We start from the raw sequence: 72,089 nt of genomic DNA, 5'->3' as shown, positions 1-72,089 counted from the left end.
AGATAATAGTATTAGGGACCCCCAGTGACAGAGACGCCTTGCTGAATGGCCTGGGGGCTTAACCCTATATCTGCATATATACGCAACTAAGATCTCCATATTATCTGATTATTATGTAGTATTATTTCTCACTCAGTGTGCATTAGGGAACACAAATTGTTTTTTCTTACACAGAATTACGCCTCCCTTTTAGCACCTGAGTGACATCACAACCTGATTGATCAGCATGCCACTATATGTGCATGATGTAGTGTTTCTTTGTCCAGTCAAGGTTCCTGTACTGGGCTTTACTTTACTCAAGCAGGGCTACTGCTGATTGGCTCTCAGCTTAATCTGTACAATCCCACAATATATTCTAAAATCTCTGCTCTCAATTTATACCCCTTTCACATCTCCAGTGCCAGATCCCACCCGGGAATTGGAAACGGGTCCTTCTCGGGTGGGATCCGGCATTGGAGACTCTCCTACCCCTTTCACTGGATTCCAGACCTGGCAATATGCCGGGTCAGTTGCCATAGTGGCGGGGGGGAGGAGCCGGCCACGGGAGCAGAGGTGGAGGAACCCTGGGAGATGAGCTCATCTCTGTGCCGCCTCTCCCTATCTAGTAAACGGGTCCCGGGTCGCATCGACCCGGGAATCCATTTATGCAGCCACTGACCCGGTATTCAACCCAGTTATAACAATGCTTATAACCTGGGTTGAATTACTGGGTCAGGCGACCCGGGAATTCGGACTTGGTGCTTTCACACAGCACCCTGACCCGTGTCGACCCGGCAATATGCCGGGTCGATACCGGGTTATTTGTGTGGTGGGAAAGGGGTATTAGTCAGCTAATTTGCTCTTGAGTTAGTCTGCTCAATCCCACCATATATTATAAGATCCATGCTCTTTCATTAATAGCAGCAGGAATAGTGGTATGCTATATTATTACCACATTAACTTTATCCTCCAAAGGCTGGCTCTGTATTGTATAATTAGTCTTGTGAGAGGCTATGTGAGTGGGTGGTACTGGTGCTGTAATATCACACTTCCTCTCCTCTAGACATCACCATAATAGGATAGCACAGGGTAGCCTCTCCTCCAACTGCTCCCAGACTGTTGATGAGCACTGCTACAGGCTCTGGCTAGTCCCCGCTAACCACGGCATCTTGGCTGAGTAAACTCCCCCTCCATTGCCAGGGGAATGTGCCGCTAACATTGCCCGCTGCCTCCACTACCTATGGCTGCCTTCCCTGACTGGAGTGCCTCCGCCTCCTCCTGTTATGTCAGCCTTGCATCGGAAGTCATACAGCACGTCAGCAGGCTCCCTCCTCACACTCCGCCACTGCTACACCGCCTCTGGCTCCGGGTAAGCCCAACGTGGGTGATGCTAACCAGTCTCAGTGGCGCCGCTGTATGTTTACAGCATACAGCTCTTTCAGCGGCACCCTGAAGACTTACTGCACACGCTAGCTGGGGGATCAGCAGGCTGGCTCTGCAGCGGCTGTCAGACGTATTTATAACCCCTATTAGACTGGCTCGCGCTCTCCTCATTCTCTCCCCTTCCTGCCATTGCTGCACGATATGCCCCCCCACATTGAGCTGCAGCTGTATGCACTCATTGGGCTTCCAGAACCCTCTCTTCTACTAACTGCTGCTGCCTCACACACCCTGACAACCAAACAGCCACAGCACTACTGTACTGAGTCCAATGCCTAACAGTACTGTATTATGTATATGTGCACAATACACTTCTCACTATACATTATAATAAAAAATCTATACATAGCTGTACATACATATATGTTATACATTTTATACATCCCTATTAATAACATAATATTCTGTCTACACTTTATACAGTCAAACTTCTGGCGCAGATGTAAGTATGCCAGGAAAGACTCTGCCTCACCTGCCTCACCCCACTGCACATCACTGCGGGGACTGGCCTAATTACGACACAGCTGCCTGTGTTGTATGTGAGAGCCTGTCAGTTTTTTCTTCTAGTAAATGTAAAGTAACTAGTGATTTTAGGTGTTTAAATGGTATCCACATCTGAGGCTGAATACTGTTCATTTCATAGCAATTGCGATAGTGTGGTGCGGTGATCATTGCAGAATTATCTAGCATTTTCTATGTCATGCCATACAGCAGAAACTGGAGAATCCTAAGTGTTCGTGTAGAGTGTAACAACCAACAGGTAATGCTTCCAGTTCACCAAGGGGCACCACTAAACACCTGTATAACCTGTAGCACTCCCAATGTCAGTCCAGTTTCCATGTTACAGTACCGTCAAGCAACTTTGTTAGCAGTTGGGCAAAACCATGGCCCTCATTCCGAGTTGTTCGCTATTTGATGCACACGCAAGCAGCATTCGCACAGCAGCGAACAAATCGCAAGAATGCAAACAAACGCCCACCACGCACTACTGCACCAATGCACAAAGTAGATGTGTATTATGTATCATTGCATGGTAGCGATCCATTCACATGACTACCAAACGCATCGCTAGCAATACATACACCGTCGTGCATGTGCAATGCCTTCGCAGGTGTACACATGTTTATGTTATTTAGCAAATATTCACACAGTACTTGTTTCCCCCCCTAAACAATTCATCATCTCCCTTTCTCAATTAAGAACCCAGTTAAGGTAATGATTGCATAATTAAGTGTTCAAAGACTTAAAAATAAAGAGTTAAGGCCCGTACACACTGTCCGATATATCGGCCGTTCTCTTGAACGGCCGATATATCGCAGGTCCGTCGGTCGGTGTGTATGGCCGATACGTCTGTGAACTCCGTCGTTCACAGACGTATCGCGTCGGCCCCGCAGCACAGCCGACGGACAATATACACATGCTGCGGCGGCCGGCGGTGATTGACAGCTGAACTGGGCAGCCGTGTGTACACGCCCGCCCAGTTCATGACGTCAGTCCCCGACGGATCGGGCAGTGTGTATGCTCAACACACTGCCCGATCCGTCCATAGATATATCTGCAGATCAATTGATTGGCAGATATATCTTCCAGTGTGTACCCACCTTTAGGCAACCTAATTTCACAATACAATTTTTTTTTTTTTAGATTGAGGTTAACCACTCGGTTTCACTATATTTGTCCAATAGCACATAATTTAAATGTGTGTAATCCTTCACTGACATAATGCATCATATTTTTCTCTCTCTCGTTTTTGGTTTAGTGTGTGTTAAAGTGGTGAGTGAGAAAGTATTAAACAATCAGCTCCTAACTGTCAGGACACACTCTTTGGTTTTGAAGTGTCAGTTATTAGTTCATTAAGTCGCCATTGCTCACTATTCATTGTTTCCATTTTCAAATTGTTAAACAGCTCTTCCTATGTTTTTGTATTGTAAAACAACAGACCACACCATTTGTTCAATTTAAACTTTTATTTTTTATTTTTTTAATAGTGTTTTTTTGCAATTTTTAAACAAACACAAAAATTAAATTTAAAACATTTTTTTGCAGAAATTCTATCTCCTGTAGGAGACCCCGACAATGGGCCGCCATTCGGCCCAAGCTTTGTCCAATCAGGGCATTGGGATCTCCAACGGCATTATCTGTAATGAATGTAAACAATACTAAATTAGTTTCTCACATTTACACAATATAGAAGCAAGGCACAAAACACACTTTAACCAGTCACTAGCTAGGTCAGGGATGTCTATTCTTTGGTCCTCCAGCTGTTGAGGAACTATAAATACCAGCATGGCCTTCAATGTAATCCCAAAATAGCCATGCTAAAACGGCTGCAGGCCATGCTGGTATGTGTACTTCAGCCACATCTGGAGTGGCCCGTTCTCACCATTTCGTGTGTAGGCCTAGCCTCAGCAGACTGCGTCTCTACATCTGCTGGTGATCTACATATCCAAGCATGTCCTGATTCAGTGATAGCTTGCCTTAATACATAAGCTGAGGCAGGGACTGTTGGTATGTGTTTCAGATCAGCATTTGCAGGGTCACAGTTTGAAAACACATGTACCTGTATCTAAATGTCAACTAGCTTAAAAAAACATTTCTGTTTTAGAAATGACTTACTCTCCCCCTCCACCTCTTCAGGGGCCTCAGCTGCCCACTCTGAGTTTTCTCTTTGGATGGGGGAAGGGGATTGAAAGGGGGAAGGAGGTTAGATGGGGGAAGGAGGTTGGATGGGGGAAAGGGTGTGAAAGGGGGATGGAGGATGGATGGGTGAAGGGGTGGTGAGATTGAGAGGGTGAGGGGGGTTGAGAGGGTGAGGCGGGTTGAGAGGGGGAGGGGGGTTGAGAGGGGGTTAAGATTGAGAGGGGGAGGGGAGTTGAGGGGGGGTAAGACTGAGAGGGGGAGGGGGGTAAGATTGAGAGGGGGAGGGGGGTTGGGACGGGGAGGAGGAGGAGGAAGAGGTTTGATGGGGGGTGGGTTGTTGAGGGGGAGGGGGTTTGAGAGGGGGAGGTGGAGGAAGAGGAGGATGGTGTTTTATGAGGGGTTGGTTCTTGAGAGGGGGAGGGGGGTTCTGAGGAGGAAGAGGATGTGTGATACGGTTCGGGATGCTGAGGGGGGTGGCTACATCTTCCTCCTGTGGCGGTTGGCATTGTGCTCAGCCTAAAAAGAGAGTAAAAAACATTTGCTTTATGTTTTTTTCACAAAAAACAACAAACATACTGTAAATGTTAGTGTCATATGGGTTGTTTTACAGATTTTTTTTGCATTTTTTTTATATAATTTTTTTTGGCCTTGTTATTTTATAACCCTTTGCCATTTCTCATATTGACCAAAGTCAAATTGCACACACACACTGGAATGTACTGTACCACAGGAGTACATGGAAGTTGTGTGGCATACCACTGTGCATTGCCCTACCACCTGGCCCTATAGGTTTCACGATCCTGCTTGTCCACTTTCAGTATCCATAACACATATGTTAAACTACACTATTTCCATTGTAATTGTACACATTATGATGATCCTGCTTTCTGTAATTCCTGTATGAAGGAACACACTCCATGCACTGTAAATGTTTATGTAAAACCAAAGTTCTGTCTGTCTACAGCCTACAGCCTGTGTGGTGACTGTCCACACCCCTACACATGACCCCCTAAAACCACTCTGTTCCCCAGTGTGTCCTGCAAGCCCTAATCCCACACAGTCTCTAAACATACAGTACAAGTGTGATGTGTAATGGTGTTTGCAAATATGTTTTTACTTGTAATGCTAAAAATCTCACTCACGCAAACACAGCTTAAATTGCGTATTACTTACGTTGGCGGATTTGCTGGTGCAGCTGCGCCAGCAATTGTGGCTGACGGCGGTGTAGGTCCGACCACCTCCTTTCTAACTGGACAATGGTCCGCTTTGTGTGGACCCTTGCCCGCAGGACTCTGTGGACCTCCGCGTAGGCCACACGCTTCCGAGAGTTCAGAATGTATGGTCCCGGGTGGCCTACGAGGCGGTCCATTATTGCTGTTAGGAGCCTCAGCTACCTCACAGAGAAAGCATCAGCTAGCATGGTACCAATGGCGTTTTCCTTACATGGGCAAATATTTATAGTGTGTGCTAAATGTTGATTGGGCCAAATGTGATGATGTCATTATTACTGGTACACTTTCTTAATAACACTACATTAACAGTGGTATGTTTTTTCTTGCATTCGCATAAACGAATCTTAGCACCTCTTACTGCTAAAATTTGCACATCTACATATACACACACACACACACACACACACACACACACACACACACACACACACACACATTATCCAGAAATGTTAGCTCAACAAGCCAAACAAAACAGTACTTTAAATTATATGTGGACAACACGCAGCAAAACAGATGTACACTGGCCAATTACAGACGTCTCAAGTTCACAGTTATGATACAACACAAAACACAGAGACAGCACCCTTAAATAACAATCATGTGTTCCGACTGTTTGGCAGACAAGATTTGGAATTTTAACACCTCTAAACTACATTCACATATGTTAAACCTCACAACATATAACACAATATGTGCACTATGATTTATATAATGTGTTCATAGCATAAGCTTACCTGAAATATTGCCGCACTATTCTTGCCCTAACAGCATGATCACGCTGGGCCTCTGTGCCTCACCTGAATGTCCGCCCAACCCCTGGCTCCTCATCCATTCTGGGCAATTCCTCTGTTCGAGGAAGCTCCACCCGACTCCTCACAGCAATATTGTGCAGGATAGCACACAGGACCAAAATTTTACTTACCATTTCCGGCGAACACATGAGGTCGCCACCAGTGTGATGGAGCACACGGAAGCGTCCTTTCAGGATGCCAATTGTGCGCTCCACCAGCTGCCTAGTGGCAGTAAGCGTGGAATTAAATTCCGACTGTGGCCCTGGCCTGGGTGTGCTGTAAGGAGTCATGAGCCAGGGGGTGCAAGGATATCCATAAACTCCTGTAAAAAGACAATACAATCATAATTTTAAAAAATGTAAAGAACATCACCCCCAAAAAAATAAATGCAAATATTACTCACCCAATAGCCACATGTCTTATACTTCCATTATTCTTAATCTTTGCCAGATCCCTGATTGCCGAATGACATGGGCATCATGGGCATTCCCAGGGTACTTTGCATTCAGGGACAGGATCTAGAGGAATGGGCCACAAACAACCATCATTTTCAGAGAGTGGAACAGTTTCCTGTTCCTATAGATTTCCTCATTATGTTTTGGAGCCACAAGTGGAACATGTGTCCCATCCACAAGCCCAATTACGTGTGGGAAGCGACTACCCCCTTCCAGGAATTGCCGCTTCAACACAGCTAGGGCCCCAGCATCCAATGGCATTGATATGAACTGCTTGGTTCTTTTGAAAAAAGCAGCTATGATGCGACACAAAACTTTTGAAAACGCCCCCTGCGAGATTCTTACCAGCACCCCAACGACGTGCTGGTAGGAACCCGTGGCACAGAAATGTAATAGAGCAAGGAATTGTGTCAATGCTGGTATTGCTGTAGGATACCGAATGCATGTATCTAGATCACTCTCTATTATGGAGAGAGTTTCTAGGATGACATGAGTGGGCAGCCTGTAGCGGCGCACAACCTCATAATCTGGCATACCAAAAAGGGTGACACGGGTACTAAAAATATAAGGCCTTGCACGCCTCCGTTGCCTTCAAGGATGAGGGGCAGGTTGGGGTTGGACTGCTTCGGTGGCTAGATATGTGGCAAACAGCATCTTTAAAATTACCAAAAACAAAATCAATACACCACACAAAATAGTCACAACATATCAACATTTACATATATGGTTCCTCCACAAAAACAATTTACTTCCAGATGATAATCCATATCTAAATTTCGGAGACCAGGAGGCAAGAAAATGCAAAAATAATGAAGTAAATGAACCCACAAAATAATCTACAAATACAACACAGACCACAAACACTGATAACACTTTGCAGGCATATACTTATCTTAAACAATTTACACACAAAGATACATACATGGGTAACTTAAATACGACATATAACCCAAAAGGAACCAAAACAAAACACAGCAAGCAACATGCCTATACTCACCAGCAATTAGAAAAAAGGACTCTAACAAATTGAAATAAAGCCTCACTTGGCCGGATAAACAAAAGCAAAATATGCACCCTACAGAAGAACATACAGAATCAGAGAATACTGTTCAATGACACAGACAACACTACACTCCACCCAAAACACAGCAAGCAACATGTACATACTCACCAGCAAATAGAGAAAAGGACTCAAATGAACTGAAATATAGGCTAAGTTGGCCGGAGAAAAAAAACACAAAATATGCACCCTACAGAAGAACAAACAGATTCAGAAAATAGTGTAAAATCACACAAACAACACTACACTCCTCCACCCAAAACACAGCAAGCAACATGTACATACTCACCAACAAATATATACTGTTGATGACATTAGAATAAAGGGAAACACATTTAAATTAGAATGAAGGACAACCCCACCACAACAGTTTTTCAGAACAATAACTTACTTGCTATCTCCTATATATTAGCCCAGATCTGTGACTTTGTGACTCATTTGCTAACGCTGGGCGGAGTCACCATGCTGGGCGGAGTCACAGATCTGGCCTAATATAGGTTACAGATACCGTGACCACACAAACCCCCATCACCCCGCCTCCAGTTACTGCCCAAAAAGAATTCTGACCCTCGCCCCGACCAAGGAGACCGACCCCCTGCACTGCGCCAACCCTATCACCCGTCCGTCTCATATGCGGGTGATCAGCGGCGTGTGGTGCCGGGAGCACCGGCCACCCTGCACCACGCCACCCCTATCACCTCTCCGTCTCACATGCGGGTGATCAGCGGCGTGTGGTGCCGGGAACACCGGCCCCCCAGCACCGAGCCATCCCTCTCACCCGTCCGTCTCACATACGTGGGTGATCAGCGGCGTGTGGTGCCGGCGGCTCCCGCCCTCCTCCTCCCCTCGCCTTGCTGCTGCTGTGTGTACGCTGGGCGCTGTGCAGCAGGAGGCGGCAGCCACCGCTCAGGAGAGCAGAGTGCCTCATATCAGAATAGTGCTACGCTGATGTTACTGTGACAATCCCATCAGTGATCCCATCTTTAAGAGGCAGGGCATGGTGTGGACAGTGGGAAAACTGCAGAGAGGGTAGATGGTGAGTACAAACATACACAGTAGTGCCTCTCAGCTGTTTTCCTCTCTGGTCAACAGGTTTCCGGAGGAGAATAGGTTACCGTATAATCCTCCGGATCCCTCTCCTTCGCCCCCTTCCCCACTGATGCAAGCCATGCATGTGCAAAGACACAAAACAGAAAGCAGAGTGATGGCATAAGCTATCTGTCTGCTTGCAGTTCTTCACTGAGACGGGCTACCAGCAAGTGCTTTTTGTACCCTATACTGTCACCTCTGCGGTGCACCACCTGGATGCATCTCATGCAATCCCGCACCACTCCCAACCTCAGCACCACCACACCCTTCCCCCGCCCGCCGTGGCTCCGGACCACCTCCCCCACCATGACACCCCTGCATCCGCCCTTCCCCCAACCACGCAACTCCCGCACCCAGCCCTCCCCCACCCACTGACCCCCTCACCCACCCATCCGCAGCACCCCCGCTACCCCCCACCACGGTGGCTCAGGACTCTCCCCCACTCGCCGCACCCCTGGAAACCCTCCCCCATCCGCGTCTATCCCGCACCCGACACTCCCCCAACCACAGCACCTCCGGCCTCCTCCCCCATCCGCCCCCCCTTCACCCACCTCCATCCTCAGTCCCCCCCTCATCCGCCCCTCCACTGCCCTAAGCACTCCCGCAACCACCCCTCCCCCACCCACGACACCCCTGGCCCCCTCCACCATCTGTGTCTCCCCCGCACCTGCCACACCCCCAACCACAGCACCTACTAGGTGATTCAGCATGCACTGCGTGCACTGTTCACACAGTCGCAATGGGCTACGGCCCCTTAACCATCACACGCCCTTTGTCTCCATATAATCAACATATTGCATGCCTAAAGGGCGTGCAAGGCTTAAGGGGGCGTAGCCCCTTACGATGGTGTGAAGAGCGCCCGTTGGGCGCGATGAACCACCTAGTATTATAAATAAATGAGCACAATATAAATTAAACAAATTATTATTTTTTTAATAAAAAAACGCTGGGCATACGCAATACAATAATTTGCAGCATTCACAGCGGATAAGCCTGTTAGCAGAAATAGCAAACAACTCTTACCTCTCACGCCTTCTCAACTCTATCACTCTCTTGTCTCCTCTCTCCACTCCACGACACGACACTCAACAACTCCTGCATACACCCACAAACACAGGCCACATGGAGGCCGTTTAAATAGTCAGTAATCAAAGTACGACCAAAAACTGCGTATGCATCACCTGTACAATTTCCCACAAAAAAGATACATACGCAGGTATAAAAAACCAACACCCATTCAGACGTACATGCCATCACCAATATGGCTTCTATCTCAGAAATTGATGCGGAGGTGGCTGAGCTGCAAAAGCAGATTAGTGAGATGGTAGCAAGGAGACGAAGGCTACAACAGCAACAAATCTTTCCCAGACCTGCCAGTGCAGAGGATGAAGGAGCAGGAGCCAGTACTGAAACCCCCCCCCATCTACTGTTCCCCAAACAGAAGAGGCTGGTGTGAGTGCCCTGCCAGAGGAAGATGAAACACAAACTGAAGGAGATTCTGGGGTCAATACTCAAACCCAGCAAAGCCATGGACAAAGTGAAGAGGAAGGTGGTGAGAATTTGCAGGCAGATGCATCACAGGCACCAAACAAAAAGAAAGCGTCAGCCCCCATTTTCAAAGAGGGAGTTGGTGATATTGGTCCTACAAGCCACAGAGAAAATACATTATGGGAGCAAAATCATGGGTGCTGCGGCAAAAGACCGCATCTGGAGAGAGATAACTGACCACATTAATGAAGTGGGCCAAAAAGTCCGTACTTCGCAGGAAGTGCGAAGATGGTAAGTACATGCTGACACACAATTTTTTTTTTTTAAATGTGAGGTTGCCTATAGCAACCTAAACCATGACATGTGCTCAAAAAGTAAGCGTGACATTTATTGTTATTTCTTTTCTTCACCTTTCCCCCAAACCAAACAACATATGTAGTTGGGCCGACTACAAGTCCCGCCTGAAGCAGAAAAGGTCTGCGGAGTAGACTGCTTCGAGGGCAACAGGGGGAGGACCAGCTACTGACACTGGGGAGTATACAGATATAGAGGAGCAAGCGATGGTCTGTGTGACCTATGAGGAGATGGCTGGTGTGTCCCAAATGGACACAGACATGCCTGAGATGTTATGCCCACATGGCTTGCCCGGTAAGTTGCCTAACATATATAGTCAAGTGTTTTCTGACATTTTTTCAAATGATACAAATTTTTTTTCTTTTTCCCCCCTTTTGTTTCACATTAATATATTTGTTTGCTACATAACACAGCACAGGAGGGGCAGCTTGGTGAGTCACAGGATGGGTATTTTGCGGAGGCTGAGGCGGGGCAAAATAGTGATACCTCCAGTGTGGCGCAGGATATTTCACCACGCCAGCCACACACTGGCCCCCCACCCAACCCTCTCTCTCGGCAATTCTAACGGAAATCTCCAGTCATGGAGATCGGATCACCCAATTCCATGACGGGATGACCCGGGAGGTACGTGAGATGTCCTTTCGGCTCACTGATCTGACCACCTGTGTTCGGAAAGGTGTGGCCAAAATCAGGCAAGGTCTATCCGAACTCACCTCCTCTGTCCAACAATTCAGCAGCACAGTTGGACAAGGTCTACAGGCCATCGCTGCCCTTCATTCCCACAGTGACAGGGAGGCACCAACACCTGGCCCATCCCATGCCCAGGAAGAAGATACCACTGGGCACGGCCCTCGAAGGTCACTTCGCAGACCAAGCAGTGACCATCCACTTCAGGCAGGCCGTAAAAAGAAGAAAAAGTAATTTCTCTCTAGATGTGGACCCATTTCCAAGCACCCATGTTTATTCAGTTCTCAAAATTTATTTGCTATGGCTTGTGGGCCCAGAATTCCCAACTTCCTCATGCTGAATGGGGTTTGCTGGTTTCTCTTTTTGTTATTAGCCTGTGAAGCATTATCCTGTGAAGCCTCAGGCAGGGTCATGACAGCAGTCTCTTTCACTGTTTTCTGACCAGTAGATGGGGGGCCCTGACCACTGGCTTCCTAATTTCTGCACTGGCAGGTGTTTATTAGAGATGAGCGCCGGAAATTTTTCGGGTTTTGTGTTTTGGTTTTGGGTTCGGTTCCGCGGCCGTGTTTTGGGTTCGACCGCGTTTTGGCAAAACCTCACCGAATTTTTTTTGTCGGATTCGGGTGTGTTTTGGATTCGGGTGTTTTTTTCAAAAAACACTAAAAAACAGCTTAAATCATAGAATTTGGGGGTCATTTTGATCCCAAAGTATTATTAACCTCAAAAACCATAATTTACACTCATTTTCAGTCTATTCTGAATACCTCACACCTCACAATATTATTTTTAGTCCTAAAATTTGCACCTAGGTCGCTGGATGACAAAGCTAAGCGACCCTAGTGGCCGACACAAACACCGGGCCCATCTAGGAGTGTCACTGCAGTGTCACGCAGGATGTCCCTTCCAAAAAACCCTCCCCAAACAGCACATGACGCAAAGAAAAAAAGAGGCGCAATGAGGTAGCTGTGTGAGTAAGATAAGCGACCCTAGTGGCCGACACAAACACCGGGCCCATCTAGGAGTGTCACTGCAGTGTCACGCAGGATGTCCCTTCCAAAAAACCCTCCCCAAACAGCACATGACGCAAAGAAAAAAAGAGGCGCAATGAGGTAGCTGTGTGAGTAAGATAAGCGACCCTAGTGGCCGACACAAACACCGGGCCCATCTAGGAGTGTCACTGCAGTGTCACGCAGGATGTCCCTTCCAAAAAACCCTCCCCAAACAGCACATGACGCAAAGAAAAAAAGAGGCGCAATGAGGTAGCTGTGTGAGTAAGATAAGCGACCCTAGTGGCCGACACAAACACCGGGCCCATCTAGGAGTGTCACTGCAGTGTCACGCAGGATGTCCCTTCCAAAAAACCCTCCCCAAACAGCACATGACGCAAAGAAAAAAAGAGGCGCAATGAGGTAGCTGTGTGAGTAAGATAAGCGACCCTAGTGGCCGACACAAACACCGGGCCCATCTAGGAGTGTCACTGCAGTGTCACGCAGGATGTCCCTTCCAAAAAACCCTCCCCAAACAGCACATGACGCAAAGAAAAAAAGAGGCGCAATGAGGTAGCTGTGTGAGTAAGATAAGCGACCCTAGTGGCCGACACAAACACCGGGCCCATCTAGGAGTGGCACTGCAGTGTCACGCAGGATGTCCCTTCCAAAAAACCCTCCCCAAACAGCACATGACGCAAAGAAAAAAAGAGGCGCAATGAGGTAGCTGTGTGAGTAAGATAAGCGACCCTAGTGGCCGACACAAACACCGGGCCCATCTAGGAGTGGCACTGCAGTGTCACGCAGGATGTCCCTTCCAAAAAACCCTCCCCAAACAGCACATGACGCAAAGAAAAAAAGAGGCGCAATGAGGTAGCTCTGTGAGTAAGATAAGCGACCCTAGTGGCCGACACAAACACCAGGCCCATCTAGGAGTGGCACTGCAGTGTCCCGCAGGATGTCCCTTCCAAAAAACCCTCCCCAAACAGCACATGACGCAGAGAAAAATTAAAGAAAAAAGAGGTGCAAGATGGAATTGTCCTTGGGCCCTCCCACCCACCCTTATGTTGTATAAACAGGACATGCACACTTTAACCAACCCATCATTTCAGTGACAGGGTCTGCCACACGACTGTGACTGAAATGATGGGTTGGTTTGGACCCCCACCAAAAAAGCAATTAATCTCTCCTTGCACAAACTGGCTCTACAGAGGCAAGATGTCCACCTCATCATCATCCTCCGATATATCACCGTGTACATCCCCCTCCTCACAGATTATCAATTCGTCCCCACTGGAATCCACCATCTCAGCTCCCTGTGTACTTTGTGGAGGCAATTGCTGCTGGTCAATGTCTCCACGGAGGAATTGATTATAATTCATTTTAATGAACATCATCTTCTCCACATTTTCTGGATGTAACCTCGTACGCCGATTGCTGACAAGGTGAGCGGCGGCACTAAACACTCTTTCGGAGTACACACTTGTGGGAGGGCAACTTAGGTAGAATAAAGCCAGTTTGTGCAAGGGCCTCCAAATTTCCTCTTTTTCCTGCCAGTATAAGTACGGACTGTGTGACGTGCCTACTTGGATGCGGTCACTCATATAATCCTCCACCATTCTTTCAATGGTGAGAGAATCATATGCAGTGACAGTAGACGACATGTCCGTAATCGTTGTCAGGTCCTTCAGTCCGGACCAGATGTCAGCATCAGCAGTCGCTCCAGACTGCCCTGCATCACCGCCAGCGGGTGGGCTCGGAATTCTGAGCCTTTTCCTCGCACCCCCAGTTGCGGGAGAATGTGAAGGAGGAGATGTTGACAGGTCGCGTTCCGCTTGACTTGACAATTTTCTCACCAGCAGGTCTTTCAACCCCAGCAGACTTGTGTCTGCCGGAAAGAGAGATCCAAGGTAGGCTTTAAATCTAGGATCGAGCACGGTGGCCAAAATGTAGTGCTCTGATTTCAACAGATTGACCACCCGTGAATCCTTGTTAAGCGAATTAAGGGCTCCATCCACAAGTCCCACATGCCTAGCGGAATCGCTCCGTGTTAGCTCCTCCTTCAATGTCTCCAGCTTCTTCTGCAAAAGCCTGATGAGGGGAATGACCTGACTCAGGCTGGCAGTGTCTGAACTGACTTCACGTGTGGCAAGTTCAAAGGGCATCAGAACCTTGCACAACGTTGAAATCATTCTCCACTGCACTTGAGACAGGTGCATTCCACCTCCTATATCGTGCTCAATTGTATAGGCTTGAATGGCCTTTTGCTGCTCCTCCAACCTCTGAAGCATATAGAGGGTTGAATTCCACCTCGTTACCACTTCTTGCTTCAGATGATGGCAGGGCAGGTTCAGTAGTTTTTGGTGGTGCTCCAGTCTTCTGTACGTGGTGCCTGTACGCCGAAAGTGTCCCGCAATTCTTCTGGCCACCGACAGCATCTCTTGCACGCCCCTGTCGTTTTTTAAAAAATTCTGCACCACCAAATTCAAGGTATGTGCAAAACATGGGACGTGCTGGAATTTGCCCATATTTAATGCACACACAATATTGCTGGCGTTGTCCGATGCCACAAATCCACAGGAGAGTCCAATTGGGGTAAGCCATTCCGCGATGATCTTCCTCAGTTGCCGTAAGAGGTTTTCAGCTGTGTGCGTATTCTGGAAAGCGGTGATACAAAGCGTAGCCTGCCTAGGAAAGAGTTGGCGTTTGCGAGATGCTGCTACTGGTGCCGCCGCTGCTGTTCTTGCGGCGGGAGTCCATACATCTACCCAGTGGGCTGTCACAGTCATATAGTCCTGACCCTGCCCTGCTCCACTTGTCCACATGTCCGTGGTTAAGTGGACATTGGGTACAACTGCATTTTTTAGGACACTGGTGAGTCTTTTTCTGACGTCCGTGTACATTCTCGGTATCGCCTGCCTAGAGAAGTGGAACCTAGATGGTATTTGGTAACGGGGGCACACTGCCTCAATAAATTGTCTAGTTCCCTGTGAACTAACGGCGGATACCGGACGCACGTCTAACACCAACATAGTTGTCAAGGCCTCAGTTATCCGCTTTGCAGCAGGATGACTGCTGTGATATTTCATCTTCCTCGCAAAGGACTGTTGGACAGTCAATTGCTTACTGGAAGTAGTACAAGTGGGCTTACGACTTCCCCTCTGGGATGACCATCGACTCCCAGCAGCAACAACAGCAGCGCCAGCAGCAGTAGGCGTTACACGCAAGGATGCATCGGAGGAATCCCAGGCAGGAGAGGACTCGTCAGAATTGCCAGTGACATGGCCTGCAGGACTATTGGCATTCCTGGGGAAGGAGGAAATTGACACTGAGGGAGTTGGTGGGGTGGTTTGCGTGAGCTTGGTTACAAGAGGAAGGGATTTACTGGTCAGTGGACTGCTTCCGCTGTCGCCCAAAGTTTTTGAACTTGTCACTGACTTATTATGAATGCGCTGCAGGTGACGTATAAGGGAGGATGTTCCGAGGTGGTTAACGTCCTTACCCCTACTTATTACAGCTTGACAAAGGCAACACACGGCTTGACACCTGTTGTCCGCTTTTCTGTTGAAATACCTCCACACTGAAGAGCTGATTTTTTTGGTATTTTCACCAGGCATGTCAACGGCCATATTCCTCCCACGGACAACAGGTGTCTCCCCGGGTGCCTGACTTAAACAAACCACCTCACCATCAGAATCCTCCTGGTCAATTTCCTCCCCAGCGCCAGCAACACCCATATCCTCCTCATCCTGGTGTACTTCAACACTGACATCTTCAATCTGACTATCAGGAACTGGACTGCGGGTGCTCCTTCCAGCACTTGCAGGGGGCGTGCAAATGGTGGAAGGCGCATGCTCTTCACGTCCAGTGTTGGGAAGGTCAGGCATCGCAACCGACACAATTGGACTCTCCTTGTGGATTTGGGATTTCGAAGAACGCACAGTTCTTTGCGGTGCTTTTGCCAGCTTGAGTCTTTTCAGTTTTCTAGTGAGAGGCTGAGTGCTTCCATCCTCATGTGAAGCTGAACCACTAGCCATGAACATAGGCCAGGGCCTCAGCCGTTCCTTGCCACTCCGTGTGGTAAATGGCATATTGGCAAGTTTACGCTTCTCCTCCGACAATTTTATTTTAGGTTTTGGAGTCCTTTTTTTACTGATATTTGGTGTTTTGGATTTGACATGCTCTGTACTATGACATTAGGCATCTTTCCTTGGCAGACGACGTTGCTGGCATTTCATCGTCTCGGCCATGACTAGTGGCAGCAGCTTCAGCACGAGGTGGAAGTGGATCTTGATCTTTCCCTAATTTTGGAACCTCAACATTTTTGTTCTCCATATTTTAATAGGCACAACTAAAAGGCACCTCAGGTAAACAATGGAGATGGATGGATACTAGTATACTTATGGATGGACTGCCGAGTGCCGACACAGAGGTAGCTACAGCCGTGGACTACCGTACTGTACTGTGTCTGCTGCTAATATAGACTGGTTGATAATGAGATGTAGTATGTATAAAGAAGAAAGAAAAAAAAAACCACGGGTAGGTGGTATACAATTATGGATGGACTGCCGAGTGCCGACACAGAGGTAGCTACAGCCGTGGACTACCGTACTGTACTGTGTCTGCTGCTAATATAGACTGGTTGATAATGAGATGTAGTATGTATAAAGAAGAAAGAAAAAAAAAACCACGGGTAGGTGGTATACAATTATGGATGGACTGCCGAGTGCCGACACAGAGGTAGCTACAGCCGTGGACTACCATACTGTACTGTGTCTGCTGCTAATATAGACTGGTTGATAATGAGATGTAGTATGTATAAAGAAGAAAGAAAAAAAAAACCATGGGTAGGTGGTATACAATTATGGATGGACTGCCGAGTGCCGAGTGCCGACACAGAGGTAGCTACAGCCGTGGACTACCGTACTGTACTGTGTCTGCTGCTAATATAGACTGGTTGATAATGAGATGTAGTATGTATAAAGAAGAAAGAAAAAAAAAACCACGGGTAGGTGGTATACAATTATGGATGGACTGCCGAGTGCCGACGCAGAGGTAGCTACAGCCGTGGACTACCGTACTGTACTGTGTCTGCTGCTAATATAGACTGGATGATAATGAGATGTAGTATGTATGTATAAAGAAGAAAGAAAAAAAAACCACGGGTAGGTGGTATACAATTATGGATGGACTGCCGAGTGCCGACACAGAGGTAGCTACAGCCGTGAACTACCGTACTGTGTCTGCTGCTAATATAGACTGGTTGATAATGAGATGTAGTATGTATAAAGAAGAAAGAAAAAAAAAACCACGGGTAGGTGGTATACAATTATGGATGGACTGCCGAGTGCCGACACAGAGGTAGCTACAGCCGTGGACTACCGTACTGTACTGTGTCTGCTGCTAATATAGACTGGATGATAATGAGATGTAGTATCTATAAAGAAGAAAGAAAAAAAAAACCACGGGTAGGTGGTATACAATTATGGATGGACTGCCGAGTGCCGACACAGAGGTAGCTACAGCCGTGAACTACCGTACTGTGTCTGCTGCTAGTAGACTGGATGATAAATAATGATATAAAAAATATATATATATCACTACTGCAGCCGGACAGGTATATATTATATAATGACGGACCTGCTGGAGTGGACACTGTCTGTCAGCAGAATGAGTTTTTTAATGTTTATAGAATAAAAAAACACCACACAAGTCACACGACGAGTGTACTTTTTCAGGCAGACATTCAATCACAATATACTATACTGGTGGTCAGTGTGGTCAGGTCACTGGTCACAGTGGTCAGTGGTCAGTCACACTGGCAGTGGCACTCTGGCAGCAAAAGTGTGCACTGTTTAATATGTACTCCTGGCTCCTGCTATAACCTATAACTGCTCCCCAGTCTCCCCCACAATTAAGCTGTGTGAGCACAGTCAGATATTATACATAGATGATGCAGCACACTGGGCTGAGCACAGATATGGTATGTGAGTGTGACTGAGTCACTGTGTATCGTTTTTTTCAGGCAGAGAACAAGAACAGAACGGATTATTAAATAATAATAAATTATAAAACTGCACTGGTGGTCAGGTCACTGGTCATCAGTCACTAGTATAACTCCTCCTAAGCTCCAGTAAGTAAATGAAGTGTCTCACTCTCACTCTCCTATCTATTTTAATTTCTAAACGGAGAGGACGCCAGCCACGTCCTCTCCCTATCAATCTCAATGCACGTGTGAAAATGGCCGCGACGCGCGGCTCCTTATATAGAATCCGAGTCTCGCGATAGAATCCGAGCCTCGCGAGAATCCGACAGCGTGATGATGACGTTCGGGCGCGCTCGGGTTAACCGAGCAAGGCGGGAAGATCCGAGTCGCTCGGACCCGTGTAAAAAAACATGAAGTTCGGGCGGGTTCGGATTCAGAGAAACCGAACCCGCTCATCTCTAGTGTTTATTGCTATGCCATGTTGTTTTATTGTACTTTAATCAAATATTTTGTATTCTGGATTTTGTGTATTTCTTATTGTTTTTTTTTCTTATTATTTTTGGGTGAGATAGACCACAGGGTCTCAAACTCGGTCCTCAGGACCCCACACAGTGCATGTTTTGCAGGTCTCCTCGCAGAATCACAAGTGACATAATTAGCTCCACCTGTGGACCTTTTAAAATGTGACTGTGAGTAATTAATACACCTGTGCACTTGCTGGGTTACCTGCAAAACATGCACCGTGTGGGGTCCTGAGGACCGAGTTTGAGAACCACTGAGATAGACCATACTTACCTACCTGACCCTCTCCATGAGGGAGAAAATGCTCTGTTCCTGGACTTTCCTGGTAATGTATGATTGCCATCACCTGTGGTGAAACACCTTTCTTATCAATTAACTAGCTCACCACAGGTGATGGCAATCATACATTACCAGGAAAGTCCAGGAACAGAGCATTTTCTCCCTCATGGAAAGGGTCAGGTAGGCAAGTATGAGATAGACATTTTGTAAAACTAATATTAGGCTTGGGGACAAACCCCACAATCATTGCATCCTGCATAGCTGTAAATGCTGGGCATTCACAACACTTGTCTGTGGCTCAAAACACTATATATTACCTAAAAGCTGTTTGGTTACTAGGAGCAACATGCCATATTTTAAAAAACTGACACGTGTCCCAAATCAGCCATAACAATCTATTAGGTACATCAGCAGGTAAAAACATTAGAGATGAGCGCCGGAAATTTTTCGGGTTTTGTGTTTTGGTTTTGGGTTCGGTTCCGCGGCCGTGTTTTGGGTTCGACCGCGTTTTGGCAAAACCTCACCGAATTTTTTTTGTCGGATTCGGGTGTGTTTTGGATTCGGGTGTTTTTTTCAAAAAACACTAAAAAACAGCTTAAATCATAGAATTTGGGGGTCATTTTGATCCAAAAGTATTATTAACCTCAAAAACCATAATTTACACTCATTTTCAGTCTATTCTGAATACCTCACACCTCACAATATTATTTTTAGTCCTAAAAATTTGCACCTAGGTCGCTGGATGACTAAGCTAAGCGACCCTAGTGGCCGACACAAACACCGGGCCCATCTAGGAGTGTCACTGCAGTGTCACGCAGGATGTCCCTTCCAAAAAACCCTCCCCAAACAGCACATGACGCAAAGAAAAAAAGAGGCGCAATGAGGTAGCTGTGTGAGTAAGATAAGCGACCCTAGTGGCCGACACAAACACCGGGCCCATCTAGGAGTGTCACTGCAGTGTCACGCAGGATGTCCCTTCCAAAAAACCCTCCCCAAACAGCACATGACGCAAAGAAAAAAAGAGGCGCAATGAGGTAGCTGTGTGAGTAAGATAAGCGACCCTAGTGGCCGACACAAACACCGGGCCCATCTAGGAGTGTCACTGCAGTGTCACGCAGGATGTCCCTTCCAAAAAACCCTCCCCAAACAGCACATGACGCAAAGAAAAAAAGAGGCGCAATGAGGTAGCTGTGTGAGTAAGATAAGCGACCCTAGTGGCCGACACAAACACCGGGCCCATCTAGGAGTGTCACTGCAGTGTCACGCAGGATGTCCCTTCCAAAAAACCCTCCCCAAACAGCACATGACGCAAAGAAAAAAAGAGGTGCAATGAGGTAGCTGTGTGAGTAAGATAAGCGACCCTAGTGGCCGACACAAACACCGGGCCCATCTAGGAGTGTCACTGCAGTGTCACGCAGGATGTCCCTTCCAAAAAACCCTCCCCAAACAGCACATGACGCAAAGAAAAAAAGAGGCGCAATGAGGTAGCTGTGTGAGTAAGATAAGCGACCCTAGTGGCCGACACAAACACCGGGCCCATCTAGGAGTGGCACTGCAGTGTCACGCAGGATGTCCCTTCCAAAAAACCCTCCCCAAACAGCACATGACGCAAAGAAAAAAAGAGGCGCAATGAGGTAGCTGTGTGAGTAAGATAAGCGACCCTAGTGGCCGACACAAACACCGGGCCCATCTAGGAGTGGCACTGCAGTGTCACGCAGGATGTCCCTTCCAAAAAACCCTCCCCAAACAGCACATGACGCAAAGAAAAATTAAAGAAAAAAGAGGTGCAAGATGGAATTGTCCTTGGGCCCTCCCACCCACCCTTATGTTGTATAAACAGGACATGCACACTTTAACCAACCCATCATTTCAGTGACAGGGTCTGCCACACGACTGTGACTGAAATGACGGGTTGGTTTGGACCCCCACCAAAAAAGAAGCAATTAATCTCTCCTTGCACAAACTGGCTCTACAGAGGCAAGATGTCCACCTCATCATCATCCTCCGATATATCACCGTGTACATCCCCCTCCTCACAGATTATCAATTCGTCCCCACTGGAATCCACCATCTCAGCTCCCTGTGTACTTTGTGGAGGCAATTGCTGCTGGTCAATGTCTCCACGGAGGAATTGATTATAATTCATTTTAATGAACATCATCTTCTCCACATTTTCTGGATGTAACCTCGTACGCCGATTGCTGACAAGGTGAGCGGCGGCACTAAACACTCTTTCGGAGTACACACTTGTGGGAGGGCAACTTAGGTAGAATAAAGCCAGTTTGTGCAAGGGCCTCCAAATTGCCTCTTTTTCCTGCCAGTATAAGTACGGACTGTGTGACGTGCCTACTTGGATGCGGTCACTCATATAATCCTCCACCATTCTTTCAATGGTGAGAGAATCATATGCAGTGACAGTAGACGACATGTCCGTAATCGTTGTCAGGTCCTTCAGTCCGGACCAGATGTCAGCATCAGCAGTCGCTCCAGACTGCCCTGCATCACCGCCAGCGGGTGGGCTCGGAATTCTGAGCCTTTTCCTCGCACCCCCAGTTGCGGGAGAATGTGAAGGAGGAGATGTTGACAGGTCGCGTTCCGCTTGACTTGACAATTTTCTCACCAGCAGGTCTTTCAACCCCAGCAGACTTGTGTCTGCCGGAAAGAGAGATCCAAGGTAGGCTTTAAATCTAGGATCGAGCACGCTGGCCAAAATGTAGTGCTCTGATTTCAACAGATTGACCACCCGTGAATCCTTGTTAAGCGAATTAAGGGCTCCATCCACAAGTCCCACATGCCTAGCGGAATCGCTCCGTGTTAGCTCCTCCTTCAATGTCTCCAGCTTCTTCTGCAAAAGCCTGATGAGGGGAATGACCTGACTCAGGCTGGCAGTGTCTGAACTGACTTCACGTGTGGCAAGTTCAAAGGGCATCAGAACCTTGCACAACGTTGAAATCATTCTCCACTGCACTTGAGACAGGTGCATTCCACCTCCTATATCGTGCTCAATTGTATAGGCTTGAATGGCCTTTTGCTGCTCCTCCAACCTCTGAAGCATATAGAGGGTTGAATTCCACCTCGTTACCACTTCTTGCTTCAGATGATGGCAGGGCAGGTTCAGTAGTTTTTGGTGGTGCTCCAGTCTTCTGTACGTGGTGCCTGTACGCCGAAAGTGTCCCGCAATTCTTCTGGCCACCGACAGCATCTCTTGCACGCCCCTGTCGTTTTTTAAAAAATTCTGCACCACCAAATTCAAGGTATGTGCAAAACATGGGACGTGCTGGAATTTGCCCATATTTAATGCACACACATTATTGCTGGCGTTGTCCGATGCCACAAATCCACAGGAGAGTCCAATTGGGGTAAGCCATTCCGCGATGATCTTCCTCAGTTGCCGTAAGAGGTTTTCAGCTGTGTGCGTATTCTGGAAAGCGGTGATACAAAGCGTAGCCTGCCTAGGAAAGAGTTGGCGTTTGCGAGATGCTGCTACTGGTGCTGCCGCTGCTGTTCTTGCGGCGGGAGTCCATACATCTACCCAGTGGGCTGTCACAGTCATATAGTCCTGACCCTGCCCTGCTCCACTTGTCCACATGTCCGTGGTTAAGTGGACATTGGGTACAACTGCATTTTTTAGGACACTGGTGAGTCTTTTTCTGACGTCCGTGTACATTCTCGGTATCGCCTGCCTAGAGAAGTGGAACCTAGATGGTATTTGGTAACGGGGGCACACTGCCTCAATAAATTGTCTAGTTCCCTGTGAACTAACGGCGGATACCGGACGCACGTCTAACACCAACATAGTTGTCAAGGCCTCAGTTATCCGCTTTGCAGCAGGATGACTGCTGTGATATTTCATCTTCCTCGCAAAGGACTGTTGGACAGTCAATTGCTTACTGGAAGTAGTACAAGTGGGCTTACGACTTCCCCTCTGGGATGACCATCGACTCCCAGCAGCAACAACAGCAGCGCCAGCAGCAGTAGGCGTTACACGCAAGGATGCATCGGAGGAATCCCAGGCAGGAGAGGACTCGTCAGAATTGCCAGTGACATGGCCTGCAGGACTATTGGCATTCCTGGGGAAGGAGGAAATTGACACTGAGGGAGTTGGTGGGGTGGTTTGCGTGAGCTTGGTTACAAGAGGAAGGGATTTACTGGTCAGTGGACTGCTTCCGCTGTCGCCCAAAGTTTTTGAACTTGTCACTGACTTATTATGAATGCGCTGCAGGTGACGTATAAGGGAGGATGTTCCGAGGTGGTTAACGTCCTTACCCCTACTTATTACAGCTTGACAAAGGCAACACACGGCTTGACACCTGTTGTCCGCTTTTCTGTTGAAATACCTCCACACTGAAGAGCTGATTTTTTTGGTATTTTCACCAGGCATGTCAACGGCCATATTCCTCCCACGGACAACAGGTGTCTCCCCGGGTGCCTGACTTAAACAAACCACCTCACCATCAGAATCCTCCTGGTCAATTTCCTCCCCAGCGCCAGCAACACCCATATCCTCCTCATCCTGGTGTACTTCAACACTGACATCTTCAATCTGACTATCAGGAACTGGACTGCGGGTGCTCCTTCCATAACTTGCAGGGGGCGTGCAAATGGTGGAAGGCGCATGCTCTTCACGTCCAGTGTTGGGAAGGTCAGGCATCGCAACCGACACAATTGGACTCTCCTTGTGGATTTGGGATTTCGAAGAACGCACAGTTCTTTGCGGTGCTTTTGCCAGCTTGAGTCTTTTCATTTTTCTAGCGAGAGGCTGAGTGCTTCCATCCTCATGTGAAGCTGTACCACTAGCCATGAACATAGGCCAGGGCCTCAGCCGTTCCTTGCCACTCCGTGTGGTAAATGGCATATTGGCAAGTTTACGCTTCTCCTCCGACAATTTTATTTTAGGTTTTGGAGTCCTTTTTTTACTGATATTTGGTGTTTTGGATTTGACATGCTCTGTACTATGACATTGGGCATTGGCATTGGCAGACGACGTTGCTGGCATTTCATCGTCTCGGCCATGACTAGTGGCAGCAGCTTCAGCACGAGGTGGAAGTGGATCTTGATCTTTCCCTAATTTTGGAACCTCAACATTTTTGTTCTCCATATTTTAATAGGCACAACTAAAAGGCACCTCAGGTAAACAATGGAGATGGATGGATACTAGTATACTTATGGATGGACTGCCGAGTGCCGACACAGAGGTAGCTACAGCCGTGGACTACCGTACTGTACTGTGTCTGCTGCTAATATAGACTGGTTGATAATGAGATGTAGTATGTATAAAGAAGAAAGAAAAAAAAAACCACGGGTAGGTGGTATACAATTATGGATGGACTGCCGAGTGCTGACACAGAGGTAGCTACAGCCGTGGACTACCGTACTGTACTGTGTCTGCTGCTAATATAGACTGGATGATAATGAGATGTAGTATGTATGTATAAAGAAGAAAGAAAAAAAAAAACACGGGTAGGTGGTATACAATTATGGATGGACTGCCGAGTGCCGACACAGAGGTAGCTACAGCCGTGGACTACCGTACTGTACTGTGTCTGCTGCTAATATAGACTGGATGATAATGAGATGTAGTATGTATAAAGAAGAAAGAAAAAAAAAACACGGGTAGGTGGTATACAATTATGGATGGACTGCCGAGTGCCGACACAGAGGTAGCTACAGCCGTGAACTACCGTACTGTGTCTGCTGCTAGTAGACTGGATGATAAATAATGATATAAAAAATATATATATATCACTACTGCAGCCGGACAGGTATATATTATATAATGACGGACCTGCTGGAGTGGACACTGTCTGTCAGCAGAATGAGTTTTTTAATTTTTATAGAATAAAAAAACACCACACAAGTCACACGACGAGTGTACTTTTTCAGGCAGACATTCAATCACAATATACTATACTGGTGGTCAGTGTGGTCAGGTCACTGGTCACAGTGGTCAGTGGTCAGTCACACTGGCAGTGGCACTCTGGCAGCAAAAGTGTGCACTGTTTAATATGTACTCCTGGCTCCTGCTATAACCTATAACTGCTCCCCAGTCTCCCCCACAATTAAGCTGTGTGAGCACAGTCAGATATTATACATAGATGATGCAGCACACTGGGCTGAGCACAGATATGGTATGTGAGTGTGACTGAGTCACTGTGTATCGTTTTTTTCAGGCAGAGAACAAGAACAGAACGGATTATTAAATAATAATAAATTATAAAACTGCACTGGTGGTCAGGTCACTGGTCATCAGTCACTAGTATAACTCCTCCTAAGCTCCAGTAAGTAAATGAAGTGTCTCACTCTCACTCTCCTATCTATTTTAATTTCTAAACAGAGAGGACGCCAGCCACGTCCTCTCCCTATCAATCTCAATGCACGTGTGAAAATGGCCGTGACGCGCGGCTCCTTATATAGAATCCGAGTCTCGCGATAGAATCCGAGCCTCGCGAGAATCCGACAGCGTGATGATGACGTTCGGGTGCGCTCGGGTTAACCGAGCAAGGCGGGAAGATCCGAGTCGCTCGGACCCGTGTAAAAAAACATGAAGTTCGGGCGGGTTCGGATTCAGAGAAACCGAACCCGCTCATCTCTAAAAAACATTACAGGTTATCCTGCATTATATGGGTAATGTTGATATATGAGTGACCAAACTAAGGTTGGCTTATTGAAAACATGGCATGTATGTGGATTGCCCTTTTAAGGGTTAAAAATGAGTTTAAACACTTAGGGGGATATTCAATTTGGCCCGAAGAGACATCGGGAGTAAAAAAACAGATGTTTCTTCGGATGCTGCGGTCGGGCTATTTAATTTGCTCGGCCGTAAAACCTGCTTTTTCATCTGCAAACACACAGGTTCAGTGAAACCTGTGTGTTTTCGGGTGAAATAGCCCCGTTTCCGGATGAAAACTGGGCTGTTATCGGGCATTTTGCTTCGCCTGCCAGAGGCAGGCGAAGCAAAACCCCCGAAAAGCCGCTGCATGCGCCAGCTTATCGGGGCCAATTAAATAGCTCCCACGCCGATACTTATCACCTGGCACCCTCAGGACAAATTGACTACCCAAGTTAGGCAATGGCCACACATTCTACACAAAGCAGACATATGGAACATAGCAAATACACATGCATTTTTGAATAAGGCACATGTGTGATGCTTATCAGTGTCTCCTATTTAGAAATGGGTTCTTTATTTTACATTTCCTAGGAGTATAAATGCACATACCGTCTGTGAGAGTGAGTCAGCTGCAATTGCAGTGTTGAGCCATTTGAGGTTCACCTGCTGCATTTTATTAGCAATTATTAGCTAGCTACTTGTAGCACGAGTTCGCTAGCTCTGTGTATCTCAAAACCTACTCCTATGCTGCGATCGTGCTGCGAACGCTTGTTCTGTATGAGCTACTATCGGATTTGCAGCGGGGCAAAAACCACACCTGCTACCCTTAGCACACTCCCACAGCAGACACCCACCTTCACGTCCCTTTTCGCGAGTTAGTTAAGCCATGCCCCGCACCGCCTTCAACACGCCTCTTTGTCGTTGGACAGCTGCGAACTCAAAAAGCGTTTATATTTCTGCACATTTGTCACACAGCTCAATTCACACATGTGCATTGTCGCTTTTGCGCATTGTCCTAAATTCCGCTGCTTGCGAAGCGACGAGCCGCTGCGAACAACTCGGAATGACGACCCATGTGCACTGCAGGTGTAGCAGATATAACATTTGCAGAGAGAGTTAGCTTTGGGTGGGTTATTTTGTTTTTGTGCAGAGTTAATACTGCCTGCTTTATTTGTACACTGCAATTTAAATTTCAGTTTGAACACATCATACCGAAATCTACTCTCTCTGCACATGTTATATCTGCCCCTGCAGTGCACATGGTTTTGCCCAACTGCTAACAAATTTGCTGCTACGATCAAGTCTGAATTACCCCCTTTGTTGGATGTCAGGCTAGCATGGAGTGCACAATCTGAATGGTCATGGGCGCTATACTCAGTATTCAGTATTTACACTGTGCTCTCTGAACTACAGGTTTCTCCTGAAAGAGCGAATACTGTAGGAGCAAAGACAGCACAGCCTTGATACCTCACAGCTGGGTAATGAAGATGGTTATACTTATGTGTCAGAACCTGGGAGAAGCTGAATCAGGGGCCTAATTTAGACCTAATCGTAGCCCTGCAAAATTTTGCTATGATCAGGTACACTGACATGTGTGGGGATGCCCAGCACAGGGCTAGTTCACCACGCATGTCAGTGCCGGCCTTCCCCCGCAGAAATGCAAAAGCATCACACAGCGGCGATGCTTTTGCATCTCAGGAGTTACTCCCGGCCAGCGCAGCTCCTGCAGCTGGCCGGGAGAACCTCTTCGCTGCCCCGGGTCGCAGTGGCTGCGTGTGATGTCATGCAGCCGCCGCGGCCCTCCCCCCAATGGTCCAGCCACATTTTTCTAATGTTTTTAGATTCTTATGCCATTTGCTAATTTTTAAGTGTCCTGTTCCCTTTATAAGTGTCCCCATATGTGTCTATGGGGGTAATTCCGAGTTGATCGCAGCAGGAAATTTTTTAGCAGTTGGGCAAAACCATGTGCACTGCAGGTGTGGCAGATATAACATTTGCAGAGAGATAGATTTGGGTGGGTTATTTTGTTTCTGTGCAGGGTAAATACTGGCTGCTTTACTTTTACACAGCAATTTAGATTGCAGATTTAACTCACCACACCCAAATCTAACTCTCTCTGCACATGTTATATCTGCCTCCCCTGCAGTGCACATGGTTTTGCCCAACTGCTAAAAAATTTCCTGCTGCGATCAGCTTGGAATTACCCCCCATGTGCACTGCAGGAGGGGCAGATATAACATGTGCAGAGAGAGTTAGATTTGGGTGGGGTGTATTCAAACTGAAATCTAAATTGTAGTGTATTGCAGTATTTAACCCGCACAGAAATGAAATAACCAACCCAAATATAACTCTCTCTGCAAATGTTATATCTGCCCCCCCCCCCCCCCCCTGCAGTGCACATGGTTTTGCCCAATTGCTAACAAACTTGCTGCTGCGATCTACTCAGAATTAGCCCCTATGATCTTGAGCCTGCACTAATTAGAGTTCTGGTAGCAGCTAAATACCAAGGAACGATAGTAGTTCTGAGAAAAGTGGTTGTTATAATGTAGGTACAGCACTCAGCAAGTTGGTTCTGCAAGCTCAGGATCATTGTAAGCACAACCCATCGAAGGCGTGGAACAATCAGCATTGAACCATTGATTGTGTGCACCTATTGATAGCCTCTAATATTGGGAGGCATCGTGGACAACAGGACAATTAGCATTGGGGGTGCTGCTGAGCAGGCCACTGGGTGGTGAGGCTAAGCTCTGTGCCCCCAATGTCATCTGCTATCAATGGTGGAGTACAGTCAGATATCCACCATTGATGGCAAAACTATCGACCATCCATGTCAAACCATTGATACCTGTAGTTAACCATCGATGATCACTGACAATCCTTACTCCTAACAGTTCACATTTTCCAGACCTACTAGCTGGTCTTGCATATAGTACTAACTATTACATTTTAAAGATTCACTAATGACCTGATAAACATGAATTGTTTGGGGTCCTGAGGATTTGAGAATCGTTGTTTAGGAATTATGAACCAGTAACATTCCTAATGCTTTGGGAGGAACAACGGAGGTTGTTTGTGGGCTGAATACAGTAGGCAAGAGTGTTCTGTTTCTAAATTCATGCAAACACTGAGGCATGAGGGACAATGTTCACCTAAGTATAGATCTGACTAACAAAATTATACATAAAAGGAGCAGCAAAAATATGTTATTGAATAAACTAGAGATGAGCGCCTGAAATTTTTCGGGTTTTGTGTTTTGGTTTTGGGTTCGGTTTCGCGGCCGTGTTTTGGGTTCGAACGCGTTTTGGCAAAACCTCACCGAATTTTTTTTGTCGGATTCGGGTGTGTTTTGGATTCGGGTGTTTTTTTCAAAAAACACTAAAAAACAGCTTAAATCATAGAATTTGGGGGTCATTTTGATCCCAAAGTATTATTAACCTCAAAAACCATAATTTACACTCATTTTCAGTCTATTCTGAATACCTCACACCTCACAATATTATTTTTAGTCCTAAAATTTGCACCGAGGTCGCTGTGTGAGTAAGATAAGCGACCCTAGTGGCCGACACAAACACCGGGCCCATCTAGGAGTGGCACTGCAGTGTCACGCAGGATGTCCCTTCCAAAAAAACCTCCCCAAACAGCACATGACGCAAAGAAAAAAAGAGGCGCAATGAGGTAGCTGTGTGAGTAAGATTAGCGACCCTAGTGGCCGACACAAACACCGGGCCCATCTAGGAGTGGCACTGCAGTGTCACGCAGGATGGCCCTTCCAAAAAACCCTCCCCAAACAGCACATGACGCAAAGAAAAAAAGAGGCGCAATGAGGTAGCTGTGTGAGTAAGATTAGCGACCCTAGTGGCCGACACAAACACCGGGCCCATCTAGGAGTGGCACTGCAGTGTCACGCAGGATGTCCCTTCCAAAAAACCCTCCCCAAACAGCACATGACGCAAAGAAAAAAAGAGGCGCAATGAGGTAGCTGTGTGAGTAAGATTAGCGACCCTAGTGGCCGACACAAACACCGGGCCCATCTAGGAGTGGCACTGCAGTGTCACGCAGGATGTCCCTTCCAAAAAACCCTCCCCAAACAGCACATGACGCAAAGAAAAAAAGAGGCGCAATGAGGTAGCTGACTGTGTGAGTAAGATTAGCGACCCTAGTGGCCGACACAAACACCGGGCCCATTTAGGAGTGGCACTGCAGTGTCACGCAGGATGTCCCTTCCAAAAAACCCTCCCCAATCAGCACATGATGCAAAGAAAAAGAAAAGAAAAAAGAGGTGCAAGATGGAATTGTCCTTGGGCCCTCCCACCCACCCTTATGTTGTATAAACAAAACAGGACATGCACACTTTAACCAACCCATCATTTCAGTGACAGGGTCTGCCACACGACTGTGACTGATATGACGGGTTGGTTTGGACCCCCCCCAAAAAAGAAGCAATTAATCTCTCCTTGCACAAACTGGCTCTACAGAGGCAAGATGTCCACCTCATCATCACCCTCCGATATATCACCGTGTACATCCCCCTCCTCACAGATTATCAATTCGTCCCCACTGGAATCCACCATCTCAGCTCCCTGTGTACTTTGTGGAGGCAATTGCTGCTGGTCAATGTCTCCGCGGAGGAATTGATTATAATTCATTTTAATGAACATCATCTTCTCCACATTTTCTGGATGTAACCTCGTACGCCGATTGCTGACAAGGTGAGTGGCGGCACTAAACACTCTTTCGGAGTACACACTTGTGGGAGGGCAACTTAGGTAGAATAAAGCCAGTTTGTGCAAGGGCCTCCAAATTGCCTCTTTTTCCTGCCAGTATAAGTACGGACTGTGTGACGTGCCTACTTGGATGCGGTCACTCATATAATCCTCCACCATTCTATCAATGTTGAGAGAATCATATGCAGTGACAGTAGACGACATGTCCGTAATCGTTGTCAGGTCCTTCAGTCCGGACCAGATGTCAGCATCAGCAGTCGCTCCAGACTGCCCTGCATCACCGCCAGCGGGTGGGCTCGGAATTCTGAGCCTTTTCCTCGCACCCCCAGTTGCGGGAGAATGTGAAGGAGGAGATGTTGACAGGTCGCGTTCCGCTTGACTTGACAATTTTGTCACCAGCAGGTCTTTCAACCCCAGCAGACTTGTGTCTGCCGGAAAGAGAGATCCAAGGTAGGCTTTAAATCTAGGATCGAGCACGGTGGCCAAAATGTAGTGCTCTGATTTCAACAGATTGACCACCCGTGAATCCTTGTTAAGCGAATTAAGGGCTCCATCCACAAGTCCCACATGCCTAGCGGAATCGCTCCGTGTTAGCTCCTCCTTCAATGTCTCCAGCTTCTTCTGCAAAAGCCTGATGAGGGGAATGACCTGACTCAGGCTGGCAGTGTCTGAACTGACTTCACGTGTGGCAAGTTCAAAGGGCATCAGAACCTTGCACAACGTTGAAATCATTCTCCACTGCGCTTGAGACAGGTGCATTCCACCTACTATATCGTGCTCAATTGTATAGGCTTGAATGGCCTTTTGCTGCTCCTCCATCCTCTGAAGCATATAGAGGGTTGAATTCCACCTCGTTACCACTTCTTGCTTCAGATGATGGCAGGGCAGGTTCAGTAGTTTTTGGTGGTGCTCCAGTCTTCTGTACGTGGTGCCTGTACGCCGAAAGTGTCCCGCAATTCTTCTGGCCACCGACAGCATCTCTTGCACGCCCCTGTCGTTTTTTAAAAAATTCTGCACCACCAAATTCAAGGTATGTGCAAAACATGGGACGTGCTGGAATTTGCCCATATTTAATGCACACACAATATTGCTGGCGTTGTCCGATGCCACAAATCCACAGGAGAGTCCAATTGGGGTAAGCCATTCCGCGATGATCTTCCTCAGTTGCCGTAAGAGGTTTTCAGCTGTGTGCGTATTCTGGAAAGCGGTGATACAAAGCGTAGCCTGCCTAGGAAAGAGTTGGCGTTTGCGAGATGCTGCTACTGGTGCCGCCGCTGCTGTTCTTGCGGCGGGAGTCCATACATCTACCCAGTGGGCTGTCACAGTCATATAGTCCTGACCCTGCCCTGCTCCACTTGTCCACATGTCCGTGGTTAAGTGGACATTGGGTACAGCTGCATTTTTTAGGACACTGGTGACTCTTTTTCTGAGGTCTGTGTACATTTTCGGTATCGCCTGCCTAGAGAAATGGAACCTAGATGGTATTTGGTACCGGGGACACAGTACCTCCAACAAGTCTCTAGTTGGCTCTGCAGTAATGATGGATACCGGAACCACGTTTCTCACCACCCAGGATGCCAAGGCCTCAGTTATCCGCTTTGCAGTAGGATGACTGCTGTGATATTTCATCTTCCTCGCAAAGGACTGTTGGACAGTCAATTGCTTGGTGGAAGTAGTAAAAGTGGTCTTACGACTTCCCCTCTGGGATGACCATCGACTCCCAGCAGCAACAACAGCAGCGCCAGCAGCAGTAGGCGTTACACGCAAGGATGCATCGGAGGAATCCCAGGCAGGAGAGGAATCGTCAGAATTGCCAGTGACATGGCCTGCAGGACTATTGGCATTCCTGGGGAAGGAGGAAATTGACACTGAGGGAGTTGGTGGGGTGGTTTGCGTGAGCTTGGTTACAAGAGGAAGGGATTTACTGGTCAGTGGACTGCTTCCGCTGTCACCCAAAGTTTTTGAACTTGTCACTGACTTATTATGAATGCGCTGCAGGTGACGTATAAGGGAGGATGTTCCGAGGTGGTTAACGTCCTTACCCCTACTTATTACAGCTTGACAAAAGGAACACACGGCTTGACACCTGTTGTCCGCATTTCTGGTGAAATACCTCCACACCGAAGAGCTGATTTTTTTGGTATTTTCACCTGGCATGTCAACGGCCATATTCCTCCCACGGACAACAGGTGTCTCCCCGGGTGCCTGACTTAAACAAACCACCTCACCATCAGAATCCTCCTGGTCAATTTCCTCCCCAGCGCCAGCAACACCCATATCCTCCTCATCCTGGTGTACTTCAACACTGACATCTTCAATCTGACTATCAGGAACTGGACTGCGGGTGCTCCTTCCAGCACTTGCAGGGGGCGTGCAAATGGTGGAAGGCGCATGCTCTTCACGTCCAGTGTTGGGAAGGTCAGGCATCGCAACCGACACAATTGGACTCTCCTTGTGGATTTGGGATTTCGAAGAATGCACAGTTCTTTGCTGTGCTGCTTTTGCCAGCTTGAGTCTTTTCATTTTTCTAGCGAGAGGCTGAGTGCTTCCATCCTCATGTGAAGCTGAACCACTAGCCATGAACATAGGCCAGGGCCTCAGCCGTTCCTTGCCACTCCGTGTCGTAAATGGCATATTGGCAAGTTTACGCTTCTCCTCCGACAATTTTATTTTAGGTTTTGGAGTCCTTTTTTTCTGATATTTGGTGTTTTGGATTTGACATGCTCTGTACTATGACATTGGGCATCGGCCTTGGCAGACGACGTTGCTGGCATTTCATCATCTCGGCCATGACTAGTGGCAGCAGCTTCAGCACGAGGTGGAAGTGGATCTTGATCTTTCCCTAATTTTGGAACCTCAACATTTTTGTTCTCCATATTTTAATAGGCACAACTAAAAGGCACCTCAGGTAAACAATGGAGATGGATACTAGTATACAATTATGGACTGCCTGCCGAGTGCAGACACAGAGGTAGCCACAGCCGTGAACTACCGTACTGTACTGTGTCTGCTGCTAATATAGACTGGTTGATAAAGAGATGTCTATGTAACTATGTATGTATAAAGAAGAAAGAAAAAAAAACCACGGTTAGGTGGTATACAATTATGGACGGACTGCCTGCCGAGTGCAGACACAGAGGTAGCCACAGCCATGAACTACCGTACTGTACTGTGTCTGCTGCTAATAATATAGACTGGTTGATAAAGAGATGTCGTAGTAGTATGTATGTATAAAGAAGAAAGAAAAAAAAACCACGGTTAGGTGGTATACAATTATGGACGGACTGCCTGCCGAGTGCAGACACAGAGGTAGCCACAGCCGTGAACTACCGTACTGTACTGTGTCTGCTGCTAATATAGACTGGTTGATAAAGAGATGTCTATGTAACTATGTATGTATAAAGAAGAAAGAAAAAAAAAACACGGTTAGGTGGTATACAATTATGGACGGACTGCCTGCCGAGTGCAGACACAGAGGTAGCCACAGCCGTGAACTACCGTACTGTACTGTGTCTGCTGCTAATATAGACTGGTTGATAAAGAGATGTCTATGTAACTATGTATGTATAAAGAAGAAAGAAAAAAAAACCACGGTTAGGTGGTATACAATTATGGACGGACTGCCTGCCGAGTGCAGACACAGAGGTAGCCAAAGCCGTGAACTACCGTACTGTACTGTGTCTGCTGCTAATAATATAGACTGGTTGATAAAGAGATGTCGTAGTAGTATGTATGTATAAAGAAGAAAGAAAAAAAAACCACGGTTAGGTGGTATACAATTATGGACGGACTGCCTGCCGAGTGCAGACACAGAGGTAGCCACAGCCGTGAACTACCGTACTGTACTGTGTCTGCTGCTAATATAGACTGGTTGATAAAGAGATGTCTATGTAACTATGTATGTATAAAGAAGAAAGAAAAAAAAACCACGGTTAGGTGGTATACAATTATGGACGGACTGCCTGCCGAGTGCAGACACAGAGGTAGCCACAGCCGTGAACTACCGTACTGTACTGTGTCTGCTGCTAATATAGACTGGTTGATAAAGAGATGTCTATGTAACTATGTATGTATAAAGAAGAAAGAAAAAAAAACCACGGTTAGGTGGTATACAATTATGGACGGACTGCCTGCCGAGTGCAGACACAGAGGTAGCCACAGCCGTGAACTACCGTACTGTACTGTGTCTGCTGCTAATAATATAGACTGGTTGATAAAGAGATGTCGTAGTAGTATGTATGTATAAAGAAGAAAGAAAAAAAAACCACGGTTAGGTGGTATACAATTATGGACGGACTGCCTGCCGAGTGCAGACACAGAGGTAGCCACAGCCGTGAACTACCGTACTGTACTGTGTCTGCTGCTAATATAGACTGGTTGATAAAGAGATGTCTATGTAACTATGTATGTATAAAGAAGAAAGAAAAAAAAACCACGGTTAGGTGGTATACAATTATGGACGGACTGCCTGCCGAGTGCAGACACAGAGGTAGCCACAGCCGTGAACTACCGTACTGTACTGTGTCTGCTGCTAATATAGACTGGTTGATAAAGAGATGTCTATGTAACTATGTATGTATAAAGAAGAAAGAAAAAAAAACCACGGTTAGGTGGTATTCAATTATGGACGGACTGCCTGCCGAGTGCAGACACAGAGGTAGCCACAGCCGTGAACTACCATACTGTACTGTGTCTGCTGCTAATATAGACTGGTTGATAGAGAGATGTCGTAGTAGTATGTATGTATAAAGAAGAAAAAAAAACCACGGTTAGGTGGTATACAATTATGGACGGACTGCCTGCCGAGTGCAGACACAGAGGTAGCCACAGCCGTGAACTACCGTACTGTGTCTGCTGCGACTGGATGATAAATGATATAAAAAATATATATATATCACTACTGCAGCCGGACAGGTATATATTATATATTATATAATGACGGACCTGCTGGACACTGTCTGTCAGCAGAATGAGTTTTATTTTTATAGAATAAAAAAAAAAACAACACACAAGTGAAGTCACACGACGAGTGTTTAACTTTTTCAGGCAATCACAATATAAGTATACTACTAACTATACTGGTGGTCAGTGTGGTCAGGTCACTGGTCAGTCACACTGGCAGTGGCACTCCTGCAGCAAAAGTGTGCACTGTTTAATTTTAATATAATATTATGTACTCCTGGCTCCTGCTATAACCTATAACTGGCACTGCAGTGCTCCCCAGTCTCCCCCACAATTATAAGCTGTGTGAGCTGAGCAGTCAGACAGATATATAATATATATAGATGATGCAGCACACTGAGCTGAGCCTGAGCAGTGCACACAGATATGGTATGTGACTGAGTCACTGTGTGTATCGCTTTTTTCAGGCAGAGAACGGATATATTAAATAAACTGCACTGTCTGGTGGTCACTCACTATATAATATTATGTACTCCTGGCTCCTGCTATAACCTATAACTGGCACTGCAGTGCTCCCCAGTCTCCCCCACAATTATAAGCTGTGTGAGCTGAGCAGTCAGACAGATATATAATATATATAGATGATGCAGCACACTGGGCTGAGCCTGAGCAGTGCACACAGATATGGTATGTGACTGAGTCACTGTGTGTATCGCTTTTTTCAGGCAGAGAACGGATATATTAAATAAACTGCACTGTCTGGTGGTCACTCACTAGTAAACTCTCTGCACTCTCTACACTTCTACAGTACTCCTCCTAGTCCTAAGCTCCAGTAAATCTCTCTCTCTTATAATCTAAATGGAGAGGACGCCAGCCACGTCCTCTCACTATCAATCTCAATGCACGTGTGAAAATGGCGGCGACACGCGGCTCCTTATATAGAATCCGAGTCTCGCGAGAATCCGACAGCGTCATGATGACGTTCGGGCGCGCTCGGGTTAACCGAGCAAGGCGGGAGGATCCGAGTCTGCTCGGACCCGTGAAAAAAACCATGAAGTTCGGGCGGGTTCGGATTCAGAGAAACCGAACCCGCTCATCTCTAGAATAAACTTGTACCTGGGCAAGTACTGTAGTTTGCTGACTGTCCTTTTCTCCTATCCACAGCCTCAATGCAGATAGTTAATCACAATCAAATACAGAGAGGACTCAAGGATACAGCCAGTGTGGCAAGCTGGACTCAGAGTCCACACATTCTGGGCTTATTGGCTTTGGTCTCTGGATACACTGTGGCATTATCTTATAGGTAGAGACTGTGACTTTATGTAATATACTGTATATGGTATGTTATCAGCTATAAAGATCTGTGGAGTTATGTTATGCTGGGGAACTGTGTCATTATTTTATTTGGTGGCACTGCAGTATTATTTTATTTGGTGGTGTTGAGGCATTATTTAGTAGGATAGCACTGTGGCATTATATGATTAGAAACAAGGCACTGTGGCATTATATCAGGGGTGGGGAACCTTTGTTCTACCGAGGGCCATTTGGATATTTATAAAATCCTTTGGGGGCCATACAAAATTTCTCAACTTAAAAAATGACCCTGCCCCCCAGTAGGGCTGCCCCTTAGAGGCACTGTGTGTGCGCAACGAAGGCACGCGCGCAAAAAAAATGGGTGTGGCCAGTTATAATGGGACATGATACACATATGCCCCCAATAGTGCAGTGCCAGATCCACAATTGCCCCCACAGTGCCAGGTATACAAATGCCCCTCACAGTGCCAGGTATACAGATGCCCCTACAGTGCCAGGTATACAAATACTCCCCACAGTGCCAGGTATACAAATGACCCTCACAGTGCCAGGTATACAGATGCCCAAACAGTGCTAGGTATACAGATGCCCCCACAGTGCCAGGTATACAAATGCCCCCCACAGTGCCAGGTATACAAATGCCCCTCACAGTGCCAGGTATACAATTGCCCCTCACAGTGCCAGGTATACAGATGCCCCCCACAGTGCCAGGTATACAGATGCCCCCCACAGTGCCAGGTATACAAATGCCCCTTACAGTGCCAGGTATACAAATGCCCCTCACAGTGCCAGGTATACAGATGTCCCCACAGTGCCATGTATACAGATGTCCACAGTGCCAGGTATACAGATGCCCCCCACAGTGCCAGGTATACAGATGACACCCGCAGTGCCAGGTATACAATTGCCCCGCACAGTGCCAGGTATACAGATGTCTGTTACGCACACCAGTGCTAACAGGAGTATACCGGTGTATGAACAGAGAGGGAAGCGAAGCAAACGAACTCACAGACAGTATAACATAACATACACAGGAGGTGACGGAATAACTAATAAACACAAAGTGAACGGAGAAGCCCAAAGGCTCAGGAATTGGGTGTCTCCCTAGTGTCAGGAATGCTCAGATGGAATAGAGCAGACAATGAAGCGAGGTGTAGTGATTTAACATGTGGAGCACCAGAAATGATGTTGCTATGAGCAACAGAAAAAACCCCAAAGGGTTACCAACGGGTGTGGGAATAAACTCCTTGGTCAGAGATAGAAATATAGACACAAGGAGAGTATCCACAATCCTAACCCCCACTTGCAGGGCACAGGTTCAGCTTACTGCCACTAAACTGACACCTGGACGCCCTGCACAGTGAGGGAGGATTAAGCAAGCAGGTCTGAGAGTACAGCCGCAAACCTGCTGGGTTCACAGAATAGCAAAAGAACCCCAGCAGGTCAAACAACTGACTCCAGTCTTACTGCTAGGTCCGGATTAGCAGAATGAAGTACCGAATCCCAAGGCCTATTCGCAGTAAGCAACAAGTAAATACAAAGTCACACAGTACTAGCTAACTCTCTGGAACTGACTAACAAACAAAGATTCAGCAGCATTTGCCTAGCCTGAGAGGATGGTTTGTATAGCAGGTGCTGTCCACGCCCCACTCAGACCTCACAGACTGTGAGCACAAAACCAGCGCCGGAGTCCCTGCCGTGCACAGAGCCTGTAACCACTACACAGTAAAAACCCGGACCGGAGTATCAGCTGCGCTCAGGTTACTTCGCTAACACTTGCCTCCCGGTTGCCATGGCAACGTGGCAGCACAGAGCAGGAGATCCTAACAGTACCCCCCCTCTGACGAGGGGTCAAAGAACCCCTGCCACCGGGTTTATCGGGGAACTGCGAGAAGAAAGAGCGTATCAGTCTGGGGGCATGAAGATCACAACTGCGCACCCACGACCGCTCCTCCGGGTCATACCCCTTCCAGTGCACCAAAAATGACAGCCGACCCCGAACCATCTTGGAGTCAAGAACCCTTTCAACCACAAACTCCCTCTGACCCCGTATCAGAAGAGGAGAAGGTCTTCCACTGGAAGAAGGATTACTAACCGCCAGTTTTAAAAGGGAACAATGAAATGTTTTATTGATACCCAATGAACGGGGCAGATCTAACTGAAATGCCACCGGATTGATAACCCTGGTGATCTTATAAGGGCCGATGAACCGGGGGCCTAACTAATGATATGGCTGTCTCAACTTCAAATTCTTGGTGGACAACCAGACGAAGTCTCCTAATTTGAAGCTGCAGGGTGTTCTCCGCTTATCAAAAACCCTTTTGGTCACTAATGACACAGACACAAGGGCTTTCTTCACTTTCCTCCAAATACCCCTAAGGACCGAAACAACAGAGGAACCACCAGGCGTGGAATCCAGGGGGTCAAAAGAATTGGCCTTAGGATGATGCCCATACACACAAAGGAAGGGAGAGATCCCTGTAGCAGAGTGAGCCGCGTTGTTATAGGCAAACTCCGCTATGGACAGATGAGCAACCCAGTCAGTCTGACACTTGGGGACATAACACCTGAGGAACTGCTCCAAGGACTGGTTCACCCTCTCATTCTGCCCATTAGACTGTGGATGGTAGCCTGACGACAAGCTCACAGAAATCTGGAGATCAGAACAAAATGCCCTCCAGAATTTGGCCACAAACTGGGATCCACGGTCAGAGACCACATCAAGTGGCAACCCGTGGAGGCGCACAACATGCTGCATAAATAACTCAGACAGGCATCTGGCCGATGGCAACCCAACCAGTGGAACGAAATGCGCCATCTTCGAAAACCTGTCAACGACAACCCAAATGGCTGTCATCCCCGAGGATTTGGGCAAGTCCACCACAAAATCCATGGAAATGTGGGTCCATGGCTTAGACGGAATAGAGAGTGGATGTAATGGGCCGACAGGAACCCCTCTAGGAGTTTTATTTTGGGCACAAACGTCACATGCCCGAACCCACTGATCCACATCCCTAGCCACCGAGGGCCACCACACCGCCCTAGACAGCAACTCCCGAGTTCTGGCAATACCCGGATGCCCTGCCGACCTCTTGGCATGGAATTCCAGGAACACTCGCTGTCTTAACCTAGGAGGCACAAACAAGAGACCTACCGGAAGGTCTGGAGGAGCCTGCTCCTGTGCTCTAAGGACTAATGACAAGAGGTCCTGGGTAATGCCCACTTTAATACATGATGGGGACACAATGGGCAATGGCTCCTCGGTGGTCTCTTGAACTGGAGCAAAACTCCGCGAGAGCGCATCAGCCTTGATGTTTTTTGACCCAGGGCGATATGTTATCAAAAAATTAAAGCGAGCAAAAAACAAAGCCCATCGTGCCTGCCTGGCATTGAGCCGCTTCGCTGACTCTAAATATGCCAGATTCTTATGGTCGGTGAGAATTGAGACCACAAACTTAGCCCCCTCAAGCCAGTGTCTCCACTCCCCGAGTGCATCCTTTATAGCCAACAATTCCCGGTTACCCACATCATAATTCATCTCGGCAGACGAAAATTTACGGGAAAAGTAAGCACAGGGATGAAGGCGATTATCAGGCACCCCCATCTGAGAGAGCACTGCCCCAATACCTATCTCAGAGGCATCCACTTCTACCACAAAAGGACGCTCTGGATCTGGGTGTCGCAGCACCTTGGCCGAGACAAATGCCCTTTTGAGACGGGCAAAGGCCGGTTTGGCCTCACAAGACCAGTGAGCAACATCCGCCCCTTTCTTAGTGAGTGCCACCAAGGGGGCCACTATAGACGAAAATCCAGCGATAAACCGTCTATAAAAATTCGCAAAGCCCAGAAAACGCTGAAGCGCCTTCAAACTAGTGGGCTGCACCCAATCCAGGACTGCCTGTACCTTAGAACCCTCCATTTGGAAACCTTCTGAGGAGATAATATACCCTAGAAATGCGATTTGCTGGACTTCAAACTCGCACTTCTCCAGCTTCGCCCCAAGCTGGTGGTCTCTGAGTTTCTGGAGGACTAAGCGTACATGCTTCCGATGTTCCTCCAGGGAATGAGAGAAGATTAGGATGTCATCTAGATAAACAACTAAGAATCTATCCAAATATTCCCTGAGCACATCGTTCATGAATTCCTGGAAGACTGCCGGGGCATTAGAGAGCCCAAAAGGCATCACCAAATATTCATAATGCCCTGAGTGGGTATTAAAGGCAGTCTTCCATTCATCCCCCTCTCTTATTCGGATAAGATTGTAAGCACCGCGTAGGTCAATCTTAGAAAAAATGGTGGCAGTACGAAGCTGGTCAAACAAAACCGAAATGAGAGGCAGTGGGTACGAGTTTTTAATCGTGATACGGTGTAATTCCCTGAAGTCGATGCAGGGTCGCAACGAACCATCCTTTTTACCCACGAAGAAGAACCCCCGACCCAACTGGGGACTGTGAGGGTCTGATAAATCCCTTAGCCAAGTTCTCCTGAATGTACTCTGCCATAGCCTGAGTCTCAGGACGTGACAGGGAGTACAACCTGCTCTTGGGAAGCTTAGCATCCGGCAACAAATCAATGGCACAGTCATAGGGGCGATGGGGAGGTAGTACCTCCGCAACTTTTTTGGAGAACACATCCGCAAAATCTGCATAACATCCTGGCAATCCTGGCAAACTTAGCTGCGAGAGCCTGACTGGAAGGCTCAAGCAACTCCTGAAACAATCACTACCCCAACTAAGAATCTCCCCAGAGACCCAGTCAAATTGAGGGTTATGGGCCCTTAACCAGGGTAACCCCAAAACCAATGGGGCAAAAGAACAGACCGTCACATAAAAAGACAATTTTTCAGAGTGTGTGGCTCCAATAAACAAAGGAATTTGGCAGGTGCAGGAGGTAATTTTACCCTGGGACAATGGTTCCCCGTTTAACCCACAGATCTCAATCTCTGATGACAAAGGTACTGAGGGAACAGAGTGTTCCAGGGCGAATTGACGGTCCATGAAAACCCCATCGGCCCCACTGTCAACAAAGGCCTCAGTATTGACAGTTTGACCGAGGATCTCCAAAGTTACCGGAATGAGAAAAGTCTTTTTGGGAAATTCTGACTTCTGGCCTGACAGGATATTTCCCATCACCCTCAGGCCCTGAAGTTTTCCGGTTTTTCTGGGCATGATACTACAACATGACCTTTATTCCCACAGTACAAACACAAACCCTGCTGTCTCCTCCGCGTCTTCTCACGCGAGGAGAGGCGGGTAGCCCCAATCTGCATAGGCTCCTCGGAATATTCCTCAGAGTCTGAGGTTCCCTTGGGAAAAAAGGAAACTGCGGTCTCCCTTTCAAGCCTACGCTCTCTCAGCCGTCTATCCACCCGGATGGATAACTGCATGAGCTGATCTAAGCTATCAGGTGAGGGATATTGTACCAGTTGGTCCTTTATCTGGTCAGAAAGCCCCCTTCGGTACTGAATTCTCAGGGCTGGGTCATTCCACTGGGTATCATGAGCCAACCTCCGAAACTCCGTACTATAAACCTCAGCTGGCCGTCGCCCTTGCTTAAAAACCGTAATCTGAGCCTCGGCTGAAGCCATCTTGTCAGGGTCATCATACAAAATGCCCAGTGCCGTAAAAAAAACATCAACACTTTTAAGCGACGGACAGTCAGGCTGTAACCCATATGCCCAGACCTGTGGGTCTCCTTGTAGCAAGGAAATCACCATGCCCACCCGCTGAATCTCCGACCCAGAAGACTGGGGCCTAAGCCTGAAATATAGCTTACAGCTCTCCTTGAAACAAAAGAACTGCGAGCGATCTCCAGAAAAACAATCCGGGAGATTTACTTTCGGCTCCTTAACCCCTGAACTTGCCACTGCTGCTGCGGGAGCTCCGCTAGCGGACTGCGGGGTGTTCATTTTAATGGACATCTCATTAAATTGTCGAGTCAGGACCTGCACCTGATCGACCACCTGTTGCAAAGTATTTTGAGGGGTATGCTCCATATTCCCACAAAATTTCAACAGGAGTAAGGCTGCTGAATATGTTACGCACACCAGTGCTAACAGGAGTATACCGGTGTATGAACAGAGAGGGAAGCGAAGCAAACGAACTCACAGACAGTATAACATAACATACACAGGAGGTGATGGAATAACTAATAAACACAAAGTGAACGGAGAAGCCCAAAGGCTCAGGAATTGGGTGTCTCCCTAGTGTCAGGAATGCTCAGATGGAATAGAGCGGACAATGAAGCGAGGTGTAGTGATTTAACATGTGGAGCACCTGAAATGATGTTGCTAAGAGCAACAGAAAAAACCCCAAAGGGTTACCAATGGGTGTGGGAATAAACTCCTTGGTCAGAGATAGAAATATAGACACAAGGAGAGTATCCACAATCCTAACCCCCACTTGCAGGGCACAGGTTCAGCTTACTGCCACTAAACTGACACCTGGACGCCCTGCACACCTGGACCTCCTGAGGGAGGATTAAGCAAGCAGGTCTGAGAGTACAGCCGCAAACCTGCTGGGTTCACAGAATAGCAAAAGAACCCCAGCAGGTCAAACAACTGACTCCAGTCTTACTGCTAGGTCCGGATTGGCAGAATGAAGTACCGAATCCCAAGGCCTATTCGCAGTAAGCAACAAGTAAATACAAAGTCACACAGTACTAGCTAACTCTCTGGAACTGACTAACAAACAAAGATTCAGCAGCATTTGCCTAGCCTGAGAGGATGGTTTATATAGCAGGTGCTGTCCACGCCCCACTCAGACCTCACAGACTGTGAGCACAAAACCAGCGCCGGATTCCCTGCCGTGCACAGAGCCTGTAACCGCTACACAGTAAAAACCCGGACCGGAGTATCAGCAGCGCTCAGGTTACTTCGCTAACACTTGCCTCCCGGTTGCCATGGCGACGTGGCAGCACAGAGCAGGAGATCCTAACAATGTCCCTACAGTGCCAGGTATACAAATGCCCACCACAGTGCCAGGTATACAGATGTCCCCACAGTGCCAGGTATACAAATGCCCCCCCCCCCCCCCCCGTGCTGCTTACCGCTGCTTGCTGCTTCTTTCGGCGGGACACAGAGGAGAGCGCGGCTATGTTGGGCGGCGGCGTGTAGGACTTGAAACCAGCCGCCGGTTCGAGAGCCAATCAGAGCTCGCGGACAGGCAGCCGTGGCTCCTGATTGGCTGCCGGTCCGCGAGCTCTGATTGGCTCACGAACCGGCGGCTAGTTTCAAGTCCTACACACCGCCGCCGCCACCCGACAATAGCCGCGCCCTCCTCCTGAGTCCCTGTCCTGACAGCTGAGACACGCTGCCGCCGGACTTATACGGCCCGCGGGCCGGAGGTTCCCCACCCCTGCATTATATGATTAGATATAAGGCACTGTGGAATTATGTTACTTTGGGTGTTGTGACATTATGTGATAGGTGGGCATTGTGGCATTATGTGATTAGATATAGAGGACTGTAGCATTATGTTATTTGGAGGGCATAGTGACATAATGTGATGTGGGGGTATTGTGACATAAAGTGATAAGGGGGCATTGTGGCAGCACTGTGGCATAGTGTAATATGGGGCACTTTGTCATAATGTGCTGTGGGACACTGTAGCATAATGTGATATGAGGGCACTTTGTCATTATGTAACATGGGGGCACTGTGGCATTATGTGATATGAGGGCATTTTGGCATAATGTGATATATGGTTACTGTAGCATAATAACATGTGGGGCACTGTGGCACTATGTTATATGGGAGCACCAAGGCAAAACATAAGCATAGTGTGACATGAAGTGAACTGGGGCACTGTGGGACAAAGTAAAATGAGTGCACTACTATGTAGCATAATGCGAACAGGGGCCCTACAATGTGGCATAACGCCAAATAAGGGCCCTGCAATGTAGCATAATATGAACTGAGGGCACTACGATATACTATTATGTAAACTGAGGCACTATAGTGTACAGCCTGATACAAAGGACTAGCTGTACTGGAAATGCAAACGTCTATTAGAGCATGTCAGCAATATAAAACATATAGCACCCACTGGAAAAAACTGTTCTATAGTATTTCAGTTAACTAAATGTGTTTTAATCTATTTATTGTTTCTAATTGTTTTACACAACAAAATACTACAATTGAGACTTAAGGTGCGTACACACGGTGAGATCCTTGCTATGGCCGATTTTGACTACGGGGTCATTCCGAGTTGATCGCTCGCTAGCTAGTTTTAGCAGCCGTGCAAACGCTATGCCGCCGCCCACTGGGGAGTGTATTTTAGCTTAGCAGAAGTGCGAACGCATGTGCAGCCGAGCTCTGCAAAAACAGTTTGTGCAGTTTCTGAGTAGCTCTGAACCTACTCAGCGCTTGCGATCACTTCAGCCTATTCGTGTCTGGATTTGACTTCATACACCCGCCCAGCGAACGCCCAGCCACGCCTGCGTTTTTTCAGACATGCCTGCATTTTTGCAATCACTCCCTGAAAATGGTCAGTTGACACCCAGAAATGCCCCCTTCCTGTCAATCTTCTTGCGGCCGTCAGTGCGACTGAAAACTTCGCCAGAACCTGTGCACAACCACAACGGGCTTTGTACCCATACGTCGCGCGTGCGCATTGTGGAGCATACGCATGCGCAGAAATGCCGATTTTTAGCCTGATCACTGTGATGCGAACAACGGCAGCTAGCGATCAACTCGGAATGACCCCCTATGTGATTTCTCTTGAACCCACAGAGCCCAGATAGCACAGACTTTGACTATCTGCACTTTAGATTTTGGTTATGTACGATTTTGACTAACTGCCCATTTTGTCTATATTTTGAACTAGATAGTCAAGACTAACTTGCATGCAGTCTATCTAGCCTTGCCTAGCACCTTGAGATGTGCACTAACTTTTCTTAAGATTTTGACTATATAGTGAACATCTAACAGATTTATTTTAAACTTACAAGTTTAAGTCTAATTTTTAGGCTCACTCCACTAATTTGCTGTCATAGGGTCTGATTAATGGACAGATGCAGTAGCACAGTTGCTGCATTTTTATACACAGTTACTGGGGTATATGTAATAGAGTTCTAAGTTTGCCAGAGGAGCGGGATGTTGGCAGAAAATGGCCATTAAAGCGGCAGTCATTTACACGGAAAAACCACATGATTGCTGTACCTGTAGCAAACTCTGACCCTATTACTTATAAGCCTACCAGGGCTGCCATCAGAAATAATGGGGCCCGGGACAGACAAAATAGACAGCTCCCCCATTCCCCCCCAAAAATAAAAAATAAAAAAAAAATATTTGGCTACACTGCTCCACCCTTATGTGATGTCATATATTGTGATGTTACATATAGGTGGAGCTTTGCGGACCTACAGGAACGATTCACAGACATATGAGGATTATTTTAAGAAGTCCTCCCTGCGCATCAGCCTGCTGTTGTTTCACAGCCTGATGCAGCTCTCCAGGTATTGACAGTAGGTGACAGGGGTGGGCCCCCCTCTTTGTAATGGCCTGGGACACCAGTCCCCACAGTCAGCCCCTGATGGCTGCCCTGTACCACACTGTGTGACACATCTCCGTTTTATGAAATGGAGAGTGCTAGGATGCAGGGCATGAACTGCCAGTACCGGATTAACCCTAAGCACTTAAAAAGATTTTGGTACCCCCATATACAGTATATCGAATTTAAAATGTAAACAATAATAACCCATTAAGTCAAATTTAATTTTTTAAAATGAATCAAAACTTATAGTAAATTGGAAACACTTTATTTTTGTATACTTACAGATTATTTACATTTATATGTATGTCATTTTTCTACTTGTTGTGGGTGTCTTTTTTTGTGGAGCCTAGTTCAGCTGCATCATTTGTATTTTTGCACCATATGGTCCATGGTAGAGATGAGCGAGTTTGGTTTCCTGAGAACCGAACCCCCATGAACTTCACGCTTCGAGTCCGGATCCGAGTCCGGCTCGGATTTTCCCGCCAGACTCGGAAACCAGAATAAGGCAAAACATCATCATCCCGCTGTCGGATTCTCGTGGGTTTTGGATTCCATATAAGGAGCCGTGCGTTGCCATAATTTTCACTCCAGTCCTGGAGAGTGTAGCGAGAGACCTGTCTCCTCAGTGTCTGTGTGGTGAAAGTGGTGAGGCAAGTGGGGTGGCAACCTGTTCTTTTGTATCATTCCAGTGGTGCTGTCTTGTGCTGCATCAGTTCAGTGGTGGGGTCTTGTGCTGCCATAAGTCCAGTGGTGGTGTCCTGTGCTGCCATAAGTCCAGTGCTGCTGTTGATGTCCAGTCCAGTGGTGCTATCTTGTGCTGCATCAGTCCAGTGGTGGTGTCCTGTGCTGCTATAAGACCAGAGGTGGTGTCCTGTGCTGCCATAAGTCCAGTGCTGCTGTATAAGTCCAGTCCAGTGGTGCTGTCTTTTGCTGCATCAGTGCAGTGGTCCTGTGCTGCCATAAGTCCAGTGGTGCTGCCATAAGTCCAGTCCAGTGGTGCTGCCATATAAGTCCAGTCCAGTGGTGCTGCCGTATAAGTCCAGTCCAGTGGTGCTGCCATATAAGTCCAGTTCAGTGGTTCTGCCATTATAAGTCCAGGGGTACTGCCATATAAGTCATGGGGTACTGCCGTATAAGTCCAGCGGTGGTGCCGTATAAGTCCAGGGTTAATGCCATATGAGTCCAGGGGTACTGCCGTATAAGTCAGGGGTACTGCCGTATAAGTCCAGTGGTACTGCCATATAAGACATGGGGTACTGCCATATAAGTCTAGTCCAGTGGTGCTGCCATATAAGTCCAGAGCTGCTGCCATATAAGTCATGGGGTACTGCCGTATAAGTCCAGGGGTACTGCCGTACAAGTCCAGTCCAGTTTTGCTGCCATATAAGTCCATTCCAGTGGTGCTGCCATATAATTCCAGGGGTACTGCCATATAAGTCCAGGGATACTGCTGTTTAAGTCCAGGGGTACTGCTATATAAGTCCAGAGGTACTGCCGTATAAGTCAAGCGGTACTGCCGTATAAGTCCAGCGGTACTGCCGTATAAGTCCAGTGGTGCTGCAGTATAAATCCAAGAGTACTACCGTATAAGTCCAGGGGTACTGTCATATAAGTTCAGTCCAATGGTACTACCATATTAGTCCAGTCCAGTGGTGCTGCAATTCAAATCCAGGTGTACTGCTGTATAAGTTCAGGGGTACTGCCATATAAGTCCATTCCAGTGGTGCTGCCGTATAAGTCCAGTGGTGCTGTATAAGTCCAGTCCAGTGGTGCTGTCTTGTGCTAAATCAGTCCAGTCATTCCAGTGATGGTGTCCTGTGCTGCCATAAGTCCAGTAGTCATGTCCTGTGCTGCCATAAGTCCAGTGGTGCTGCTGTATAAGTCCAGTCCAGAGGTGTTGCCGTATAAGTCCAGTCCAGAGGTGCTGCTGTATAAGTCCAGTCCAGTGGTGCTGCCGTATAAGTCCAGGGGTACTGCCATATAAGTCCAGTCCAGTGGAGCTGCTGCATAAGACCAGTCCAGTGGTGCTGCCATATAAGTCCAGTTCAGTGGTTCTGCCGTTATAAGTCCAGGGGTACTGCCGTATAAGTCATGGGGTACTGCCGTATAAGTCCAGCGGTAGTGCCATATAAGTCCAGGGTTACTGCCATATAAGTCCAGGGGTACTGCCGTATAAGTCCAGTAGTACTGCCATATAAGACCAGGGGTACTGCCATATAAGTCTAGTCCAGTGGTGCTGCCGTATAAGTCCAGAGGTGCCGCCGTATAAGTCATGGGGTACTGCCGTATAAGTCCAGGGGTACTGCCGTATAAGTCCAGTCCAGTTTTGCTGCCGTATAAGTCCAGTCCAGTGGTGCTGCCGTATAATTCCAGGAGTACTGCCATATAAGTTCAAGGATACTGCTGTTTAAGTCCAGGGGTACTGCCATATAAGTCCAGCGGTACTGCTGTATAAGTCCAGGGGTACTGCTGTATAAGTCCAGGGGTACTGCCATATAAGTCCAGTCCAGAGGTTCTGCTGTAAATGTGCTGCCGTATTAGTCTAGTCCAAGGGTACTGCTGTATAAGTCCAGTGGTGCTGTCCTGTGCTGTATATTATTTTCTCCAAATAAAGGGGTTATTAATATTTAATACAAATAATTTTTAGAGGGTTTGCCCTGTGTGGTGTAGGGGTATGCTCTCCTGTGCTGCACATTGTTATATAATTCCAGAAAAATAATGGAGAACAAAATAAAATAGGGAAAGATCAAGAACCACTTCCTCCGAGTGCTGAAGCTGCTGCCACTAGTCATGAAGACATAGACGATGAAATGCCATCAACGTCATCTTCCAAGGCCGATTCCCTATGTCATAGTAAAGGGCATGTGAAATCCAAAAAGCCAAAGTTCAGTAAAAAGACCCAAAAAAAATAATTTAAATCGTCTGTGGAGAAACGTAAATTTGCCAATATGCCATTTACGACACCGATTGGCATGGAATGGCTAAGGCCCTGGCCTATGTTCATGACCAGTGGATCAGCTTCACATGACGATGGTAGCCCTCATCCTCCTGCTAGAAAAATGAAAAGAGTTAAGCTGGCAAAAGCACAGCAAAGAACTGTGCGTTCTAAGATGGTATCACAAATCCCCAAGAAGAGTCCAAGTGTGTTGGCGGTTACAATGCCTGACCTTCCCAACACTGGACGGGAAGAGGTGGCTCCTTCCACCATTTGCATGCCCTCTGCAAGTGCTGGAAGGAGCACCCACAGTCCAGTTTCTGATATTCAAATTGAAGATGTCACTGTTGAAGTACACCAGGATGAGGATATGGGTGTAGCTGGCGCTGCGGAGGAAGTTGATGATAAGGATTCTGATGGTGATATGGTTTGTTTTAATAAGGCACCAGTGGAGACAGTTGTTGGTCATGAGATGAAAAAGCCCATTGTCATGCCTGGGCAAAATACCAAAAAAGTCACCTCTTCGGTGTGAAATTATTTCTCTACAAATCTGGACAACAGGTGTCAAGCCATCTGTTTCCTTTGTCAATCCATAATAAGTACGGCTAAGGATGTTAACCACCTTGGAACATCCTCCCTTATACGTCACCTGCAGCGCATTCATCAGAAGCCATTGTCAAGTGTCAATTAAATTAAATTACATTAAAGGGAAGTACATTGTCAAGTATGTGCTGTTTGTGGCCTATTTTTTAAAACTGCCATCCTGTCTGACACTGCAGTGCCACTCCTAGATGGGCCAGGTGTTTGTGCCGCCCACTTCTGTCGCTTAGCTTAGTCATCCAGCTACCTCATTGCTCCTCTTTTTATTCTTTACATGATGTGCTCTTTGGGGCGTAGTTTTTAAAAGTGCCATCCTGTCTGACACTGCAGTGCCACACCTAGATGGGCCAGGTGTTTGTGCCGCCCACTTGTGTCGCTTAGCTTAGTCATCCAGCTACCTCATTGCACCTCTTTTTCTTCTTTGCATGGTGTGCTATTTGGGGCCTAATTTTTAAAAGTGACATCCTGTCTGACACTGCAGTGCCACTCCTAGATGGGCCAGGTGTTTGTTCCGCCCACTTGGGTCACTTAGCTTAGTCATCCAGCTACAGTACCTCATTGCTCCTCTTTTTCTTCTTTGCATGATGTGCTGTTTGGGTCCTAGTATTTAAAAGTACCATCCTATTTGGCACTGCAGTGCTACTCCTTGATGGGCCCACTTGTGTCGCTTAGCTTAGTCACCCAGCGATCTTAGTGAAACCTTTTGGCCTAAAAACAATATTGTGAGGTGTTCAGAATAGACTGGAAATGAGTGGAAAACGAATGTTATTGAGGTTAATAATACCGTAGAGTCGAAATTACCCTGAAAAAAAATTCTGTGATTTTAGCTGTTTTTATGTTTTTTTCAAAAATCATCCAGATCTAAAACCAAAACACGAAAGGGTGGTTTTGGCAAAACAAATCCAGATCCGAAACATGAGCGAGGATCCATGGGGGTCAATCCGAGTTGATCGCTCGCTAGCTAGTTTTAGCAGCCGTGCAAACGCTATGCCGCCCACCGGGGAGTGAATTTTAGCTTATCAGAAGTACGAAAGCATGTGCAGCCGAGCTCTGCAAAAACAGTTTGTGCAGTTTCTGAGTAGCTCTGAACCTACTCAGCACTTGCGATCACTTCAGCCTATTCGTGTACGGATTTAACGCCATACACCCACCCAGCGAACGCCCAGCCACGCCTGCGTTTTTTCAGACATGCCTGCGTTTTTTTAGACATGCCTGCATTTTTGCAAACACTCCCTGAAAATGGTCAGTTGACACCCAGAAACACCCCCTTCCTGTCAATCTTCTTGCAGCCATCAGTGCGACTGAACACTTCGCTAGAACCTGTGCACAACCACAAAGGACTGTGTACCCGTAACATTGCGCATGCGCATTGCGGATCATACGCATGCGCAGAAATGCTAATTTTTAGCCTGATCGCTGCGCTGCGAACAACAACAGCTAGCGATCAACTCGGAATGACCCCCAAAACCCAAAAAGTGTCCACCGCACTTCTCTATCCATGGTAAATCCAGCAATGGATGGATAATTTCTGTGGTGCCCTGTGGCCGAAGAGACCCTCCTGCCACATGAAGGGGTTAACCCCCAGTGCCCGGCACCATTTTACTGGACAATGGGCACTTGGAACCACTTTTTGAATGGTTCAGACGCTGGGCGCCATATTTAAAATGTTATGGGCGTTAGCCGTGTGTTTAAAAATGTTTTAATGTCTTTGCCGCGGTCCCGGACCTCTCCCGCTACCGCGGCAGTAAGGGTGACCCCCAGGCGCACTGGCTTGTGTGTGCGCTGGGGGAGAGGAGAGCTGCTGCGGCCGGGAGATCAGCTCCTGTTGCAGTGCTCTGTATGTGTGCCGTCGCTGTGGGCAGGGAGCTCTGCTCCTGGCACCCCAGCATTACAGAGGTGGCCAGCCACGGCAGCCGGGATGAGCGTCCCATGCTGCTGCGCTGCTGGGGGGTGCGCCGCTCTTGGGTAACTGGGTTAGCCGGCTCACTAGCGGTGGAGGTGTGTGTAGGGAACTGGATGCTAAGGACCAAGAGCTATGCTCCCATTGCCTCAGCGCTCCAGGGGCACAGAGAGCCGCAGCGGCCAGGACGATCGTGCCGAGCTATCAGCACAGGGGTGTGCCACACAGTGCGACAAGGCCACCAAGTGAGTGCCGCACTGGGGGGACAGGGAGAGCCAGCTCCCTGTCCCCCCAGTGGAAGGCATTGCACAGGCAGGCTGGAGGATTGAGGGACACAGAGAGAGAGAGCACAGAGAGAGAGAGAGCCCTAGCAGCCAGGTTGTAGGGCTAAGGGAGCCCAGCGCTGAGTGCTGGGCACAGTACAAATAAAACAACAATGTATTTAAATGTATCAATATATATTGTATGATGAGGCACTGCAGTGCCTGGGTATGTGGAGCCTGTGCAGGGCAGTATATATTTAAACAGAAATGTTCCATGTATTTTAATGTATTTTAAGGTAAAATGCACTTACTGGTTGTTGTGTCCCAGGAGGGGGGACTCCATGGCTGTTCAGGCTGTTGGATTCCTCCAGACATTTTCCCCAAAAATGGAATGCCTTCTTTTCCAGCCTCAAACTTAAAAGTACCATGGGGAGAGTGAGGAGAAGCTCAGTTTTCCAACAAGCTGAGTGGTTTTCTTGAGCTCCATAGAGATCACCTCTGGTGAGCAGGAAACCCTAACCGGGGATCTAGGCTGCCCAGCTCTGGAGCCCGAATTCAGGATGCAGATGCTGAGCTGGGTCCCAGGCATATTCCTGAAAGTAAATTTAGGTGGGAAAACTTCCCCCAGCGCAGACTGAACGTCACCGAGGCGGATCCAGATCCTCCAGGATGGGACGGTCAAGGGAGAGTGACCACTCCCCACTGTCAATAGTGGACAATGGTAGCTGTGCATGTGACCAAGGCACGCACAGCCCATGGGTAAACATTGATTGGTTGTAAACCAAGGGGAGGACTTACCCCCTGTGGTATTGTGTATTGGAGTAGGATAACAGGAGGGCTGCTGACCCATGAAAAGTGTATTATACCATTTTCACTCTGCTGTAAACATCTACTGTATTGCTGAGTTCTTTTCATAACTATTGTTGGTAAATAAACATCTTCTGCCTCAAGACGACCGCTTCATCTTGTGACCTGCAGGGCTAGGCGAAACCTAGCTCCATTCTCCGGCTATCCAGGGTGTACCCAGCATCTCCAACTCCGCCTCCAGCCAGCTACCAGGTAGAGGCCTAGTCAAGCGATTAGTGGTGATTCGTCAACACCACACAGGTGTGGTAAGGCAACGTGACGACGCATACAGAGCAGAACCGTGGCTCCAGACGCCACGGCAGGTTAGGAGTCTGGTGGTGGCAGCGTAGAACCCGCACAGTGGGTGGAGTCAGTAACAGGTGTTTAGTGATGGTAAGCAGGAATCCATTATGTGGCCAGGTCCCATGTAACTTAAACATCCATTCTGTGACTGGAGACGAGACGCGAAGTGGTGAGGGCTGTCGTACGGGAGCGTCCGGTCACATGCCTCCTTTCCTTTGATGCCCTAAGCAAGTGCTTTTGCTCCCCTTACCTTGATACCCTAAGCAAGTGTTTATTTTGCTTAATGGTTACTTCAACCATGCGTACTGCACATGCACTGTATGGGTCCTGTGCTTGCGCAGTTTTGCGAACATCAGAAAATTGTGAGAATAACGCCCTTGCGTCCAGCCATGAATCAGGGTATAAAATGATGCTACACAAGCTTCTACACAGTCAAGTCACATTATTATTATGACCACCAGTTAATACCCAGAGTAATGCCGTGTGCAGCACGAACAGCAGCTAGATGGGCTGAACTGTCATTTTAGACACACGTCTGGTAGCTCCCAGATTCATTTTGATGGTGAGCTGTTCCACTATAGTGTGTCAATCGGCACTCACGCAACTTCATATCCGATGTTCACCTCTCACATCAGTGGCAAGTGGTACTCCGCAGTTTCCACATTGGTTATTCGCAATGGTGACTTTTGTCCAGTCACGATACACCTTCACCACAGCAGCACACGAACAGTTCATACCCTGCACTGTTTCAAAAATACTACCACCCTTGGCCCGAAAGTCGATAATCATCCCTTGTTATAACTCAGATAAATCGCCCCTTTTATCCATGACAGCAACGAGCAACATGTGTGCAGATGGCATATTGCACACCTTATATACCCACTTGCCTGCACATGACAAGTGACGTATTTCATGGGCTACGTGCTGCTGACGTCAAATGTAGGAGGTGGCCATAATAATGTGACTCGACTGTGAATATCTGAAGGCAATTCTTTCAGCCCTGCAGTATTTTTAGGAATCCTGTCATATCAGGGAAGTGAATTACACATTGATATATGGCATAATCAATATGTGAAAGATTCTTTCCAAGGCTGGAAATACTAAATATTGCAAGATTTTATCATCTCCATAACAGAAAAAATAGATGTCTGCAATAACAATTGCCTGTTACCACTATGTACAGAGTCTACGAGAGGTGTTTCCCTTCGTGAGACCTACAGCGGCGAAATAATCACTGCTCTGAGTAACCTACCCTTGGGTTTTCTTTATGGTGTTTTTCTGGATGGATTCTAGAATTCTGAAAATGGTTAGAATTGTTTTCTAAAGTTTATCACTGATACACTTAGTAAAGAGCTTTAGGAGTGTTAGGAGTAAATATAGAGCAAATGCTATTTTATGTCTTGTGAAAAGGACATTCATTTAAAATTGGCTTAGGGCAAGAGTAAGACAACCTGTGTTTTCCAGCTGTTCACAACAAATAATTCCCAGCATGTCCTGAGAATTAGAGGCTGGCAGGGAGTGCTGGGCTCGGGTGAAGAACCACAGGTAGTCAGGGAAGCTGTGTGTATAGCAGTCAGCACAGAGCATCTACTAAATGAACATATAACTTTATTCTCATTATGCAATACACTACATAAACCAGGCCTGGATTTCCGAAGTTTGGAGAGGTGGGAGCAAAACAAAAAAAACATAACTTTGCACCTAAACAAGCCATGTTGCAAAGTCAGGGGTGCAAATACTTTTAGTGTTTTGCATGCAGGGTAAATACTGTCTGCTTTTTCATGTAGCCTAGACATGCTGGACAGCTCTATTTTTTTTTACTGCAATTTAGATCTGAGATTGAACACTTCCCACCCCCCATATCTAAAACTCTCTGCACAACTTTAAATCTGCTCCACCTGCCAGGGTCCAAAATGTCTTGCTTTTATTTTTTATCTTTGCTTCAAACTCAGAAACAACTTACATATTAAGAATTAAGAAGATTCCATGGTGGGGAATATGAAAGATTCACTAACGGTATGTATTACATCTAGGAGTGGCACTGCAGTGTCAGAGAGGATGGCACTTAAAAAACTAGTCCCCAAACAGCACATGATGCAAAGAAAAAAAAGAGGTGCACCGAGGTTGCTGTATGACTAAGCTAAGTGACACAAGTGTGAAGCACAAACACTTGGCCCATCTAGGAGTGGCACTGCAGTGTCAGACAGGATGGCACTTAAAAAACTAGTCCCCAAACAGCACATGATGCAAAGAAGAAAAAGAGATGCACCAAGGTCGCTAGATGGCTAAGCTAAGCAACACAAGTGTGAGTAACATACACCTGGCCCATCCAGGAGTGGCACTGCAGTGTCAGACAGGATGGCACTTAACAAAAATAGTCCCAAAACAGCACATGATGCAAAGAAGAAAAAGAGGTGCACCAAGGTCGCTAGATGGCTAAGCTAAGCGACACAAGTGTGAGGCACATACACCTGGCCCATCAGGAGTGGCATGCAGTGGCTGATTGTCGAAAGTGGCCCGCAATTTTTTGGGCCACCGACGGCATCTCCTGCACGCCCCTGTAATTTCTCAAAATTTTCTGCACAACCAAATTAATTGTATGTGCAAAACATGGGACGTGCTGGAATTTGCCCAGATGTAATGCACGCACAAAATTAGTGGCATTGTCCAATATCACAAATCCCCAGGAGAATCTAAGTGGGGTAAGCCTTTGTGCGATGATATCACTCAGTTTCCACAAGAGGTTGTCAGCGGTATGCCTTCTTACGGAAACTGGTGATACACAGCGTAGCCTGCCTAGGAACAATCTGGCGTTTGTGAGATGCTGCTACTGGTGCCGCTGCTGTTGTTGCTGCGGGAGGAAATACATCTACCCAGTGGGCTGTCCCAGTTGTGTAGTCCTTAGTTTGCACTGCTCTACTTGCCCACATGTCCGTGGTTAAGTAGACACTGGATACAACCGCATTTTTCAGGACACTGAGGACACTTTTCTTAATGTCCCTGTACAGTCCGGGAATCGCTTTCCTAGTGAAGTGGAATCTAGATGGGATTTGGTACCAGAGGCACACTACCTCCATCAATTGTCTAAATCTCACTGCACTAATGGCGGATACCGGACGCACGTCTAACACAAACATAGCTGTCAAGGCCTCAGTCATCCGCATTGCAACAGGATGACTGCTGTCATATTTCATTTTCCTCGCAAAGGACTGTTGGTCAGTCAATTTCTTAGTTGAAGTAGTAAAAGTGGTCTTCCGACTTCCCTTCTGGGATGACAATCGACTCCCAGCAGCGGCAGCAGCAGCAGTAGAAGGAAGTGGTTCTTGATCTTTCCCTATTTTATCCTCCAAATTTTTGTTCTCCATTATTTTTCTGGAGTTATATAACAATATGCGGCACAGGAGAGCGTACCTCTACACCACACAGGGAAAACCCTGTAAAAGTTATTTGGATTAAATATTAATAACCCCTTTATTTGGAGTAAATAATAAACAGGACAGCTCCACTGAACTTATATGGCAGCCCAACTGGACTGGACTTATACGGCAGTACTACTGGACTGGACTTATATGGCAGTACCACTGGACTGGACTTATACGGCAGTACCACTGGACTTATACGGCAGTACCACTGGACTGAATTTATACGGCAATACAACTGAATTTATACGGCAGTACATCTGGACTTATATGACAGTATCACTGGACTTATACGGCAGTACCATTGGACTTATACGGCAGTACCGCTGGACTTATATGGAAGTACCATTGGACTTATACGACAGTACCACTGGACTTATACGGCAGTACCACTGGACTGGACTTATACAGCAGTACCAGTGGATTTATACAATGTAAAAGTTTAAAGAATATTCGGGGCTAATTAATAATGTAGTATATAAATAGCGGCTCCTTTTTTATCAAATGAAAAAAATGTAAATATGAGGAGCGCGTGTGTAAAGTTAAAACTAAGTTATATATGAAGATGAATTATAGTGAAATGATATATAAAATTGTATATAAAAATGTATATAAAAGAATGTGTGTAAAAAAGCAATTCCTGTAAAAGAAAGTAAATGTTTACAGCTCCTTTATGAGTAGTTGGAAAGTAGTAAGTCCGTGCAGTCAGAAAGCGGGTTCCATTGTATGAGTTGCCGGCGGCTGGGGCCATGTGAGGATAATCAAAGGGATGCACGCTAATTAAGCATGTCCCTAGTTCTTACTAACCTCTGGCAGCATGGATACTCCCGCTGGCTGGTTCCCTCACTCCTCGATGTGAATTTGAGCGCTGCGTCCAGCTGCGTGTCAAAGTCAGAAAAATATCACGCTGCACATTGCCATATATGCACCTCATGTGTGTGCCCGCTGCACGTGCATGAGCCCTCCCGTGCGTGCGTATACTCGCGGTCGCGTCCACTCGCAGGAGCACAGTATGCGCATTTACGGTAGAGTTTGTGTGCGTCTAGCGGGCGACTCGATCGTTACATATTTTAGTCATATAATGTATTTTGTAGATTATGGTCCCTTTGATAGAATCTGAAAGTTTAGTCAATGTAGTATGTTCAGAGACAGAGAGATCCCTCTTTGTATGATACGAAGGGTCAGACAGGGGTGACACAGTGGTGTTTAGTATCCATCGGAAGAGAATATAATTAGCAATATTTTATAATGCGGAGACGGATTCCTGTGTCCAATGAACAATAAGAATGTAGGGACCATTGTACTGTACTGTGTGTAAGTGTATATAAAGACAAGCCGACCTGGGCCAGCTCTCTACTCTTTTCAACGGTTCTCATCACTGATAATCGGGAGCTGGATATCCAGGAAGGCGCATGCGATTGTTTCCCCTTGTGCGTAAGTTCTCTGCAACCATCTTTATCTCCTATTTTGTTGTAAGCCATTCTCTCTCTCCATCCCCCTTAAATGTAATTGTGTCTTTGTTGTATTTTAATGTGTAGTAACTCGGTTAGGTATTTTTATGTTAGTTTGGTAGTGTATAACTTGTAATGTGTATTCTTTTGCAATTGAACGTTCATTCATTCCCTTAAAAGGTGTTAGACCCTTAGACCAGTATTTGAGTGTTTATTATATTGCTAAAGGGTTCTCAGAGCGTAAGAGTCGCTCATACAGCTTTTAAACTAACACGGTTACACTGTGTTGCATTTACACCTTATCACTGCACAAAGGTTTACAAATAAGTACATTGTTTATGATATTGTTACAAAGGTTTAACTCTGTGAGCGTCAGCGCCGCTCGTGATCTCCTCGTGGTCTCGAGCGTCCGCTACGCTGATAGCGTATCATTACGGTAATCGGCAGCCTATAGCGTGCTTGCCTTTACGCATTAAGCCGTGAGCGAACGTGCCGCTCGTGCGTCTCGTCCACGGCTAAGCGTCCGCTATGCTGAGTCCGTACCCTTACGGTACCACATACTCCAATAGCGTACTGAGTCTCTTAACCTTTTAGCGTGTTTAATATAGGATATATATTAGGCTTTGTCAATTGGGGACTCGCCCGCTCTTCACATATCTGCACTATGTAATTTCAGCAGACATTATCTGCTTCGTTTAGTAAGGAGTGCTGAAGGAATCCGGAACCGGAAGGTAGGAACAGTACGCTATTGTCTTTTAAAACCTGTTTAGTTTCTGTTTTGCGAACGTACGCATAAGCACACACACCTGTATTTCTTGTTTAGTATTGTTTGTCTGTACCTCATTCTCCTGATTGCCACACAATAGTGATAACGTGTTGAGACATTTGTTGTTATTAATAGTTAAAAGATAAATATTTAAGGGAATAATTGTAAAAGGCACGCACACAGTCTCGCCTAGAAAACAAGGGAGATTTGGGTGGTGTCAGTGAATGATTACTGTTAAAGATCATTCACATTGATAAACGTGTAGTGTGTTACTGTGGACGTACTTGGTCTGCGTACACGTGTCCTTACAAGGGCAGGGTGTACGCAACGCAAGGGTCGACGCACGGAGCGTATATTACGCAACGGAGCGTACGGATACGCCCACATAATACAAACCGCACGATAGTATTATTTTAGTAGGCGATAAGGAAGTAACGCGATAATAACGCAAATCTATCTCAAATCCAAAAGTTTAAAGTTAAAAGAAAAAGACTTTCTCTGTTGCAATTCTTCTGGGTTAGACTATTACTGAATGAAAGGAATTCTGTACAGAAATAAGAGTGTTCGAATGTAAGAGTGTGTATATATAAGATTTCTCTTTTATTACGGAAGTGGGAACCATAGGCCAGTAGAAAGAGGTACACCAGCGAGAGTGATATCGTGGGGTGGCTTGGGAGGCGTCCCTTGTTAGTCTCAACATATTAATGAGCAGTAGAGTCTGCTGTACATAACAGACCAGGAGGTCACAGACCAGGAGGTCAAGGACCAGGAGGTTCAGGTACAGCAGACTAGAAGTAGAGAGCACAACCGAAGAGGGTTGGTGCGAGACCCATATAGGCCAAAGAAGCTCATAGCTGAAGGAATTTGCAGCAGAAATTTTCAATTCCACTGATCGTTCCGCACATAAGATTAGTTGCTTGTGTGCAGATACGATTGTACCGCATGTGATTGTGTGCATTAGCGTGTCTTGAATTCAGAAGAACGCTACTTGCACATTGTTAACGTGATTTGTGTAATTTTTTTTATTTTAAGGGAAGTAGCCTGATCACTCAGGGACATTCCAGCGACTGACACTTGCTGGGGAGGGTAAGACACTCCCACACGCCCGAGCAAGTAGACGTACTTAGGTGCCCTAGGTTGGGTACGGAACCTCTGGGAACTTTGGTCGCCGTATTGGCCAGCGTGGGCGGAGTTAAGTGGGCGGACCTCGTTGCAAAACCCCCACCGCAGCCTTACCCCGGACATCTTGGTTTTTGTAAGGGTTGCCGAAGACCCTGATTTGAAGTCAGAGGTAGTGAAAGCAGCACCTGCAGAGATGGGGGCCAGTTGTTCAGGTAAGGGGCGATCAACCGAGGTTCAGGTTGATTTGAAACCGATCAATCAGGTCGGCAAGGTCATGTGTGAGAAATCAGACCAAGATGGTCATCACACAGAAATGTTATGCAATGAATGGGAAGGGATGACTGTGCATGACGGGGAGAAGTTTTCCCGGGTAGATACTTTTAACCCAGAAGTATTACAGAATTTAAGGAGAAGAGTTTGCCTGATTAAATCTTCAAAAAGGCGTATTAGACATTATGATGATTTAAAATTGTGGCAACAGGAAAGTGAAATGCAAAGAAATTTAACTTACATATCTGACTCTCACCTTGGGAAGAGAGACATGGCAATGGAGAGGATTATGGTTGCAGAGAATGGCGCAATGGTGTACGATAAAAATGCACTTAGTAACTGTATTAAGAATGAAAGTAACAAATGTAATAATGTTTATAAAAATGAAAGTGTAAAAATTACAAATATTAACCTGTGCAAGTCGCACCCCATGTCAAACTTCCCTCAGGACTACAAGCAAGAAAGTGAGCCCAGCACGATGTCGGCACCTTTTCCAGTAGCCATCCTTCAAAAAAAGGGGACTTACAGAGAAGACAAAGATAACCCTGGTAGGGAGCACTCTTATCTGAGGTAACACAAGGATTTTTTATATTAAGTGAAACAATCATAAAATTACAAATTTTATTAGGTATGCCTTAAAAAATTATTTATAAATCTGCAAAAACCTGTGTGAATTCATTAATAAGTATGTGATCATAAACGAAAATATGTTAGAAGTATATGTATTCTTTTCTAAATGGCCTCAGCCAAAAACATAAATTATATTGAGGTCCGTCTGTGTAATGTTTCCCTTAACACAATGTGTTAGAAAATGAGGTGTATTTAAAAATTAAATAGTGTGACCATCATCTTATCAGTTATATAGCCCATAAATAGGTTTCACAGGGCAATTGGTTTGAATCATGGGTCACTGGTTGATTATTTTGGTTGGGTCACCTGTACCGCAGTACGGGTCCCTGTTGTCAGCGAAAAGTATCTGTGGGGCTGTTAGTGGTGGACATGAACATATCATCCACCAGCCATGTAATACCGCCACCTATGTGAGAGAATGATTGGTTAATATTCACATGTATACTAAATGCAGGGGTGTGCGACCCTGGTGCTTTTACACAATAGCTCAAAAACGACACAATTGCTCAGTATCGATTGATCACTTAAAACCGGAGTGGAGCACTTAATCTACAATGTACAATAATCTTTCAATATCTCAAAAAACTGTACATAAATCTCCAGTGCGGTGTATTCCTGAATGAGTAATATCCTTATCGTGCTTTAACAGTAATGTGAGTCACATATATCTCATTCAATTTCTCAAAAGACTTAGCATTGGTCTCTAATGCAGTACAATCCTGAAAAATATATTTTCTTTATCAAGTTTAAACAATGGTATGAGGCACATGTGTCTTTCAATTTCTCAGTATTAATTTACAGGAATACAGAATTCATACAATGAATATTGGAAAATTTGATTAAGATCGTAATAGAGGTATGAGGCGCGGGAACCTCAATTTCTCAAGAGTTGTCAGGCAGTTTTAATACCAAATCTTTAGGCACTAGATAGAGATGTATACAGTGGCCATGATACAGGTATGACTCCCCTTCTGCTGTTCTCCCGTCTTGCCAAACGGTATAGGATGAGGAATGAGAGAGGGTAAGTGCACCCAACTTGGCCAGAAGGAAGAAAGAGGAGGTATCAAGTAGCCATCCTACCAGACATCCAGGTGGACGCGACCAAATCGGTAAAGGCAGTAATCAAACCCCCTAACGGAGGGTCAGGTGAGGTCGTGTCCACAGGTACGTACGGTGTTATATATCACGCACAGACAAATGTACCTCATATTGAAGAACCAACACAAGATGATGTAATTGAATTTAGTCCTGTCAGGGTGATCACAGTCCCCAATGGGAAGACTGACGCTCAGGGAACCATTCCCGTCAGTTACAGTGCAATGCGCCGTCCCTGGTCTCGGACAGAATTAAGGTCAATTATGTCTGAATTCCCTGATCCTAGGAAAGATCTAGATGCATGTCAGAGATTTATTAAAGAACTAGGAAACTCCACAGAACCCACCAACAAAGATTGGCGGACAGTGCTGAGGGCATGTTTGCCCTGCAGCGTTGATCCTGCGAAATTTATTTCTGATTGTAAATTAGACACAGAAGTACCTCAAACGGAGGAACACAATCAGGAATGTATTAAGCAGATCAACCAACAGTTAGCAGTATATTTCCCGGCTGTTGTCGAGTGGAAAGAAATCTTCTCCATAAGACAAAACGAAGGGGAAAGTATTTCTAATTATTTCAATCGAGCACTGCAAGTAATGGCTAGAGACACTGGGATCACAGACATCAAAATAAATGCACAGCATAAAGAAGTAGCGGTTAAGTTATTAATGAATGGTTTAAAGGAGGTGTTGAGAACAAGGGTACAGACCACCAACCCAAATTGGAGAAATATCTCGGTGGCTGCACTAAGAAAGTCCGCTGTTGGGCATGAGCAAAACATCAACAAGCACAGGGAAACACAGAGACGTAAGGAGCCTCAGATCCCTGTGGGTAAGTCCAAGGTGATAAGGTGTTATCATTGCCAGAAGGAAGGCCATTATGCAAGAGATTATAGATCAAGAAATTTACAGAAGGTATATCAACCCCCTAGACAACAACATAACCATGGTATCCAAGGAATCAGGGAAGTACAGGGAAAGCGGTTGATGGTGATGAGCATCCAAGCGTTTGAGGAGGCATCAAATCAACCAAGACCTCAGGTCACTGGCACTTGGAGGAAGCCAAGGGCTTGTTATCTTTGTAAAAGAGAAGGGCATTATGCCAGCAACTGTAACAGCCCACATAAAGTCAGACCCCCTAGACAAGAACACGAGCAGAGTTACGACACTTGGAAGTATAATCAGGTATCACGCATGTCAAATTTTGGTCCACACATATAATTTATGATTAGGAAAGTTGATCATTAACCTTGATAAAACCTGAGGTAAAAGTTAACAAATTGGGAGGTCGTTCCTTGAAGACACAGGAATGACCGGGTAAAAAAAATTGTAATGTATCTGTAAAATGTTTCTTTTTCCCCATCTCTGACGTTCACCACAACAGCTCCAACATCACCTGACTACCTGACCTTTTCAGAAGTCTACCAAACCCCAGTATGACCTACCAGCATCGATGTATCCTGGCCAGATACAAAGGGTGGAGTATGGAAATACTGGTGGGAGAGACTATGCAGAGATACCATTGGACATGTAGATGTGACAGCCTGATGGTGAACGGAAGATCTGAAAATGTTTTTTTTTCTCTCCTGAAAAATAAATGTTTGAAAAATGTTTTTCTTCCTGTTGTTGTTTATTGTTGATTTATGTGACGCATATATATATATGAACGGTTCTCTCTCTTGTTGCTTTCTTTTCTCTCTCTCTCTCTTCTTTCTCATGGTCTCATAACGTTACAGATGGTATGTCACACATTAGTTGGACAAATGGTAATGCAAGATTTATTCTCCTTACAGAAAGAGCGCTGAGCTAGAAGAAATATTGTATCACCAGAATGTTTAGAAGACTGAGAGACAGCATCTTTGAGATGACAGCAGAACAAGAAGAACAACAAGACTAGAGAACTAATTATCGTAACAAGTTTCTCTCCCCCTCAAACTGTTTTTCTGTACCCCCATTACAAATTTCTCCTTTTCTCCTCCTGTAAGATGGACTTGCCCCAAGAGACTGTGATATGGATTTTCCTGTTGACCATGATGTTGACCAGAGCAGTCTGTTTCGGTGAGAGTACCAGTGAGGTCGAGAAAGGATCCAGAAAGGTTCTGATGACAGAGACGGAGGCGTAAATTCCCAATAGAAACACAATCACCGAGCAAAGGCGAGTACCAGAAAACGATCTAGCAGCCATGTTATTCGTAAACATTGTAAAGGATTGTTAGCTAAAGAGAATTGCATCTGTAGGCATTGTGATAACTTAGTTGAGGATGGGTGCATCAAGAAATGTCAGTCCAGTTTTAATATCCACATGGACCGGCATCCATTGGGTGACTATCACTCACTAGTGGGTAAGGTGTTAAACCAAACAGACTGCTGGGTATGCTCTCAAGTACCTCAAGGTCACAGCAAGTCAGGACTAGTACCATTTCCTTTAACGATAGGGGAGGTACTTGAGCTAAGTGGTGGGAGGCCGGTGGACAGGAGGTTTAATATCTCCAGTCCTCCTAGTTTGAAGCTCCACCAATATCATGTGGATAGATCCCTAGTATGTTTTAACATTTCCAATCCCCGAAAGCCGGGAAATTGGGAAGTGTCATGGAATAACAAAACCATGACCTTTTCATACAGAGCCGATAGAATGCCTACAGATACAGAGCTTATACGACACATAGCCGATAGTGGAAAATATTTCCGGTATAGGTACACCCTAGGAAGTAGAATCATGCGAGTTGGAGAAGTATCACCAGGATACTGTGCACAGATCGTACAAACTGATACGTGTACTAAACAGATGGAAGAATTAGGGCTAGGAGAGTTCACATGGAAAATTTGTAATATGGTTATGTCACACTCCGTCCCATATGTTCTCCCCGATGATGCATATTTCATATGCGGGAGGAAGGCGTATAAGTGGCTTGTCCCAAACTCAGAAGGGTTGTGTTATATTGGAAAAGTACTGCCTGAGGTAATGACTTTATCCCACACTAAAATGAAGGATATTCACCGCAGTGCCCAAGCTCCTTATACTCACACTCATTACGAACACATCGTTAAACGGCACCTGATAGAAAGAACAGAGCATCCGGCCTCTGACTTGATCCATGAATCCATCGGGATTCAATTCCTAATCGCGTTAGATATCACTCGTACCGCCAGAGGAGTGATAAATTATAAATATATATCTGCGCTTGCAAATTTATTAGACAATATCACTGAAATGTATGATGACACATTCAGGTATACTGGGAGAGAGTTACAAGCCTACAAAACAGAACTGGTTCAGCATAGGATGATTCTCAATTATCTCACGGCTGTGACAGGCGGGTATTGTGTTACCCTGGCAACGCAGTACGGCGTAAAATGCTGCACTTATATTACAAACAGCACAGAGGACCCAGCCGAGGTCATAGACCAAAAGATGGATGACATTTTGCAATTAAAATGGGAGTTCCGAAGGAAACACAATCTCACCCTTGCCGCTGTGGGTAATGAGCTGACCGGTTGGGTTTCATGGTTGAACCCACGAAATTGGTTCTCTGGTTTAGGAGAATGGACCCGAGGTATTATCATGGATGTAGGGAAATTTCTTTTGTGTATTCTGGGTGTCATCATATTGGTCGGTCTGATATTTAGATGCGTTCGGGTTTTAACAAAGTGTAAACGTAGCGCCCGAGTGATGAGTTTAAGAAGTGAAGATACTGTAATAACAACGACTGATTTGATTTACGACCCAACCATTGAGACAATGTTGTGATGAAAATGTGATTCCACGGTCCGTTTCTTTCACCCGTTTCTCCTTTGTTTTTCTCCAAGGTACAAAGACACCCGCTTGGAAGAAGAATTTGACAACCTTTTACACAGACAATTGATGGACAATGCCATAGACCCCCAATATCCCTAGCAATTTTAAAATTTTACGATAGCCCAACACTTTTGTAAGCCTATGGACATTGAGAAAGCTTTGCTCGCATTTTGGCAAAAGCTCAAAGAGACTACAGTCAACACGTACATCGAGACAAGACATCAGACAAGACCTCAATCGGCAAATGTACATTAAACTCACATAGTTTACGACTGCATTTACCATAATTGCTTCTTATCTTCATCTCTACAACCTTCAGGTAATGACACACATAGTCGATAGGGAATATAGGCACAGATATCAGCACTCACATATCCCCCCATTCATGTATCATCAACTAAAATGTGCTCCCCCATTTTGTTGCAACCAAAAGCCGAAAAGAGCTCGGTAAAGTTTGACAGCCCATCCACAGACCCGTACCACGGGATAAGAAGGAATTCAAATGTATACTTCGCAATACCTCGAAGCTTGATTTAAAACACACACGCACGATGATACATGACCCCCCAAACATGGATTCATACACACATGCTTCTGCTATCTCACTAGGTCATACCGTTTTCCCACCTTCTTCTCTTCTCCCCTACCCAATCATAGAAATGTATTATACATGACATATATTTTTCTCTTTTTGAACTGTTTTAGGAAGTGGCAGTTATTGGTGGCTGCCAAAGGGTGGACTGTCAAAGTCAGAAAAATATCACGCTGCACATTGCCATATATGCACCTCATGTGTGTGCCCGCTGCACGTGCATGAGCCCTCCCGTGCGTGCGTATACTCGCGGTCGCGTCCACTCGCAGGCGCACAGTATGCGCATTTACGGTAGAGTTTGTGTGCGTCTAGCGGGCGACTCGATCGTTACATATTTTAGTCATATAATGTATTTTGTAGATTATGGTCCCTTTGATAAAATCTGAAGGTTTAGTCAATGTAGTATGTTCAGAGACAGAGAGATCCCTCTTTGTATGATACGAAGGGTCAGACAGGGGTGACACAGTGGTGTTTAGTATCCATCGGAAGAGAATATAATTAGCAATATTCCGGTGTTGGTTTGAAGCGGATTACTCGCTCGTGCGTATAGTTATGGACATAAGAAGTTTATGGACATTTTCTATATTTGCACTTTATTACCCATGCGGCGGGAAACCCAGTTTCCCTCCCACCTGGGCAGTTTGGAATAGTCACAGCCCACCTGTATGAACCAACCTATGACCTTTTGTTATAATGCGGAGACGGATTCCTGTGTCCAATGAACAATAAGAATGTAGGGACCATTGTACTGTACTGTGTGTAAGTGTATATAAAGACAAGCCGACCTGGGCCAGCTCTCTACTCTTTTCAACGGTTCTCATCACTGATAATCGGGAGCTGGATATCCAGGAAGGCGCATGCGATTGTTTCCCCTTGTGCGTAAGTTCTCTGCAACCATCTTTATCTCCTATTTTGTTGTAAGCCATTCTCTCTCTCCTTCCCCCTTAAATGTAATTGTGTCTTTGTTGTATTTTAATGTGTAGTAACTCGGTTAGGTATTTTTATGTTAGTTTGGTAGCGTATAACTTGTAATGTGTATTCTTTTGCAATTGAACGTTCATTCATTCCCTTAAAAGGTGTTAGACCCTTAGACCGGTATTTGAGTGTTTATTATATTGCTAAAGGGTTCTCAGAGCGTAAGAGTCGCTCATACAGCTTTTAAACTAACAAGGTTACACTGTGTTGCATTTACACCTTATCACTGCACAAAGGTTTACAAATAAGTACATGTTTATGATATTGTTACAAAGGTTTAACTCTGTGAGCGTCAGCGCCGCTCGTGATCTCCTCGTGGTCTCGAGCGTCCGCTACGCTGATAGCGTATCATTACGGTAATCGGCAGCCTATAGCGTGCTTGCCTTTACGCATTAAGCCGTGAGCGAACGTGCCGCTCGTGCGTCTCGTCCACGGCTAAGCGTCCGCTACGCTGAGTGCGTACCCTTACGGTACCAAATTCTCCAATAGAGTACTGAGTCTCTTAACCTTTTAGCGTGTTTAATATAGGATATATATTAGGCTTTGTCATGCGTGTATTGCTGGCTGTTGGCGCAGTGCTTTGGTGTCACTGAGCGTCTTGTGCACGGCGTGTAGTGGGCATCCAACGCATTTTGGGCTCATAAGTTCTTTGTCCAGGATACCGCCCCTGATCTGGGTATCTCCTTTTTATAATTAAAAGTCTCTCTTTAATTGATATAAATAAAAGGCAATTAGCTTAAATTTAGAAAATATATAGTGTTAAGAATGGTTGAATTGCAGTAGGAGCACAATAATTTATAATTCCCATGACCTGTGTTTAAATCAGGTTTACTCCTGCATAAAAATTATATAAAATGGTATCAGGTATTGCAATAAAAGTATAAGTTTATAATTGATGTAGTAATGTTGTGAAAAAATGAAACAATAATTATTAAGTTATTTGATATTTTGTATCCATTTTTTGTTACAAAAAGGCTTTCAGATCAAAGTCAATATTTAATCCATTTGACCGCAAAGTTTGTAGAAAAAATATCCATTTGGTTTTCTTTTTTCGTAATTCATTTCAATGATCTCCACCTCTGCAATTTTTATAAATTCCTATAATTCCTATAAATTTAAGGTCTTTTGGATTTTTATTATGGACATCCATTTGAGAGGCTGTGTGTTGGTAGTCCTTTTTTATATTGAAGATGTGTTCTGCAATTCGAGTTTTGATTTTTCTCTTCGTTTGTCCAATATATTGGAGTCCGCAGGGACTTTCATGTAAATAAATGGTGACTTCTGTATCGCATGTGATCTTTTCTTTAATTTTGTATTCTCTGTTTGTGAAGTTTGAAAGAAAATCTATAATTGGTTGAGTACTTTTTTTTCCTCTTTTCTACAAGGTAAACAATTAAGACAGTGGAAATAACCATTTTTCTTTTTAGGTTTCTCTTGTTCAATTGGAATAAAACTTTTTACAAGTCCTTGTCTCAAATTCTTTGCTTTTCTGTAGATAATTTTGGGTTTGTCTTCAATATGTGGTAGAATTTGTTTGTCCAGATGTAATATATGCCAATGTTTTTCAAAACAGATTCCAAGATGTAATGTTGGCTGTTAAATTGTGTAAAGAAAGTAACATTCAGCTCATTGTTTACAGGTCTTTTTTTGTATTCAATTAGTTCTTTCCTGTGCAACAGTGCTGTTTTATCAATTTCTGTTTGTATTAGTTCTTCTTTATAGCCTCTTTGTGTAAATTTATCTTTCAGAATTTTACTTTGTGAAAGAAAAGTGTCGTTCTCTGTACAGTTCCTTTTTAATCTTTAAAACTGTTCCCCAGGTATGTTTTTCAGCCAGTTGTTATGATGATTACTTGTCTGGGGCAGTGTATTGTTCCCACTGACCTCTTTTGTGTGAGTTCTTGTGTGAATTTCCTTTTTTGCAAAGAAGATCTTTATATCCAGATATATAATTTGAGCTTTCCTTGTGTGCGAAACGAATTCCATGCCACAGTTGTAGTTATTTAGATGTTTTAAGAATTCTTGTAGAGGTTCTTCCGGTCCTTTCCATATGAATAGCAAGTCATCTATGTACCGCCTCCAAAAGATGATGTTTTCTTCAAAAGGGTTGTTTTTCCATATATTTTCTTCATCCCATTTCACCACTAATAGATTTGCGTAGCTTGGCGCAAAGGAACAGCCCATTGCTGTACCTTTGGTCTGTATGTAATAGTTGACCTGGTTCCAGAAATAATTAATTTGTGCATTTGGCAGGTTAGTACCTATGGAAAAAAAATCTCTTGTCGCCTCACATCCGATATATGTTTTATGCAGGTGTAGAGGGATCTTGTCCTATGCACAAGTGACGTAAGATCCCTCTACACCTGCATAAAGCATGATATCGGATGTGAGGCGACAAGACATTTTCTTTCCCTAGGTACTAACCTGCCAAATGCACAAATTAACTTTATTATGAGTTGTATTAATTTCATACTCCGCAGAAATTATTTCTGGAACCAGGGCGACTATTACATACAGACCAAAGGGACAGTGATGGGCTGTCCCTTTGCACCGAGCTACGCAAATCTCTTTGTGGCAAAATTGGAGGAAGAAAATATGTGGCAAAACAACCCTTTTGAAGAAAACATTATCTTTTGGAGGCGGTACATAGATGATTTGCTATTTTTATGGAAAGGACCGGAAGAACCTCTACAAGAATTCTTAAAATATCTAAATAACAACCAGATAGTGTGTAAGAACTGCGCTATTCCTATTAATGGCTCAATAAGCTGGTTGCTGCCAGAGAACCAATGGTGGGCGTACTACAAAATCCCACTATGAGAAATTGCTCCGTGTTCGTATTCTCCCGGACTCAGCTCACAGCGGGATCGATTATTCCGCAATCAACGCGTTTCACCTAATGGATAGGCTTCTTCAGGATAGTTGCTATGTCGTGTGTCGGGTTAACTAATAAGGGCACTAGGTGAAATTTGTGGGTGATCACCATAAAGTACTGAATTAGTATATTTTATTCAAACAAATATGTAAAAGCTCCATATTTATTTAAGATTACATTCAATAATAATTAAATAAAGGTTTATAAGCTAGGGGTGCGCTGGAACTTATATTTACTATCTAAATAACAACAACAACTGTGGCATGGAATTCATTTGGCACACAAGCAAAGATCAAATTATATATCTGGATCTAGAGATCTTCTTTGCAAATAAGGAAATTCACACAAGAACTCGCACAAAAGAAGTCAGTGGGAACAATACACTGCCCCAGACAAGTAATCATCATAGCAACTGGCTGAAAAACATACCTGGGGGACAGTTTTGAAGATTAAAAAGGAACTGTACAGAGAACGACACTTTTCTTTCACAAAGTAAAATTCTGAAAGATAAATTTACACAAAGAGGCTATAAAGAAGAACTAATACAAACAGAAATTGATAAAACAACACTGTTGGACAGAAAATAACTAACTGAATACAAAAAAAGACCTGTAAACAATGAGCTGAATGTTACTTTCTTTACACAATTTAACAGCCAACATTACATCTTGGAATCTATTTTGAAAAACATTGGCATATATTACATCTGGACAAACAAATTCTACCACATATTGAAGACAAACCCAAAATTATCTAAAGAAAAGCAAAGAATTTGAGACAAGGACTTGTAAAAAGTTTTATTCCAATTAAACAAGAGAAACCTAAAGAAAGAAATGGTTATTTCCACTGTCTTAGTTGTTAACCTTGTAGAACGACAGGGAAAAAAAGTACTCAACCAATTATAGATTTTCATTCAAACGTCACAAACAGAGAATACAAAATTAAAGAAAAAATCACATGCTATACAGAAGGCACCATTTATTTACTTGAATGTCCCTGCGGACTTCAATATATTGGACAAATGAAGAGAAAAATCAAAACTCGAATTGCAGAACACATCTTCAATATAAAAAAAGGACTACCAACACACAGCCTCTCAAAGCATTTTCTGGATGTCCATAATAAAAATCCAAAAGACCTTAAATTTATAGGAATTCAAAAAATACATAAAAATTGGAGAGGTGGAGATCATTGAAATGAATTACGAAAAAAGAAAACCAAATGGATATTTTTTCTACAAACTTTGCGGCCAAATGGATTAAATATTGACTTTGATCTGAAAGCCTTTCTCTGACGTCCTAAGTGGATGCTGGGACTCCGTAAGGACCATGGGGATTAGCGGCTCCGCAGGAGACTGGGCACAACTAAAGAAAGCTTTAGGACTACCTGGTGTGCACTGGCTCCTCCCACTAAGACCCTCCTCCAGACCTCAGTTAGATTCTTGTGCCCGGCTGAGCTGGATGCACACTAGGGGCTCTCCTGAGCTCCTAGAAAGAAAGTATATTTAGGTCTTTTATTTTACAGTGAGATCTGCTGGCAACAGACTCACTGCAGCGAGGGACTAAGGGGAGAAGAAGCGAACCTACCTAACAGGTGGTAGTTTGGGCTTCTTAGGCTACTGGACACCATTAGCTCCAGAGGGATTGACCGCAGTACCCGACCTTGGTGTTCGTTCCCAGAGCCGCGCCGCCGTCCCCCTTACAGAGCCAGAAGCATGAAGAGTCCGGAAAATCGGCGGCAGAAGACTTCGGTCTTCACCAAGGTAGCGCACAGCACTGCAGCTGTGCGCCATTGCTCCTCATGTACACCTCACACTCCGGTCACTGATGGGTGCAGGGCGCTGGGGGGGGGGTGCCCTGAGGGCAATATATGACACCTTGGCTGGCAAATCTACATCATATATAGTCCTAGAGGCTATATAGATGTAAAATTACCCCTGCCAGTATTCCAGAAAAAGCAGGAGAAAGTCAGTTGAAAAAGGGGCGGGGCTTCTCCCTCAGCACACTGGCGCCATTTTCTCTTCACAGTGCAGCTGGAAGACAGCTCCCCAGGCTCTCCCCTGTAGTTTTCAGGCTCAAAGGGTTAAAAAGAGAGGGGGTGCACTAAATTTAGGCGCAATATATGTATACAAGCAGCTATTTGGGGAAAAATCACTCAGTTATAGTGTTAATCCCTGCATTATATAGCGCTCTGGTGTGTGCTGGCATACTCTCTCTCTGTC

The sequence above is a fragment of the Pseudophryne corroboree genome, chromosome 4 (assembly GCF_028390025.1).
Source record: "Pseudophryne corroboree isolate aPseCor3 chromosome 4, aPseCor3.hap2, whole genome shotgun sequence".
Taxonomy (NCBI): domain Eukaryota; kingdom Metazoa; phylum Chordata; class Amphibia; order Anura; family Myobatrachidae; genus Pseudophryne; species Pseudophryne corroboree.
This window is presented reverse-complemented; position numbering follows the sequence as displayed.